The sequence below is a fragment of the Papaver somniferum genome, unplaced genomic scaffold (assembly GCF_003573695.1).
Source record: "Papaver somniferum cultivar HN1 unplaced genomic scaffold, ASM357369v1 unplaced-scaffold_114, whole genome shotgun sequence".
NCBI lineage: Eukaryota > Viridiplantae > Streptophyta > Magnoliopsida > Ranunculales > Papaveraceae > Papaver > Papaver somniferum.
Window position 1 is genome coordinate 4,540,984 of NW_020620381.1, and position 55,990 is coordinate 4,596,973.

The 55,990-nt window shown below is 36.8% G+C and overlaps 2 protein-coding genes and 1 long non-coding RNA gene across 7 annotated transcripts; all 3 read right to left on the reverse strand.

The window, feature by feature from the left end:
• Positions 1-961: 961 nt before the first annotated feature.
• Positions 962-13,470, reverse strand: LOC113328674. The gene is made up of 17 exons (XR_003349522.1): positions 13,266-13,470; positions 12,740-12,942; positions 10,705-12,552; positions 9,908-9,992; positions 8,833-8,872; positions 8,603-8,696; positions 7,993-8,176; positions 7,786-7,891; positions 7,625-7,708; positions 3,760-3,897; positions 3,470-3,627; positions 3,250-3,387; positions 2,849-2,920; positions 2,393-2,590; positions 1,951-2,141; positions 1,781-1,818; positions 962-1,176 (listed from the first exon to the last, which is right to left on the reverse strand). It is a non-coding gene; the product is annotated as an uncharacterized LOC113328674 (long non-coding RNA).
• A 28,548-nt stretch (positions 13,471-42,018) lies between these two features.
• LOC113328927 lies at positions 42,019-43,797 on the reverse strand. Of its 3 annotated transcripts, none has more exons than XM_026575921.1 (3): positions 43,654-43,797; positions 42,601-42,958; positions 42,019-42,466 (listed from the first exon to the last, which is right to left on the reverse strand). In XM_026575921.1, the coding sequence occupies exons 1-3, from the start codon at positions 43,690-43,692 to the stop codon at positions 42,315-42,317; spliced, it is 549 nt and encodes a 182-aa protein (XP_026431706.1). In that variant the 5' UTR covers positions 43,693-43,797; the 3' UTR covers positions 42,019-42,314. The 3 variants fall into 3 exon arrangements, 2 of the variants coding, with proteins under 2 accessions (XP_026431706.1, XP_026431705.1); XM_026575920.1 differs by having other exon boundaries at positions 42,601-42,970; XR_003349630.1 differs by lacking the exon at positions 42,601-42,958.
• A 2,935-nt stretch (positions 43,798-46,732) lies between these two features.
• LOC113328931 lies at positions 46,733-50,505 on the reverse strand. Of its 3 annotated transcripts, none has more exons than XM_026575926.1 (7): positions 50,373-50,497; positions 50,087-50,127; positions 48,713-48,755; positions 48,536-48,600; positions 48,160-48,221; positions 48,000-48,038; positions 46,733-47,822 (listed from the first exon to the last, which is right to left on the reverse strand). In XM_026575926.1, the coding sequence occupies exons 4-7, from the start codon at positions 48,563-48,565 to the stop codon at positions 47,039-47,041; spliced, it is 915 nt and encodes a 304-aa protein (XP_026431711.1). In that variant the 5' UTR covers positions 48,566-48,600; positions 48,713-48,755; positions 50,087-50,127; positions 50,373-50,497; the 3' UTR covers positions 46,733-47,038. The 3 variants fall into 3 exon arrangements, with proteins under 3 accessions (XP_026431711.1, XP_026431712.1, XP_026431710.1); XM_026575927.1 differs by having other exon boundaries at positions 50,087-50,124; positions 50,373-50,496; XM_026575925.1 differs by having other exon boundaries at positions 50,087-50,505.
• Between the last annotated feature and the right edge of the window lie 5,485 nt (positions 50,506-55,990).

The window sequence follows — 55,990 nt, forward strand, 5'->3', positions numbered from 1 at the left end:
ATACTTATCTCCTTTATAATGAAATTGATCGATTGACGAAACGAATGAGTTTCTCATATCTCCACAACAGCAACAAGGCAAAAATTTGGAAAACAGAGTGAGTCACGTGTTCAACACGTTGCCCTTAAGACATTAGCGCCCGGCTACACTCAAGAGTGATGCTATAGCCCCCACAGGACAGATATCTCCAGGATAAAACACCCTACTACACCTACTACTAGCATATGTTGTAGATGCTCAACTTGAGCTTGGAAACTCCGAAAAAACCGTTAAGCACTACGGGAAAAAACATCATTGACGACACAAGATAAGAGTTGCAGTACCCCTACGACAACTCCATTCCATGCATTGTGGAACGGGGGTATTGTAGAAAGTCCAAGTTTTTCTACAATGGATGACAAGTGTTGTAAAGGGTGATGTGATTCATGGTTCGACAATAGTTTGTCAATGTTGTGATTCTCTTTCGATTTTTTTTGATAACCTAACACAACTCTTGCTTGTATTGTAGAACAATCGTGGACAACATAAGTAGTATATCGTAGAAACATATACAACAACAATTACCAGTATTATGAATAATATTTGCACAACACTTGTATGAATTGTCGAACTATCTTGGACAGCACCTGGTTATGTCGTAAAGACATTTTTCACAACCTTTGGTATGTGTAGTTGAAATATGGAATACAACTCTTATTAGAAGTTGTGTGCATAAAACTATTTTGAAAAAAAAAAATTATAGCTGAAACCGAATTGCATGAATTTCCGAAAGTATTTCACATTCACATTAACATGCCAGTGTAGCACATTTACATTCATTCAAGTTAACCTACCACTCCAATTGCATTACCTAGCTAACTTCAAATCACCTTGTATGAAAGTGTGTTGCGCAACGAAAGAAAATAAAATGATAGATTCTTTGAACATGACTAAAAATATCATATAAATCGTACGTGCGCAAATTTATTCCATAGATGGAACAACTAGGTGCTGATTAAAGTACAAAAGAGTAACTATTCATTCATATACAACCAGCTATTGAAAACTGATGCTGAAGATGGTTGGTTGGACTCGAGACTCATGGCAAGAGATTTTCTTCAACTTGGTCCACATTCTCCAGTTTACAGTTGCTTCTGTATGTTACAAGTTGTTGCTTTATTGAAAGCAATTGTCACCCTACAATTCAAAGTTTAAACCACATATGAGAGACTGAAAAATCAGACTGAAGTTTCTGCAAGCATTAAGTTTTTCATCAAAGACATCCTAGGTTCCCACATATTTGCATTTGTTAGGCTTTCAGATCAGTGATACTAGGTTGTTGCAACTGTATTTACAGTTTTTTGCTATGTGGGAATGCTCACATAGCAAGAGTCAAGTAAACACACTAAGAAAATAATTAGGCAGATGTGAATTCCATGCAACAGCTTGAACCTGAAACAAGATGAAGTAATAACAAAAATGGAAAAACTACATATTGATAGAGCGGGCTGCCACGGACTTCCACTTTGGAATTGTAAGCTACATTATGGTCCTAATAGTTAAGAAAATTGGATGTTCATTTCGTAGCAGCGATTGTTGATTTGTTTTTGTTCTCATGACAAAATTTCCATGGGATCTTATAAAGTCAAAGGATGGCCGAAAATTTTCCATGGGATGTTATTGCTGATGTGATTAGTTGGAGTGGTAATTATTATGGCATATGCAATATAAGCAATAAGAAACTCAATCCTCAGTCCAGTTTCAATAACTTCAAAATTAATTAGGGAAGAATGAAAAATACCTAGAGAATCTTGGAGCAAGTGAGTGAGCTTTGAATTCCTGCACAAATTGGGAATATTCAAAAATCAGAATGTTAGTTTGGCATTAAGTAGAAAATTATAATCATATCAAACAAGCAAAATTAACAATATTAAATTTGTATCTTCATCAGATATCCTCATAAAAGATGACCTGAAAGGAATATGTGGGATTTTGGTCGCCAGCGCTGCTATCACACCTCCCAGTGCAGATAAGGATCTGTTAATAATTTGAGTTTCTTTCAGCGGATCTCCTTAAACGTCTGGCTTGGCTAATCTCTCACTTCCAGCAAGGTCATGAAGCCATAACTTGCTTCTTGTGTATTCTCCATTCATCAATCAATGCTGCATCATATACCACGATTGAATTTCTAGTAAAACAGCAGTTAAAATTTCACAACAACAAATAAAAAGGCCATATAGGTTTCTTACACAATTTGGTATCAGAAAATCATTAACTATAACTTTATCTATCTGTGTGGTTTGTTTCTCATGTCAATAAGAGAAGAAAAGGGGTACCATTTGGATCAGCTGTTGTGCTCTTTGCTCGCAAAGATGTCACCAACTTTAAGATTCACAAACAAAAGGATGCTAACCGTCACTATAAATCCAAAGAACATCAACGCCTTTAGCAGTCTGAAAATCTGTGCTGAACTTTCTCCTACCCAGTGACACTATCTGATTTGCGTAGCCCGGGAAGCAGAAAAGCATATACAGAATCAGCACTCATAGAGGAAATTAATAAGTTGTTGAGAATCAGCACTCTGTAAGCAGTTAACGCGGAGCACATCTAGCTTGTCAAAGCAAGAAGAGCATAATAAAACATCAGATCCAATAGCTTATACTCAAAGGATGACAAGGGACAATTTATCGCTAAGGTTGGATGGAATAGGTCCATCGAAATTGTTGAACCCGGGTCCAAATTCTTTAATTGCTATAGGGATTGGTTCCAGAGAGTGAGTTGTTGCGCAGTGGGAAAAGCTCAGTTAACATCCTTGCACAAGTGGGTTAATATAACTAAAGAAACTAGGCTAGTGCTCACAGATGCTTACATCAACTTCGTGTACAAAAGATTACAAATTTCAGGAGCCAGTGTTCCATCCAGAGAAAGATCCTTCAAAGCTCTGCAAGTAGAAGAAATTTCACATCGTTAATTCATATTCTCTCCACAAATCCAACAAACTTTTCTCTCTCACAAGGTTCAAGCTCGATAAGATAAAGGTTGAAGCCCTATATGATTTTTCCCACAAACCATTGAATTTCCAACCTCCCACCAATACTACTACTTTTCAGTTCCAGGACTGAGATCTATGTCGTCAAGGGCAAATAAACTGACACGAGCAATTTACACTCCGCAAATCATGACAACAACAAATTTAAATTTACACAATAAAACAACCAATATATCATGAACAGCAACAAAAACCCTAAATCAAAAGACAAAACCACTTACAAGACTAGTGGCATCGATGTCGTGTACAGAAACTCCAATTCCTACAGCAGATTTACTAATAACAGCACACTCCTTCAAAGTGTCGTATATTCCTTCAATATTGTCCTCTATCATGCACACATGGAAGCCTCTACTCAACTACAAATTCCAACAAAACCTCAATTAGTCAGAAAATTAATCCTAATATCAAAATAACAAACAAAGAAAAAACATAACATACTTGAGGCCTTGGTGTCCTTGCATTGAAAAGAGTAGGAAAAGCATGGGCAAACCAACGCCGTGACATAAGAAGATATATTTGGAACAGGATCAATATTGTCTTTGTGGATTCCAACAGCAACCTCAGGAGAAGAAATCTCCAACCAGCTTGGTGGTGTTCTGTATCAACCCAGATCAAACAGTCAATACCTTCTCACACCCAAAACACCCCTCCAACATTAAAATCATACCAACACATCAGAAATACAACAGATTTGCAAATTGAAGCTACTTTTTATTGTCAGTATATACCTGAATGAGTGATTTTCTCTCTACTTCCATGTGTTAAAAGATAACGCCATTTTGCCTGTACTTAATTACAGGTTGTACATCTAAGCTGCAATCCTCAGAGAGTCCTTTCGAAAGTTAGACTTTAAGCCTTCCTCCGTCCTGATGTAAAGGAAATAAGAATCAAGTCAGATTCAAAATAGAGAGCTTAGAAGACAGAAGAAATCTAAAATAGACCGCAATTAGACCTCAAATGGCTAAAAAGGAAGACCATTCAAAACAAAATTAGAAGGAACTAAGAGTTACAAAACAAAATTGGGAACTAGGGTTCCTGAGAAACTAAAAAAAACACAAAAATCAATAACATAACTTGGAGATTGAAAATAATTTACCGCATAATTTAAGTTAAGATAATCGTTACGACGCTTACAGCTATAGATAGTTAAGGCACCCATGGTGACAAATCTTCAGAAATTCGTGTTCGAATCTTCAATATGAACAAAACCCATCTTTAATTTCTCCATTTCTAACTCAATTAACGATTCACTAAGAAAACCCTAGTTCTCGATTCATAACAGGACTCAATCTTCTTCTTCATAATTAGCAGAAACACCAACTCCTTCTTCTTTTATACATCCTCACGATTTAAATTTCCCCAAGCCATACCTCAATTTCACCTCTCGATTTTCAACTGAAGAAGAGCAGACAAGAAGAGCGAAAAATAAGAAAGAAGAAGAGAGAATAAAAAGAGAAAATGAGTTTCAAAGAAGCCATTGCAATTTGAAAGAACCGATCTACAACTTCCGTAAGTTTTTTTACATAAGAGAGTGATCGAGAAATAGATTCTGTGGTGAGTTAGGGTTTTCTTTTGCAAGGGAGGCGGAAGATAAGGTTAGAGACGAAGATAAGAGAGGAAAATGAAGAAACTGTGAGAAATTTTCTTTTGATCTTCTATATACCTATCTTTAAACGGCCAAGATTTGATTTAAATATGGTCATACGGATTAGGGATATCTTTGGACGGTGGATATTTGATTTGAGACTGTCATACGGATCAAGGAAAGTGTGTTTTCTTTGTGTGTTTCTTTGTGCTTTCTCTATGTGCTTTCGGATTGAATTTCGACTAGTCACATAAGTCGTGAAGTAATTTCGACTATCCATACATGTCATGAAGTAGCTTTAGTTCACACCGGAAGACTCGGGTTCTCAGGATACACCATTGAAATCGATAAATATGAAGCTCTTTGTGTGTTTTTTTGTTCTTTTTTTGTGATTTCGATTTGTGCTTTTGTGCTTTATTTTTTTGCTTTCGGTTTATTTTAACTAGGGTTAGCAAGATACATCATCGAAATTGATAAATATAAAGCTCAGTGTCGACTCGAACTTCAAATGTGGCATAATGGCATACAAACTATGAATCGGGAAGCTCCAGGAGGGTTCTGACTTCAAGCTTAACATAATACATCATCGAAATTCATAAATATGAATCTCAATGTCGATTCGAAATTAGGTATAACGACAAATAAAGTATGAATCATGAAGCTCCAAGAGGGTTCTGACTTCAAACTTGGCATGATACATCATCGAAATCGATAATAAATATAAATCTCAGAGTCGATTTAAACTTAAAATATGGTATAACGACATAGAAACTATGAATCATGAAGCTCCGGGAGAGTTCTGACTTCAAACGTAGCATGATATATCATCGAAATCGATAAATATGAAGCTCAAAGTCGATTCGAACTTCAAATATGGTATAACGACATAGAAAATATGAACCAAGAAGCTCTGGGAGGGTTCTGACTTCAAACTTAGCATGATACATCATCGAAATAGATAATATGAATCTCAATGTCGATTCGAACTTCAAATTCGGTATAACGACAAACAAACTATGAATCATGAAGCTTCAGGAGGGTTCTAACTTCAAACTTGGCATGATACATCATCGAAATCGATAAACATGAATCTCAGAGTCGATACGAACTTCAAATATGGTATAACGACATAGAAAATATGAACCAAGAAGCTCTGGGAGGGTTCTGACTTCAAACTTAGCATGATACATCATCGAAATCGATAAATATGAATCTCAATGTCGATTCGAACTTCAAATTTGGTATAACGACAAACAAACTATGAATCATGAAGCTTCAGGAGGGTTCTAACTTCAAACTTGGCATGATACATCATCGAAATCGATAAATATGAATCTCAGAGTCGATTCGAACTTCAAATATGGTATAACGACATAGAAACTATGAATCATGAAGCTCTGGGAGAGTTCTGACTTCAAACTTAGCATGATACATCATCGAATCGATAAATTTGAAGCTCAATGTCGGTTTGAACTTCCTAAGAACGATAAATTCATTCATCTACAGCTAAGATTCCATCGGAATATTCTCCGAAACCTTAAACACACCACAAATTTGTTAACTTCGACATTGAACCTGGCTACGAGCTCAAAATCTGGCCGCGAGTAGACTACAATAAGTCGGAAACTGCGTAAGAACGATGAATCCACCCATCTACAAGTAAGATTTCATCGGAATATTCTCCGAAACCTTAAACACACTACAAATTAGACACTGAACCAGGCTCTGAGCTCGATAGTTGGTCGCGAGTGGACTATTATAAGTCGAAAACTTTATAGGAACGATGAATTCACCAATCTACAGATAAGATTCCATCAGAATATTCCATTTACAGGTAAGATTCCTTCGAGATATTCTACGAAACATTAAAAAAATCATATTTCTGCATATTGTATGCGTACCCGGATCCAAGATCGAAACCTGGCCGTCGAATCCCCCAAACCTCATTTTTTCCCACATTCTATATTTTAACTTCAACAACACTTATAAGTGTTGTTATACGTTTCTATTAAAAAAAAAAAAAAAACTAAACTTGTGAACTGTAAGGATGGTTGATGAGCTAGACATCCATGCATTAGGTTCATGTTCGAATCTCCCCTCTAACGTATTTTTCATTATCATATTTTTGTGTTCTTCAACAACACTTGTGAGAATTGTGATAGGCTAAGTCACTACACTTATGAAACAAAGTTGTTATACCTAAATGTCGTCACAACAGTTTTGCTAAAGGAGTTGTCGTTTGTTTTCTTAGCGCAATCCCTTATTCCTAAGAGTTGGTAGTGATGATATACGACAACTCTTCCTTTGAAACCAGTTGTAAAACATAGGACTTTCTACGATGTATAGCGAAGTGTTGTAAATCTCCAGTTGTAGATGTATATTTTTCCCGTAGTGAAGGAAAATCGCGAACTCTTAAGAAACGCTATAAAATATTTTCCCATAGGGGTCCCTCTAAAATATAGAGCAACCCTTTCCCATAGATTTTACAAAAGTAGTGAATTTCTTTATATAATGGAATAAAACAATTTAAGAAGTGGAAACTCCACAATGTGGGACTAATAAGTTTATATAGTTTCTTAAAACTACTAAAAATTGGAAACTCTACAATGTGGGACTAAAAAGTTTCATTCACAAAAGAAAACAATAAATTATAATTTTTTATTAAAATATTAAAAAATTATTTTTTTATTAATCGTTTTCCAACAAGAGATAGTTATTTTTCTATAGTCGACTACATGATAAGTATCCCTGACATAACTCAAGGTTCTAGTTTGGATAGAGGTGACTGTAGGAATAAAGATGGACCATATGTAAGATCTGGTACTAAAGATGATGTAGCAATTACCAATTGGATAGAGATACTAATATGGAACATTTTTTTTGTGTTTGTTTGAAAGATTTCAAAATACGACAAACAGTTGATTTGTCTCTATAACCTACTTGGCTTATAATTTTATCCTACCAACCTATATTAGGTAGGTTGTTTATGAAATTATTTATTTAGTTACCTTGTTCTCATTGTTTGTAGGAATAATCGTCTGCTTCTCCAATGCCTCGCGTTCTCGACGCCTCCTTTGGGCCAAAGTCCGGTTCTGTATATATATAAAACGAAAGTGTTCATGTAGAAAATTCCAGACACATGTACAGAAGAAAATATGTGTATTCGTACATTGAAGACGTTCTCTTCTGTGGATGTTGAACGCCAATACAACACCAATTGCACCGCTCTGTTCTTGTTCCATTCGTTCCCGGTTACGCCTTCCCAGTTGATGTCTCTGTTTTGAATATATGTATATTAGACAAAATTTTGTTAGATAAGTATGTCAATCTTAAAATTGTAAATGCATTATTATAACTATCGGCCACATCTGCTTACAGTCGGTGTAGTTGCCATCCTTTGAGGATCAATTCTATCTGTCAAAATCCATCCTTTGCGTCAGTGTACCGCTTTTGAAATCATTCTCGCTTCTCTAGTGTGTTTTGGTTATTTGTTTTTCACCTGCTTTAGCTTCCTGTGTTAGAAACCAATCGCATATCCCCTTGACGTTTTTTTTTTTGATCTGTGATCACAAACAATGTTATATGTTTAGTCCTACTATTGGATTTTGATTCTGAAAAAAGTAAACCACAACATTAAATAAGGTGATTGAGTGGTCTTCAGAAGCATAACGTCTAGCTTTCTCTAAATAAGGCATAGTAACGGGTCCGATGTATTGTGAAATCCATTTAGATTCAATGTTACTTTTTTTTCCTTCATATTATTAAAATATATCACATTGTCTAGGATATGACCCGTGCCGTGATGTTCAAAGGAACAGACTAAAAACACTGATGGAAGTTATACCTCAGGAAAAGTCAAAAAACAAAATCAAATTCAATTAAGGTTCTTAGCGAAAAAAAATAATTAAGGTTAAACATAGAGCTAGTCGCACTTAACAACCTTACTTGAGTCGGTGGATCTCAGAGTTCAAACCCAGATTTCATACCTGCAAAGACGGACCCTTGACAATGCTCAGATTGGTTTTTCCTGCTTAGCATAAAAAGTAGACACATTGCAGAAAAATGCCCTCTTAATGTCCCCTGCAATATTTTAGATTGCTTTAACGTTAGTTCTTAGTAAGAACGTATGCATCATTTTTCTAAATCTCTTTTAAATTGATTGACGATCACAAAAATAAGGGTAGAGCCTTTTGGCATCAACATCTATGGCACTTACCATTACTCAATGTTATAATCCCAAAAGCAGCTTTCAACGCCTACAAACAGAGAAGAAGACATTGTTATATAAGAAATATCAGTTTACTTGTCCATGGAAATAAAACTTAAGATCGGATTTGAAGTTATAATTCCTCAAGAAAAAAAAAACAATCAAATTTAAATGCGGCGGTCAAGCATCGATCAAGAAACACTTAACAACCTTGCTAAAGGTGGTGGATCTCAGAGTTAAGTTGTAGTGCCCCCTAAGCTAGCAGCTGACTAATCCAAGAGGTTAACTAAATAAAGAGGCACTAAGAATCTAAATCAATTACTTAAACATTTAATTAAGGAATCTGCTATAAAACTTAACCTAAAACTAACCCCGCTCAGAAATATATATACAAGATCTTCTCTCAAATGATACATATACAATAATCATTTGGTTTACAAATAGAATACACAACATAATAACATATCAGATTATAACCAACTAAAGAAGTCAACTTCTTGGAGCTTTCACTGTGCAACTCTGGTCTGTCTCTGAAACTGAAAGTGGGAATAATTAACATTTAACTTCTAAGTAATCATAGGCAAGATTTGGAAAACAATACATGTTTTCGGAAACATTAAACAATGACCAACTCACTAAAGTAAACAAACATGTGTATGGATAAACTCCTTCGTCAAACAATGTATATATTTAGTGTCGACCACTTCCTTACACACCCTATTAGCATATATGGTGTCGACCAATTACTTACACACCTATTAAGCATAAAAACAGAATTCATGTAGATACAAATGAAGGAGCATATCCTATACACCTATCAATTTCCTAATAGGTGTCGACCAATTCCTTACAAACCTATTAGGCATACAAATGAAAATTCTTATTTCCCATAAGATTCTTAATGACAAACAAAACATTACAAGTCCTTTCCAAATCGTGGAAAGATTCACAGAATCAACAGAATTATCATAATGCATTTTAAACAAAGCACGGAATGCACGAACAAACAATGCATGAGTTTGTTAAGCATAAACTTTTGTAAAAACAACAATAATGGTAACAAAAGAGTCAAATGTATTCCCACCTCTTTTGATGACAAGCCACGCCTACCTCGAGATCCACGATCCACTGGTTCATCCTTTGAATCGATCGTTGTTAATATAGACTAACTGTTAATCACACAAGAAACCTAAGTATCTAGCCAAAATGGCTCATACAAGGATCATAACATATACCCATATAATTCTCTAGTTTTAAACTAAGTGAATCTAATGGTTCTAAGCCCATTATGGTGTCTCATTCTCTATCTTTAACATAACTAACAGTTTACTATTATAATTAGATTGATTCTATAGTCCATAGCTAAGTCTTATGAATATCTACAACTTTGTAAAAGAAACCAAAGTCTAATTCAGACCATAAGTGGTACAAAATATCAAACTAAGTAAGCTAACTCTAAGCCCAAGTCCACTAACTCAGCCCAATAATCAAAGGCCCAGTCCATCTGAGACTACTAACGGTCACTAACGGTCAAAATGACGGTCAACGTCTAAGTCCAGGTAGAAGTCAAAGTCAGGTCTAGTCAAACGGTGCAACTCGGTCAAGACTCACTGAGTCAATATTGGTCAGGTCTGGTTAATGAGTTAACTCAACTCAGTCAGATAGACCGAGTCAGAAGCACTAAACCGAGTCAGCTAAGCTGAATGCAAGCTTAATCCAGGCAACAGTCTCACTAGGTTACAGTTTCATCTTAACTCCAAGGCACACACCCATTTCTATACTATTACATTTCTAACAGACTACACTATAATTTTTCGTCACAACAACATATTATTCTAAGTAAGCTTTAAATCTATTTACAATTACAAAATCTTAGATTACCTACAATTGTAGTCACAAGCTTTTAAGCAACCACCAACTGCAACTCTACTCATCACCCAAACCAACTGCAACTCTACTCATCACCCAAACCAACTACAGCCACTTGTAGGTCTAACTCATAACTCAAAACAACCAGTTAAGCACTAACACAATAACTTGAATCCAATTTCAATTCAGAAATCTGAAATCCACAGTTGCAACTATCCACCATAACATACACCTTCACAGGGAATTACTCACTTCATTTCTATCACAAACCCCATTACCAAATTACTACTTCCGTACTTCCAATGGCTACAGATGTAGCTTCACATCATCTGTAGTTGAATCTCCTAAATTTACATCTGATTCTGTCCATCAGAGACTTAACAATAATACCATCTCCTCTTCTTCCCCATAATTCACCTCAACAATCATCACTACCAAACTCAATTACAAAATTTCATAAGCACAATCTTCACAGTTGCAACAACATTCATCTAACCTACTTAAAGTCACAGCCATAGAAACTTTGCTATAACAACATCATTATCAATTACACTGCCAGTATACCACATCAATTTACTAATCCTGCAACCTTCATTCTCTGTGTAATACCTAACATACATCTAATTCAATCACACACAGAACCTCCATTAGCTCAACTAAACTCATCCAATCCCAATTCTTATTCAATAACAACTCATAAACTCAAAGAACATATCGTTTTCAGTTCATAGAATCAAGAGTTTACCTTATATCAAATTCCTGCCAAAACCCATCTTCAATCACTCCACTGGAGCATCAATTTCGTCTTTAACATCTTCCCTGAGTTATTCTTACAAACCCTAATTCTTCAATTGTTCATGAAAAACTCTGAGATATCCAATTAACTTCACCCTGTTCCTCAATCGACTAAACCCAGTCCGTAAATCTTCTTATTCATCACTAATCGAACTTCCAGTTCATCTTGAGAAACCCTAACTCATTGATTCATCTTCAAATCAACTTCAGAGCAGCTTCAATACAACATTTCATCCACAACCCTCGTGTTCTTCCATCTTTATCAACTCAACATCATCAGCAGTTACACCCAATCCAAAACTCAGAAACCCTAATTCAATTCTCTGTGAGTTACTATTTCAATCTCCAACTATCCTCTTTGAAAATTACCGCTTCATCTCCATCAGTAACACCTTGTACTTAAACTTCTCTCCCTCATCAATCAATCATCTCAACAGCATCAATCGCCATTAACAGAAACTCGAGCAGAGGAGAAGAAAAGAAACGGAGGAGAGAAGAAGATAGAAGAAGAAGAAGGAATGAGCTTATCTGCTCGATCCGGTCTTGGTGATAAGGCCAAGTGGCCAACTACAAAAGATAAAGGAACCCTGCCAGATTATATGGGAAGCCAGGTCGATCTAAAACAAAAATTACTATTTTACCCTTCATACTTATCCAAAAATATCTTCTTCGTCCGGTATCCGATTGGCACATTCGAGTAGTTCATTCCGCAACTTTTCAGGATCTATCCAACGGTACTAGTTTCGTATCTAGATTGTTGTTAGATTAATTCATATTCATTAACATTCGTGTTAAATTAATCAAGTAATTAGCGGCTAAGACATTTCTTAACTAGTATAAAAGCGTTGACGAGCTCGAGGGTCTTTACATAAGTCCCTTGATCACTGCAGATTTCAGCATCTTCAAATTCACTTAGAAATAGTGCAAAGAGGTTGGAACAGATTAGCTCCCCTTCATATATTTCTATATTGTATCTCGAACTCTTCGAATTTGTTTCGCAGAAACGTGGGGATGCTTGACTTCAATCATGAAAGATTCGTGTTGTTATTTAACTTATCTTCATCCCTGCCAAACAAAAACAAAAAATGAGAGTGTGCTCAAGGGTAACAACAGGTGGCCTTGTTTGCACATGATATTTGTGAACAACTCCTTTACAAATACTAATTGAAATCTAAAGCATCTATGAAACAAAAACTACAGATTTAATTCTCGGACAATGAAAAATGCAGATAACAAACTGTTAGACTTGTACCTTACCCCAGAACTCTTTACTTAGCCTTTTTCTCAAACACTTCAAGGGCATAATTGCACTTCCTATGTTGAAAAAGCTCTTTAATCAAACTACAAACAATTTGTAGATTACAACGATAACTCCTTGATCAAATTACCAAACTTGGTTGATTAAGATCATAACCTCTTTATAATTTCATCTTAAAAAACACAACCCACCATGACCTAATAGAACAGAACTACATAGGTTTAGCCAAATTCATCTTCGAATGCAAAGAAATTGAATTCAATAGAAGATTGAAGTATCAATCACTGTGAAGTAATTTTCTAGGATTTCTCAAATTAAGCATAAACCCACTGAGTAGCAAAATCAATATCCATATGTTTAAGTGCATCTGATTTGATGTATTCATGTAATGAAAAAAAAAACAAAGAATGAGGGAAACATTTGAGCATCAGAGCTTAAAATTTGATAAAATGGTGAAAACACTAAAAAATCATAAATTAAGAACTGGAAATAAAATTCTGAATGCTCATGCGAAACTTACCTTATCAACGGGAGTATTCTGATTTAATCTGAGATATCACTGGGAGAGGTGGGAAGATCCTAATCGCCGGTTAAATTAATGGATGTAAGTCCCGTGACTCATCAAACACTAACACTACTGTTGTATATAAGCATTGATATTATAAATTAACGTCTGTCTAGCCTGTTGAATCCGACCATCAATTTAAGGCGAGGGATATTTTGGAACGTGAGAGACAAGACAAACAACGATGTTTCCTAATACAACTCGGTTTCTTAAAAACGACGATCAGATCAAATACGGGAGTTAGCTGATTAACATAGACTCGGTGTATATGCACGCTATATATAAGAGGTCTTCTCATGTTTACAGCAAAAGCATAGCTTTGCGTTTTAACATAGACTTTTCTTCTTCGCCGTGTTTGTGTTTTTGTTTTCTATTCCTTCTTGATTCTATGATGTAGTTCCCTAAATTTGATTGTACTGATTTTGGTTGGTTGAACTTTTCAGTTTTTTTTCTAGGTCAGAACCAGAAAGATGTGCAGCCTTTTAGGGTTGTTGCAATTGGATCGATGCAGCGAAGCAATTAGGTATGAAAATTTATTAGTTTCTTTTTAATTTAGGGTTCGAGGTATAAACCGATGCATCCTTTTAGAGTTTTACCTTTTAGGGTTTTTATGAATCTATTCTGTCAGTATAGATGAACATCAATACCTAACTGGATTTTTCCTATTATATCTTGGGTCGATCGCTTTGATTTCGATTACAGGTTTTTGGTTGGTACGAAATTAGTGTTTTGATTTACTTCTGTGAACCGGTTCTTGCTATTCTCAGCACTTCGGTCGATGCTTTTGTTTTGATTACATGTCTCTAAAATTGTCGATTAGCTTGATTTCTATGATCAAACATCTCAAGAATTAGCAAAAAATCACTAATCAGATAACCAATTATATTAGGAGAGTTATATATGGGCTCGAGACTGTTGGCTTGAGACCCAGGATTGAGACCCATCTACACAGTCCAATGTCTAAACTGTTATGGACAGTCCAATGTAAGGCCGAACACTAGGGTCTAAAACTAGGGTTGTGTGTCTTGTATAAGAAGCAGGTTGAATGAATGAAAGAGACACGAACTATTTTTGATATATGTGTTTACAAAATCTAACATGGTATCAGAGCCAGAGTTGATTAACAAGAATAAGAAAACCCTAGACCAGTAAACATGGCGGATGATACAGAATCATCTAAAAGAGGAAAAGAGGTAGAAAACAGTATGCAAAAGAAGAAACCAGAATATCATCTGGGATCAAGTGATGGAACAGGGATTGTCATCACACCGACTGAGTTAAAGGGAACAAACTATGATGAATGGGCTAGAGCAGTGAGAAGATCATTGATAGCCAAAAGAAAATTTGGTTTTGTTGATGGAACCGTCAAAGAACCAAAGGAACTTGAGGAGTTAGAGGAGTGGATTGCAGTGCATTCAATGCTGGTTTCTTGGATCAGCAATACATTGGAGACAACTATTAGATCAACGTTGGGGGATTATGATGATGCGAGCATGTTATGGACGTACTTGAAGATGAGATTTTGTGTTGTAAGTGGAACTCGGATCTGCCAGTTGAAAGCTGCCTTAAGCGAATGCAAACAGAAGAAAACTGAGGAAGTTGCAGTGTACTATGGGAGATTAAACAAGACATGGGATGAGATGGTGACGTACATGAAGATACCGAAGTGTAGCTGTGGCCAGTGCATGTGTAACATTGCGACACAGGTTAGTACTTTAAGAGAAGAAGATTTCTTACACTATTTTTTGATTGGTTTGGATACTATGTATAGCTCCCTGCGTGAACAAGTACTGGCAAGAGATCCACTGCCATCTATAGATGTGGATTATCAAGCTGTGGTTAATTCGGAACGTCTAAAATTGGGGGACGAAGTTGTGGCGTCTCAGACACAGGACAATGTTATGGCGTTCAAGGTTCAGTCAGATCAGCGTCCATACAATAATATGTATGATCCTAACAAATTTTGCAAGCATTGTAGACGAGAAGGGCACTCACAGGAAGGGTGTTTTCAGCTTATTGGATACCCGGAATGGTGGGGTGACAGACAAAGAGGTGGAAGAGGATATGGTCGAGGAGGCCGAACTGGTGGTAGAGCTGGTGGTCGAGGACGTGCTGGTGCCGGGTTTGTGAACAGCAGAGGATGTAGAGGACAAGACAATATACGTGCGCATAATTTGAGCATATCGGCAGCCACAACATCTCATCCTGCCACTAGGTCTTCAGGAGATGCATCAGGACTGACAGGCGTGACTGCAAGTCAAGTTCAGCAGGTTCTTGAATATTTAAATTCAAGAAAAATCAGTTCCCAGCTCCAAGGTAAGACAAATCAAACACCCTGGATTATAGACACAGGAGCTACAAATCATGTCACGTGTCAAAGAGATGATATGATAAATGTGAAACATATTAGAGCATGTTATGTGGGACTGCCGGACGGAAAATATGCTCACTCTGAGAAAATAGGAACAGTTATTCTTCCTAGTGGTTTGAGATTGGACAATGTGCTTTATGTGCCACAGATAACTTGTAACTTGATTTCAGTTACACAACTCATTGATGAGGTAGTATGTAATGTTCAATGTACTAAAAATTTATGTCTTATACAGGACCGGTTGACGAGGAAGGTGATTGGAGTGGGTGAGAGACGAGGTGGACTATATATGTTCTGTGGTGTGCCTCCAGTTAAAGTGCTTGCGGTGAGTGAAGATACGTATGAGCTGTGGCATCAGCGATTGGGACATCCATCAGAGAAAGTGTTACAACAGTTACCGGGTATGGGTAGATTATTGAAGAAGAATAATGATGCGTGTGATATTTGTCCACGTGCAAAACATCGTAGAAGTAGTTTTGCTAGTAGTTTGAGAAAATCCAGTAGTAGTTTTGATTTGGTTCATATAGATTTGTGGGGTTCTTATAAGACGCGCTCGTCTTCTGGAGTACAATATTTTATGACAATAATAGATGATTTTTCAAGAGGTGTGTGGATTTATTTAATTCAAAGCAAAACTGAGGTTGAAACGATATTTCTTAACTTTATTGCGCTTGTGAAACGTCAATTTGGTAAAGAAATCAAAATTGTTAGAAGTGATAATGGAACTGAATTTAATGCATTGCGTGACTATTTTAAGACTAACGGAATAGTTTTTGAGACATCCTGTGTAGGAACACCTCAACAAAATGGAAGAGTTGAGAGAAAACATCAGCACATAATGAATGTGGCAAGAGCTTTGAGATTTCAAGCAAATTTACCGATCCGATTTTGGGGAGAATGTGCTTTGACAGCAGTGTATTTGATTAATCGTACGCCTACACCGGTTCTAGACAACAAAACTCCATATGAAGTTCTATTTGGGAAACCGGCACCATATAATCAGTTGAAAGTATTTGGTTGCTTGTGTTATGCACAGGATCAAAGTAGTAAAGGGGATAAGTTTACAAGTCGAGGAAGAAGGTGTGTCTTTCTAGGTTATCCTTTTGGGAAAAAGGCATGGCAAGTATATGACTTAGACAAAAGACAATTTTTGGTTTCAAGGGATGTAGAGTTTCATGAACATCAGTTTCCTTACATATCTAGGGTACCTGATAAGCCAACTGAGATAGTTCGGGCTAATAATGACGTGTGTTGGAGTGATGATGAAGAAATACTACAGCAAGAGAACCCAGAAGATATTACTGAGAACCCAAGATACATTATTGAGAACCCGGAAGACAGTACTGAGAACCCAGAATATATTACTGGGAAGGAAGGTATTACTGCGAACCCAGAAAACATTACTGAGAACCCGGAAGACATTACTGAGAACCCGTAAGATGATACTGAGAACCCAGAATATATTACTGAGAACCCTGTGGTCTCGAAGGAAGAAGTGACGGAAGCTAGTATGGGTAAAGGAAGGCGACAGAAGATTCCTGATAGACGCATTTATGTGTCTAATATATCTCATTTGTATATACTGTTAGTGCCCGTTTTTTGTACTTATTATGGTGTTTTATTTATTTATAGATGTTTTTGGAAAAATAAGTTTTTGCAGCGAAATTGGTTAAAAATGAGGCGTTTGGAGCTCCGTTGACGGTATACCAGAAGCGCCCCAGAAGTGTGCCGGAAGTACCCCGGAAGTGTCCCGGAGGAACCCCGAAAAAGTACGGAAAATATCCCAGAAGAATTGCTAAAGGATGTTTCCACCCCAGTTGCTAAGGGGACACCGAACAGTGGTTAGGGGGACACCCTTCTTCACGATTTGAAAATTCAAAATGGCGGGAAATGTTCTTCACATCTGCATGAATTTTTGATTTGAATTCTTGGGCTGTTTTGAAGAGATTCAACACCCGAAATCCAATGGGTTGGATTTGAGTACACTAAACAGAGTTAGTACAAGCAATTTAATCGATCAACTTGGGCTAGAATAGGAGAACAAAGTAAACAGAGACGTGAGAATATTTTCAGAATATTGGATTCTGTTGGAGGATATACGTGCGTTATGAGAAGATATACAGCTGGGATTCGAATATATCCAGATTAGGAAGGATTCAGAGAGTTTCAGAAGACGCGTAAAGATTTGGGGACATGATTTTTGTAAAACAGGAAAAAATATTGAGAAAAATATTCTCGAATTATTGTGAAGATTTTTGGGCAGTTAATGAGTTGTTGCTGGGTATAAAAGAGTTTCCTTTGATTCAGAGAAGTTTTATCAAGTGTTTGGGGGGTCGAGACAGAGCCAGAGGAGCGAAGGAGAAGCACTAGCAGCCATTGCAGGAAAGCTTCCTGCTGCTGCTGAGGAAGAAGAAGACGAAGAACGGACGGCCAAATACTGTCGTTCTTCAACAGTTCCAACAGCAGCAGAGAGTGTCGCTGTTTACAGCACTGAGGTTGTGTCTTTCTTTCCTACATTTCAATTTTGTTTTATACAGTGCAATTGTGGCGCTTATATCTGTTGCGAATCTCTGTTTTTAGCATTTTCTCATCTTTTAATCAACTTTTTGAGCTATAAAAATGTATTTTGAGAACATGATTAATATGAGTAGCTAAACCCCAACATTGGGATGATGGAGGAAGCCGTTCTTTACGCATATGATAATTATATTAATTATTTTTTGATTACTTGCACTTTTTATTAATCGATTTATGATTTTTCTTAATTGGTTGTGATATCGTATGATGATGTATGCTTGGCCGTAGTGCTTTTGATGCGTCATGCTAGTGATATACAATAAATATTCTAAAAATCTACCTTGGCAAGAATGAGAGTCCTTATGATTTGAGCTATAATTGTTTCGAATAAGTATATGAATTGTGTGAATGATTAATGGTGGAATCCTGAGTCCTAGTGTCTCTTGATCCTGTGACAAAAATTTTGTATATATTTTTGTTTTTTTTAAAAAAAATATTTTCAAGTCCGAGCAACGAACTCATATTTACCGCACGAAAAATACTTCAACAAAATGGCGCCGCTGCCGGGGACTTGTATGTAGATTGATTTATTTTTTTTTAGAATTGTTTGTTCCTTTTTATGTTTATTTTTGTCTTTATTTTGCAGGTTCAAAGTGAAAACTAAGGACTTGGAGAGGAAAAATCTTAAAGCGAAAAGAGAAGAAAAAAAGGACAATTTTAGGATTTAATTTTTAATTTGTAATTTTTTTTAGAGTGTGTGAGGAAAAATGTAATTTTTTATTTATTTATTTTGGACTTTAAACAATTGGACTTTGTTTTTTTTTTAACCCTACGGAAGGGTATTATTATTAAAAAAAAATTATTATATAAACTGTGTGCAGGGAAGGACGACGATTACTATATCGTCTCGGCCCCTCAGGTTCGCACACGGCATAGGAGTCGTGTCCCGAGTCGACGATAACGGTTCATCCCCCGTCTTGTACGGGAGGTAAGTCCATCGAAACACTCGTGAATCTCCTGTAAGCGAGTTACTGTATTCCTTAAGGTGATTCATTAATTGAGGACGAATTTGGACTGTTTTTAAATTCCTAGTAAAGGGCAAGGCCTGGCCAATACAAGATAAGGGTTAGGATTTCATCACCGTTCCCTTCTTGCCCGCCTTAGGAAAACAAAACCTAACGCGAACCCAAGCTTAAAATTTGGAATAGAACGAGACCTATAGGGTAACGAGCTTAATAGGAAACTCGTTCGAAAAATATTGGTTGCTCTTTAAGCACACTCCAAAGTTCATGATGGTTTCTGTGAGTTGAATGCGTGACTGCGCCGCCTTGTGATAGCGGTGAGGCCTTGGGTATCAAAGCTCCACTGAGCTTCCCTCGCCTCAATTCAACTTACTTTGACTCGGATTGATTCCAGAGGGGTTTGCTCAAATTGCAACGAATTCCCTTTCGAAAGATAGAAGCTGGTCTAGAAACAATCTAAGTGGAGCCATCATGCTTTTTGTTTGCTAGAAATCTTTAGGTTTGCTTTGGTGGAGTCGAGTCGGCCTTGTTTGTGATTGTATAAAATCCCTCTGTAGTTTATATTTCTTCAGTGATGAATCCTTTTGAGGAGACGCCACCTGCGATGACGTTGCGAGAATATATGTTTAGAAATTCTCCTTATCAAGAGACATCTTCGGAAATGACTCTTGGTGAATATATGCGTGGGCAGCGATATATGGATACTCCAACTTTTATTGAGGAATCACCTCTAACGATCTATGAGAAATATTATAAACATAGACCATGTAGTTGGGAACAAAGCTTGAGAATTCGTGAATATCAAAAATTATATTGTGATGATGATGATGAGGAGGATGGTGATGATGATAATAATGATATTTCTAGTTCAAATCCAAATAATTTTAATAATTATTTACCTATTCAAAAGGACGAGGATTTGACTAGAAATACCCCCGTTTTAGACGATGATTACGAAACCGATGATGGTTTAGAGGAACCAGTTTATCTTGAGAGTACTGTTTTCGAGTCAAACTATTTAGAAACAATAGTCTTAGAAGAACTCGTAGAGATTAGCGGGGATGAACCTGACTTAGAAAAATCAATCGCCCACTTTCAGGAATCTGATGACCTAGAAATTAGGGAGATCATGACCAGTCTACCTAGAGACGGCGAAAACTCTAAGTTTGGGGGTGATTATCATTCTCCATGTTCTTTAACTCTTAAAAATATCCCTCACTTGGGACTTGACATCAATGCCTCACCCATCTTACGAGACTATCTTCGTACTCGTTTTCCAGAACCTAATGATATCCAACAAGAGTCTCAACTGTTAGAAACCCATCCTCTGGTTGATGTGGTTAACCCAGGAAATAATACCAAGATTGATTTTGTTTTCCCACCAAATATTTTTCTTCCAAATGTGGGAACATATAGATTTCAAATGTGTCGAATATTAAGTTGTGAGACTAAACCTAAATGCTTTAGGAAATTAGAATCGACACATTTGCTTAAGGATGACCACTACTCTCATTGTGGTCAATTATGTAAGTCATATCTGATTGACTTAGAGGATCCACAATTATTTAGGTTATTACTTCGTGATTCTAAGTTCGTATTTGAGTTTTTCCAGACTCTAGGACCTAGTAATTTAGATTCAATATATGAGGAAATGCATCCAAGAAAAATATTTTATTTAGACCCTTTCATAGAACTTGAACCTGATCCACAATTAGATATAAATATCTTAATCAGGAAACTAGGTAAGGGCACGCTAGTCTTGTTCATTTTCTTGGTTCACTGCAATTTCCTGTTGTCATCTCTTTTTGGTTTTAAAGACCCGCAGTTATTCCGGCTACTGTTATACGGTTCGAGTTGACTAAACCTTTTCTAAGTCTGGCTGAAGACTTTAAACTTAGCACTTTTTGGGAGGTAACCCAATCTCATGCAACACGGTAATATCCTTCCTTAACTCTTTTGCTTCAAATAGTAACCGTTTCTCCTTGTTCATGCTTTTAATTTCATCTTTAGAACATTGAGGACAATGTTAGATTTAAGTTTGGGGGTATGGGAAAATCTTTTAGTTGCAATAAATAAACTCCAGAGCCTAGAAATTTACGCCTATTAAGGATAGCACTAACCAATCTAAGTGGATGGAAACATTTTTGTTTTAGGAGTTGAGGAACCAATCTGACTAGATGGAAACATCTATAGAGTCTATTCATAAAAGCACAAAGCTCAGGTGTTAGAAATAACATGATAGTTTCTCCATATCTCGTCGAGTACTTTTCACTTTCTATTTTCAGTTTTCTTTTATTTCAAGTGATTTGGTGGGGCACACGATTCAAGTTGTTACCACTTCTAGGGTGAATTAGAGTGACTGAGTTAAAAAAAAAAAAAAAAAGGCCAGACCAGTTAGACCAATCGAAATAAGTATTAACACTTGGATAACAATATGCGTGTGTTCTCCCTGTTTCGGTCGCCTAAGCAAGCGTGGAATGCAGGACCCGTGGGAACTATCGTGTAATCTGCTGACAAGAAGCATGCGCTTGGATCAAAAAGATCTATTCATGCCGTTAAGTTAAAAAAAATGGTTATTGTTATGTGTAGTCAACTGATGGTTCCCTTGTATTTGCCAGTTTGTTGATCTAGATTTAAGTTATTGACCACTGGTTCCCTTGTATATGCCAGTGTGTTAATATTAGTCAGACCGGTATCTCAGTCATTTAGGTTAGGTTCATCTTGGCAAAGGCCTTCAGACAGATATGGGAAACACCATTCGCTTTTCAACCATCTACATTTTTCTTTTTCCATCTTCTTAATCTTTTCATGTGATTAGTATGACTTCGAGTATGATGTCCATCGTGAAACTATCTTAGTAGAGCTCTGTCACTTATATGAATTTTAGTATGCTTGAGTGCAAACTCGTATACAGCAATTGGAATTTCGCGTCAGGGTACTTCCTCCTGTAATTAATAAGTATGCCAACCAAGGAGGTTCTTTAGTGCTTTCCAAGATTTTTCGTAGATAGTTAAGGTCTGGAGTAATGATTTTGTGGGTATATCTCTGGTAAGCCCTCCCGAGACTATAACTCGGCCACTAGGGCCACCTAGGGGTTTAAAGGCTTATTGCATATGCTAAATGCAATCGACGATGCCTGCGAAAGTGAGTTAGGATTTTATTTTGTAGTTTTGATTTGCTCGGGACTAGCAAATAATAAGTTTGAGGGTATTTGATAGACACATTTATGTGTCTAATATATCTCATTTGTATATACTGTTAGTGCCCGTTTTTTGTACTTATTATGGTGTTTTATTTATTTATAGGTGTTTTTGGAAAAATAAATTTTTGCGGCGAAATTGGTTAAAAATGAGGCGTTTGGAGCTCCGTTGACGGTATACCAGAAGCGCCCCAGAAGTGTGCCGGAAGTACCCCAGAAGTGTCCCGGAGGAACCCCGAAAAAGTACGGAAAATATCCCAGAAGAATTGCTAAAGGATGTTTCCACCCCAGTTGCTAAGGGGACACCCAACAGTGGTTAGGGGGACACCTTTCTTCACGATTTGAAAATTCAAAATGGCGGTAAATGTTCTTCACATTTTCATGAATTTTTGATTTGAATTCTTGGGCTGTTTTGAAGAGATTCAACACCCGAAATCCATTGGGCTGGACTTGAGTACACTAAACAGAGTTATTACAAGCAATTTAATCGATCAACTTGGGCTAGAATAGGAGAACAAAGTAAACAGAGACGTGAGAATATTTTCAGAATATTGGATTCTGTTGGAGGATATACGTGCGTTATGAGAAGATATACAGCTGGGATTCGAATATATCCAGATTAGGAAGGATTCAGAGAGTTTCAGAAGACGCGTAAAGATTTGGGGACATGATTTTTGTAAAACAGGAAAAATATTGAGAAAAATATTCTCGAATTACTGTGAAGATTTTTGGGCAGTTAATGAGTTGTTGCTGGGTATAAAAGTGTTTCCTTTGAGTCAGAGAAGTTTTATCAAGTGTTTGGGGGGTCGAGACAGAGCCAGAGGAGCGAAGGAGAAGCACCAGCAGCTATTGCAGGAAAGCTTCCTGCTGCTGCTGAGGAAGAAGAAGACGAAGAAAGGACGGCCAAAGACTGTCGTTCTTCAACAGTTCCAACAGCAGCAGAGAGTGTCGCTGTTTACAGCGCTGAGGTTGTGTCGTTCTTTCCTACATTTCAATTTTGTTTTATACAGTGCAATTGTAACGCTTATATCTGTTGCGAATCTCTGTTTTTAGCATTTTCTCATCTTTTAATCAACTTTTTGAGCTATAAAAATGTATTTTGAGAACATGATTAATATGAGTAGCTGAACCCCAACATTGGGATGATGGAGGAAGCCGTTCTTTACGCATATGATAATTATATTAATTCTTTTTTGATTACTTGCACTTCTTATTAATCGATTTATGATTTTTCTTAATTGGTTGTGATATCATATGATGATGTATGCTTGGTCGTAGTGCTTTTGATGCGTCATGCTAGTGATATACAATAAATATTCTAAAAATCTACCTTGGCAAGAATGAGAGTCCTTATGATTTGAGCTATAATTGTTTCGAATAAATATATGAATTGTGTGAATGATTAATGGTGGAATCCTGAGTCCTAGTGTCTCTTGATCCTGTGACAAAAATTTTGTATATATTTTTGTTTTTTTAAAAAAAAATCTTTTCAAGTCCGAGCAACGAACTCATATTTACCGCACGAAAAATACTTCAACAATTCCGTCTAGTCGGCTCAAAGTTTTTGTAACGCACACTGTACGAGAACATAGTCTATCTCATGCTCACTCTCCACAGTCATCATCCTCAGGTACGCCGTATCCTTTGACGTATTATGTTAGTTGTGATAAATTCTCTACAGTTCATAAAAAGTTTATTGCAGCAATTACTGTTGGGTCTGCGCCTAAAAATTTCAAAGAAGCCATGAAGCATCCAGGATGGCGTAAGGCAATGGCAGAAGAAATACGAGCTTTGGAAGAACAAGGAACATGGGAATTAGAAGAATTACCGCCGGGAAAGAAATCTCTTGGTAGTAAATGGATTTACACAGAGAAGTATGATGAGAATGGAAAGTTGGTGCGGCTCAAAGCTAGACTGGTGATCTTTGGGAATCATCAAGTAGAAGGGTTGGATTACAATGAGACATTTGCACCAGTGGCGAAAATGACGACAGTGCGGACTTTCCTAGCTGTGGCAGCAATTAAGAATTGGGAAGTGCATCAGATGGATGTACATAATGCATTTCTTCATGGAGACTTGGAAGAAGAAGTGTATATGAAAATACCACCCGGATTTGCTCAAGGTAAGTCTAATATGGTGTGTAGGATGAAAAAATCTTTATATGGTTTAAAGCAGGCTCCTCGGTGTTGGTTTGCAAAATTGTCTGCAGCTTTGAAGAATTATGGGTTTCGGCAATCATATTCCGATTATTCTCTTTTTACTATGACTAAGGGAAAAATCCAACTTAACGTTTTGGTCTATGTGGATGATTTGATTGTTGCGGGTAATGATTTAGTTGCGCTTGATCAATTCAAACTTTACTTGGGACAATGTTTCAAGATGAAATATTTGGGAAAGTTTAAGTATTTTCTGGGTTTGGGAACGGAGTGCACAAGGTTTTTATATATGTCAACGCAAATATGCGTTGGATATCATCATGGAAGCAGGTTTATTAGGTGCAAAACCTGCAGAATTTCCAATGGAAACTAATCATCGTATTTCTTTGGACAAAGGAGATTTGTTCACGGATGTGGAAAAATATCGAAGACTGATTGGGCGTTTAATCTATTTGTCCGTGACCAGGCCGGACCTAGCATATTCCGTTCATATTTTGTCTCAATTCATGCAACTGCCGAGAATAGCACATTGGGAAGCGGCTCTTCGTGTGGTTCGATATTTGAAAAAGAATCCTGGGCAGGGAATTCTGTTGCGCTCTGATAGTGTTCTTAATTTGAAAGGATGGTGTGACTCAGATTGGGCTGGTTGTCCCTTAACTAGACGCTCGTTGACAGGATGGTTTGTTCTTCTTGGGTATTCTCCAATATCCTGGAAAACTAAGAAGCAACATACTGTTTCTCGTTCGTCAGCTGAAGCGGAATATAGATTTATGGCGGCGGCTACGTGTGAATTAAAATGGTTGAAAAAATTACTGGGTGATTTGGGAGTTCATTATCCACATGGTATGCGTCTTCTATGTGATAGTAAATCGGCTTTGTATATTGCTCAGAATCCAGTTTTTCATGAACGAACAAAGCATATTGAAGTTGATTGTCATCTGGTTAGAGATGCTATCATGCAGAAGCTTATTACGCCTTCTTACACTCCTACAACAGTGCAATTGGCGGATATTTTTACTAAATCTAGAGGGAAAGCTCAGTTTCAGTTTCTTATTTCCAAGATGGGCATGTGTGATCTCCATGCTCCGTCTTGAGAGAGGGTATTAGGAGAGTTATATATGGGCTCGAGACTGTTGGCTTGAGACCCAGGATTGAGACCCATCTACACAGTCTAATGTCTAAACTGTTATGGACAGTCCAATGTCTAAACTGTTATGGACTGTCCAATGTCTAAACTGTTATGGACAGTCCAATGTAAGATCGAACACTAGGGTCTAAAACTAAGGTTGTGTGTCTTGTATAAGAAGCAGGTTGAATGAATGAAAGAGACACGAACTATTTTTGATATATGTGTTTACAAAATCTAACAAATTATCTTATCAGATACTCAATACTCTGAGTATACTCCTCCTTCGACTCTGAGTTATACATCAATTGGTGGTTCAGGTAGTGCCTTTCTTTTTCATTCTCTATCTTATGTATTTAGTGTTGCAGACAATTTGTTTAGGCACCGATATCATATTCTTCTGCCCTACTAACTCATTATGAAGGTCGAGATAATATGTGTGCTACATTTATGGTTAAGGTTCTTTAATTTATTACGAAGGTTAGAATGAGACATCCGTTTTCTACTACTAGCTCACCATACATAGTAGAACCTCACCAGTGTCAGACATCTTATCTCACAATATTTCACTTTCTTCTAATTAAGCACATCACACAAGTTGGTCCTGAGTTAATACCAATGGGCAAGATATTCCTATTCAAGGATACACCATTCATTCTTTATGTTATGCCTACAGATGGAAGTAGGATCAAATAGTCTCATTAGGATACGCCTTCGATTATGTGGTAGCTAAGCCTGCACCACAGATTTAACTATATATGTTGTCGTCACATTCCTTCAATAATATATTTTGTCGTCATTGCTTGGTAGTGTTGTTTTGTCTAGCAAATTTCTTAATGAAGATTAAGTGAACCGACTTCGTCTAGCTTGATTTCCCTGTCTTTTTTAATCTGCATGCTTTTATTCTCTCTTTTTAGGTAAATTCTATTTGGTTATTTTTTGCTATTTGATTGGGCATTTATTTCTGAAACTCCAATATTTGATATGTGTTCTTGCATATTTTTGCTTTTTTCTTTAAATTGTTTGTGTGTGTGTCTCATCTCTGATGTCTCAAGGCATGCATTCATCTCATTTATACAATTGCTTTGCGTGTCTTTTTTTTCTTTCGTATCCAACTGTTCGTCCAAATTCGTAGATAGCTCTTTGAAAAATTGGTATTCATAGTACTTTTCTCACTACTTTCTCTGAAGGGATGAGTAGTTAATGAGGGCAGTCCTGTGGTATTATTTACCTGCATTCTAATTGTTTTTGGATGTTATTTTTTATGTGCAGTCTCAGGTTGGCGTAGAAGATACGTTGTCTATGTCAGGGGAGGATAAGAATTTCAGAAGTTGCACTTTTAGCTAATACTACAACATCGTGTCCAACATGGCTATGCAAGTGTTCGGATATGTTGGTTCCAGCAGGTAACCATTTGGATGCAGCTAATTTATGCCATCCATTGCATAGCTTTGTCGGATTGGATACAGTTGAACCCTTAGATGGTTTTGGGGATGCTGGTTATGATGTATCTGCATCCAAGGCTGAGAAGAATGAAAGGCGATGGATGATTTATGGTAATTGGTTTTTCTTAACTGTCAACTTACAAGATGAAATTGGCAATACTCAGTTCGAAGTACGATTATCGGTACTCCAACCCAATTAATATTTCCTAATATCCCAATTCAGCCGTTGTGTGATATTTTGTAAATTAATTCCCAAGTTGTTTTGGTTGAATGTCAAGTTTAAAAAGGCTGACAAGTTTACTTTCATTTTCAGCATGTGGCAGTATTTAGCGGATTTATCTGCTCCGCATACATGAAAACATTAAGGGACTTGCATAATCTTGAACTGTTAAAGTTCACAAAATGTAGATTTGGTGTTGGTGGTAACAATCAACGTGCTGACAAACTTAATGCCAAGCCGTGCATGAAAGGAGACTAAGAAGTGAGGAGTAAAATTTTTGTTACATGGGTTTGGATTTGAAATTTTAGACCATAGATTACTACTATCTATCAAGTCATTAGAACCGAGCGGAGAATCAAAGTGTTACATGCCATGGATGAAGTATTTTTCTTATTAGGATGTGCTAATCTTGCCTAAATTTTACTACCTATATTCTCTATCACCTCATTATCACAAATCTTAATGCGTATAGGAACAATGTTAGCAAGGGAAACATCAGAAAGCCCAATGCGACATCTTGCATAATGCATATAGGCTTTCATTAGTAAAATATTGAGGAGGCGCTACGCCCTTGCTCAAATGAACATAATTTTTCCGCTGCTTGATTCAACCCCCTTATAAGAGATGTGCAAAATCCAAGGAAGTTGGAAAAGCTAGAAATAAAATAAGCACGAGTTAGAGAATAACATGCTTACAGGCCACTTCAATATTATAGGAGAAAGAGAATTACAATTCCACCACCATGGGCCTTTTTATGTGAGACCATAAACCTTCAAATCCATAATTGAAAAGCACATGAACAAATTGCAAGTCCATTTGTAAATCCAAGATCCAACAATAAGGCCTTGCACGAGAGTTATGGATATTTTATATCTTAGAGCAACTGCAGTGGACGACTAAACCCAAATTTGGTGTCGAGTGGGCTGGCGTAATGGGACGGACCATCGATCAAAATTTGATCAAAGAGTAAAACTCGGACCAAATTTGGTCGGCGATTAAGACCAAATCCAAATATAGTCGGGCGTTTATATAATGCCCGCCTACCCGACGGGCGTTGGTATAATGTCCGCCTGTAGCCGCGCGTTCGTAAAGTTAACGCCTGATGCAGGGCGTTGGTATAATGTCCGCCTGGATGGGGCGTTGGTATAATGTCCGCCTGAATGGGGCGTTGGTATAATCAACGCCTGGCATGGGGCGTTGGTATAATGTCCGCCTGGATGGGGCGTTGGTATAATCAACGCCGGACACCAAATTTGAATGGGGCGTTGATATAGTCATGAACCCAAATTTGAAAAGTTTACAAAACTTTGGTTGGGGCGTTGTCTTTATCAACGCCCCATTTTTTTTTTTTTTTTTTTTTGAACCCGGGCGAACGTAATCTCCGTCCCACACACCAGGCGTTGCTATAGTTCACGCCCCATACAGGCGTTGTCTTTATCAACGCCCCATACCAGGCGTTATCTTTATCAACGCCCCATGCCAGGCGTAATCTTTATCTACGCTGGACGATGAAGCGGACTTTATATCAACGCGCGACCAAATTTACTCGTCACCCGCTACGTCACAGGACGGATTAAACCCAAATTTGATTTTTTTTTTAGTCTTTGGTCTTTAGTTATGCTCGCACCACTGTGGACGGTCTTAGTGTGGTTTGGAGTACTAAAGTTGCATAAGAATATCTAGCTAATGTTTCATTTGTAAATGCATACAAGGTACAATCATAAGAGACTACCGGCACAATCAAGAAAGTTCGTCATAATATAATTATATTTCCTATTGTAGTTTAATTTTCCTTAATGTCATATATTCAAAGAATTTAATAGGTCATGGACGGAGCCGTAAATGTTTGCTAATTTGACATGACCAACAAAACACCAGGGCATGCTTAAAGGCCACGGCCGGTGTTGTAAGTCCCGACTAATTTGATCCGACCAACATAACACTAGGACATGCTTAAGGAGCCGTGGCCGTGATTGTAAGCCCTGGCTAATTTGGCCCGACCAACAAAACACTAGGGCATCCTCAAGGAACCACGGCCGTGGCTGTAAGCCCCAACTAATTATACAAGACCACAAAATATTAGGGTCGCAGGTCCCAACTAACTTATAGGCTCGATGTTTGACAGTTCTGATCAAATTAGTTTTGTTAATGACTAAAATTTTCTGGGATAGTACTGACCAACCGACCAAACAACAAAAAAAATTGAAAAAGGTTGAGCCCCGGCTGTAGGCCGGGGTGATACCTAGTAAATAATATATAAATAAAATATGTATATACGTGTCCATGTCCTAGTTTTTTTAAGAATTTTGTAGTGTCCGCGTCCGCGTCGTCTTGTGTCCGCGTCTGTGCAACCCAGGTTGGAAGCCTAACAAGCTAAGCTCCAACGACACACTACTACATTAATTGAACAGGTTTTCGTGCTAACCTACCAGCGAGCCTCATGGGTAACCTAGCCAAGGGAGCCGAAACGGATGGGGCAAGCTAACACTACCTTCCATGTTAATTCCTGCAACATTACGCCATTGGGGGATCAAATCTGGGACCTCCTGGAGCGCATGAAACTTTGGGAAACGAGGATGACCGGCTGAGCTAGCTGCCCTTTTTTTATTTATTAATTTTTTCTTATCTTATAAATTCCTTAAATACATGTTAATTATTTATTCTAAAGTCCTTATAATATTAATAAATCGTATTGTTTGCTTGCTTCCTGAATACCTAGCACAATGTCTAAAAAAAAAACCTAGCACAATAGTGTTTGTTTTTCCCACAAGGAAGAACACTTTGATCATGACTGACTATGAGGGGATTAATCAAGGGGGGAAAACATAGAACATTTGCATATCAAAGATCCTTGTTTATGTAATTAGGTTCTAGTGTATCGGTTAATCAACAATCAGAAATCCTTATTCTTCCTTAATCTTGTATTCTCTCACGAACTTCAGTGTACTAGATATACCAAAGTATGGCTATCAATGCAGTGTGAGACATGAACTGCTTAATTCAATAGAAAAATTGATCGATTCCTTCTTAACTTAATGTAAGCACAAAAGTAACGATGCACAGCGCTCACAACCAATGTTCGCATTCATAGAAATGCTAATATATATGAAATGAAAATAAAAGTGTTCGTAGGGAGAAGAAACTCTGAGTCTTCGGACTCGTCATCGTTACTTCAATAGACATGTGATAGTGTAAATCACAATACACAGGAAATGTAAAGTGACACGATGATTTACGTGGTTCGACATTAAGGCCTACGTCCACGGAGTTTCGGGTTTCATTATGCTTCTTATGAGATTACAATGGACAGTTAAATGACTTTGAGATAAGATCGAAGGTCTAGGAGCATACATAAAATCTTACTCTCTTCCTTTCTATAATTCTCTCTTTTTTTTAAATTGGTCGACCCCTTCTTCATTAGCTAAAGGGGGTATTTATAGGACTTCTATGTGAGATCCATTTCTTTGTCTCTTTAGAACTTTATCTTCTTGGTTTTAGTGCTGTTATTGATGAAGGCTTCGTGATTTCCCGATCCTGTCTAACGTTCGTATGCTGGCATGATGCTCGCCCTTTTCTTTCTCCATAGAACTCTTGACACGTTCCCCTTATCTTCACAATCAAATGCGGGTGGTTAGGTCAGACCGCACGAGTGAGACAGCTGTTAATGCTACTGTCACATCCTCGTCAGTAGGATGTATCCTGTCCGTCCATCTTAGATCCATCTCGAGATGGGGTAAAGTGCTAGTTAGATCTTCTATAGTGCTTATCGGAACTTCGTTTATCGGGTAGCCCCAAATCTTGAGACCGTGGGATCCATTTGGGGATATCGACGTGTCAATGGATGGTAATCCGTATCTTCGGTGTTGCAACGTGCCATCAGGACTTGATGTTATTGCTCTGTTCGTTTTACACGTGTAATTCTCTTTCCACGTGGCTGGTAGCGGAATTATGTGCATACAATTTTCCCATTTTCTTTCTAAGTTTGAACTTGGTCAAAGTTAGAAGAAAAAATTCTCTTTCTCTTCCCGCATTAACTTGATACATGTGTATCTTCCTTTTCCCGGGAACTAGTGATCCTCAAGGCGAATTGAGGATAATGAAAAAGCGGGGGTCTAACAACACCACCCAATATTTCGCTTAGAAATCTGTATGGACTAACTCCGAAATACTTTGCTAGAGAATCAACTAGACAATCAGACTCAATCTAGATAAAAGTATCTCAAGGAGTTAATATCTCTCTCTTGTTTTTGATATTACTCAAGCTAATAGAAATCAGCGAGTCCTAATCTGGACGGTACCAAAGACCAATGTCCAAGGATCAATCAATATCAATCAACAACCAAAGGTTGGATTTCCAATTGATGATCACGAACGCACAATCTGTATTATTTCAATTATATAAAATATAATGAGGAAAAGAAATAACACAGACACCAGAAATTTTGTTAACGAGGAAACCGCAAAAGCAGAAAAACCCCGGGACCTAGTCCAGATTGAATACACACTGTATTAAGCCGCTACAGACACTATCCTACTCCAAGCTAACTTCGGACTGGACTATAATTGAACCCCAATCAATCTCCCACCGATCCAAGGTACAATTGTACTCCTACGCCTCTGATCCCAGCAGGATACTACGCACTTGATTCCCTTAGCTGATCTCACCCACAACCAAGAGTTGCTGCAACCCAAAATCACAGACTTGATAAGAAACAGATCTGTATCACACAGAAAAGTCTATCAAAGGATAAATCTGTCTCCCACAGATAAACCCTAGGTTTTGTTCCGTCTTAAGATATAAAATCAAGGTGAACAGGAACCAATTGATAATCCGGTCTTATATTCCCAAAGAACAGTCTAGATTAATCAATCACCTCTCTACAATCCTTCCTGACTACACATGAGGTTTGTCGAGGAATCACAAACAGTGAGACGAAGATGTTTGTGACTTCTTTATCTTGCCTATCGGAGAACTCTCACTATCTCAAGCCAATCAATCGATTGTACTCGTACGATAGAATATGCAAGATCAGATCACACAACTACGATAAAAGTAGTGTCGGTCTGGCTTCACAATCCCAATGAAGTCTTTAAGTCGTTAACCTGGTTTTAGAGAAGAAAACCAAAGGTTAAAGGAGAATCGACTCTAGCGAGCGCACTAGTATCACACGGACATGTGGGGATTAGTTTTGCTCAAAGCTAGATGTCTCCTTTATATAGCCTTCAAATTAGGGTTTTGCCTTAGTTACAAAGCAATCCTTATTCATCGTTAGATGAAAACCTGATTTAGATTCAAGCTAATATTTCTCAACCGTTAGACCGAGAACATAGCTTGTCACACACACTTGGGTATACGTTTACTGGGTTTGCGAAAACCATGCCCAAACGTGTACGTGTATGTTGGTTCAACATAGTAACCCAAAAGGTTAACCATATGAGAATTTCATATTAACCTTGTTCTTCTTCACCATAACTAGTTCAATTGACTCAAATGAACTAGTTAAAGAGTTGTTCAATTGCTATGAGATCTTATGTAACTATACAAGACACAATTGAAACAAAGATGATTCGATTCGATTGAAATGGATCATGAACATTATAGCCACGGTTTGCATAAAGCATTCCTTAGTAATTTAATGTTTCATGTTCAGAGCACATCTTTAGATCATAACATCTTAAGTTCACAAACAAGTTCGTGGACTTAAGTTAATCGGTTGAGTTTTCCAAACTCAGCAGAGATTTTCGGAAAGAGAACTTCCGCCAGTTCGTGGACTGGGTTTGCGAACTGAGTTCGCGGGCTAAACACACAAACGAGTTTTGGAAAATCCAGCAGAAATTCTCTGTCGAGAACTTCCGACAGTTCGTGGACTGAGTCTGCGGACTTGGAAAGCCAATTCCACAATCCTCCCGATTTCTCTGGATCAACAAAGTTCGAAAACTTCGGTTCAAGGAATACATGGTTATGTAATTGATAGACACATTTTTGTGTCTAATTTGTCCTCAATGTTCGTATTGTTGGCACTCGATTTTGTACTAATTTTGTTATTTTATGTATTTGTAGGTATTTTTTGGAAATAAATATTTTAAGAAAATTCGGCTCGAGAAGTTGATTTTGGCACCCGGAGGACAAGTGTTATTCGGACTCTCGCTTTTGGATAAGGGGCGACCACTGGATAAGGGGCGACCTTCTTTCAAAATTCAAAATTTGTTTTGGCGGGAAAATTCTTTCCTTTACTGGCAGATTTTCAATTCGACATTTGAAGGTGTTTTAACGAGATTAAAGAGCTGAGACTTAATGGGTATATGTGAGATGAGTATATGAAGATATTATGGTGGTTGGGATCGATCAAAATTGTCCAGAAAATCAATTCCCAATCAAAACAGAGAAAAGAATATCGTCTCATTTTTGGAAAGAAAATCACGTAAAAGATGTTGCATGTTTGTGTAGTTAAGCCCAGATATTCTCCTAGGATGCGTATCAATCAGTTTATGAAGATTTCCAAGACAATTAACGTACACAGAGGAAGAAATAAGAAATTATTCTCAAAAATATTTTTCTTCATTGTGAAGATTTTTGAGGAGTTATGGCGATATTCAATGAGGCTTAGGTGTATAAATAGGTTGATACTATCACAGGGAAGGGCTGTCGAGAGTTGGGAGTCGAAAGGAGGGCCAGAGGAGCAGAAATCAGAGTTTTCAGAACTCTGTTGCTGCTGCTGCTGCTGCCCGTGAAGAACAAGGAATCGGCCACGGTTCCTTCATCCATTCGCAACTGTTTCTTCAACTGCTCTGCAACGTTTGTCTTCGTCGCAACAGTTTCTTCAACTGCTCTGCAACGTTTATCTTCATCGCAACAGTTTCTTCAACATATTTTGCAACAGAGAAGTAAACCACAGCATTTAATTTTCCGTCACCACTTGTTTCTCTGTAACAGTCCAACATCGTCTTCGCAACAGGAACTGCTGTTGCGATTTCTCTGTTGCATTGTTTACTCAATTGTAATCAACTTTGGAGCAATAATAAAACATTTTGAGATTATGATTAATATGAGGAGCTAAACCCAACATTGGGACGACGGAGGGAGTCTATTTTCGTCATTGTGGTAAATTTAATTTATTCTTTTTATGACTTTTGCACTGATTAAAAATTGAAAAATGATTTTAATTAATTAGTTATCATTTTATTTGATGCGGCATGCTTGCTTAAATGTTTGATGTCCCATGCTTACGATTTATAACTAATATTCTGAGAATCTATTTTGGCAAAATAAGAGTCCATATATTTATGTTTTGAGCAGTAATTGTTAAGAATAAATAAAATATACCACATGCATGAAGAATTGGCCAAGTCCTTAGTCCCAATACCTCTCGAACATCTTGTGACAAATTTGTACATATATTTTTGTTTTAAAATCTATTCAAGTCCGAGCAACGAACTTTTACTACCACTTTCAAAACTATAAACAGTAATCTAAACTCTCATTTCAATCATTGAGACATTCTCAGAGGACGCTTTGTAGTCGTTATTCACAGACCGATTCACGTCAGAGCAATTCTCAAAGTGATTAAAACTTTTCATGACTTTCGTCACTCGGTGAAGATAAACTTGATCAAAGCGAAACGCTTTACCAACACACGATTTCGAGAAAAAGATAAGTAATGAATGCTCGTCTCGAAATGTATGTATGATCTAGTATATATAGATGTTGATGGTGGTTTTTGAACAAAGGGTAAAACCGTAAAACCTCACGTATAGCATGACGTCACCAGTGACACTGGCACATTTATTAGAACATTTAACGCGCTTATGTAAAAATCACCGGGGTACCCTTTTTCAAATACTAAATTAGGGTTTCGATGCGCGAAACCCTAAATTCACACATACCGCGCAACCATTACGCAAAAAGCATGGCAAACATGCCAAATGCACGCATCGTGCAATCATCGCGCAGAACATAGTAATTGCACATATCGTGCAATCACTGCGCAAAAGCATGGCAATCATGCCACTCACACATGTCACGCAACATGCCAAATGCACGTAGCGTGCAAACATCGCGCAAAACATAACAATTGCACGTACCGTGCAATCATTACGCAAAAGCATGGCAAACATGCCAAATGCACGCACCGTGCACTCATCACAAAAAACACAGCAATTGCATGTACCATGCAATTATTGTGCAAAATATGGAAACCATGCCAAAACTACAAATAACGCGCAACCGTTGCGCTAAATATAGCAACCGTGCCAAACCGCAAAGCAACGAGCAATCATTAACCAATGCCAAGAATCCAAAACGCACCACCATAGCACAAAATGGCAACCATGCCAAAAGCGCGCACCATTGGCACATGCCATGCAACCCTAGCAACCTGGCATGCCAAGCCGTGCAACCAAGGGCCAAAGTCGCCACACGCGCCATTGGCATATGTCGTGCAACCCTTGCAACCTGGCATGCCAAGCCGTGCAACCTAAGGCCAAAGCCTCCACAAGCGCCATTGGCACATGTCGTGCAACCCTTGCAACCTGGCATGCCAAGCCGTGCAACCTGGGGCCAAAGCCGCCACACGCGCCATTGGCACATGTCGTGCAACCCTTGCAACTTGGCATCCCAAGCCGTGCAAACCTAGGGCCAAAGCCGCCCCACTCGCCATTGGCACATCCGTGCAACCCTTGCAACTTGGCATGCCAAGCCGTGCAAACCTAGGGCCAAGGCATACGACACATGCCATTGGAACATGTCGTGCAACCCTTGCAACCTGGCATGCCAAGCCGTGCAACCTAGGGCCAAAGCCGCCACACGCGCCATTGGCACGTGCCGTGCAACCCTTGCAACCTGGCATGCCAAGCCGTGCAACCTAGGGCCAAAGCCTCCACACGCGCCATTGGCACGTGCCGTGCAACCCTTGCGCCATTGGCACGTGCCGTCCCATTGGGTTTGTGTCATGCGGTAAGTTCTTAAGTGCTCGACTGCATCTCCCATTCAAGTGAACGGGTTAGTGAATGTCGGTAAAGAACATTTCCTTGGAAATGGTAATCTTAACATATTTTCGGACAAGGGGAATTGTCCTTCTTCTTGCATGACTTCCGCCAATTTCTTACTTTCATGCTTGTCTGTGGCTTCTATGTACATGGCTTCGAGACGGTTAAGTCGAGCCTGTAAATGGTCGTCATTTCGCCTGGTTTCAGCCTTTTTTTTGCTTCCCAGAGCTCTCTCGGGCGAGAAAGATGGTTCGTGCTTACGATACCTTGATCGTCTTGAATCCTCGTCCGATTTTTTTTGCACAGGATACAATCTTGGAACGAATCGACTTCGAGTTTTCCCCTTGCTTGGGGCTCGTAGGGGCGAGGTTTGTGACCTCATGATCGAATTTTGCTTCGGCACGATTTTTGCCTCGTCTATGTCCGTGATCGACATCGGACGATCCCTCGGATGGTTCATCCTCGGGATCAAAAATCCACTTGCTTCCCTTGGGGAAGCGATCCCCTGTTTCCTCGTTAGAGGTGTTAGGGATATCTATTCGTTCGTCGTCTTGTAGATGCTCGAAGGGGTTTTCCTCCTCCGGGATTTCTTCGGTTGTGGGGAGTGGAACCTTTTTCTTTGCCTTATGTTTTAGTCTACGGTTTCTCCGTGCTAGCCTTCGATTACGCCTTTCTAGTTTCTCCATTTTCTCATCCCGAGCCTCTTGGGCTTTCAGGATGGCTGTGATGGTAGCATCGTCGAGGTCAGAGGGGTTTCCCTTCTTGGCTTTTTCATTTAGTGCTTTCCTTGGCAAGTGATTCAACCCTACTGGTTGAGTTAGATGGACATTATCATGCTTCTCGAAGGGGTTTCCCTCGCCTTTGGAGCTAGAATTGTCAGTTAGTCCTTCCCGATACTGGTCATCGGGTTGTCCCTCTCCTAGGATTCCACCGTTTAATAGGGCCTCGTCTGGCTCTATATCGTCGAGTCCTTCTGTTCGGGTTCCACCGTTTCTCCTTGGCTTACACGAGTGGATCGTCGTGTTACCATTATCTTCCCTGCGATATGTGCAATAATACTTAATTTGTCTTTTCTTCAGAAAAGTGGGACCCTAACTTTGCAGGTCATGTGCAGCTATTAAGTCATAATTCAGACTGGACAGTTTAGTACATGAAGACTTTTGCAGTAAATTTTGGAGACATGCGAAAATGTCAAAACATTCCCTCTTTGCACGAGAAGCAATGATGAAGAAAAGGTGTTTTATCAGTTCTCTTGTTTCAAGAAAAATACCTCCTTCAACACGCCATATCTCTTATTGGGAATAAACAAATCATGGCGATTGAGCATATCTTCCCATTCTAGGAAATATCACTCATCATCTTTTGACCTTGGATTTGAGACAAAATTTAAGTTTGATACTTAATTATATACTCATAAATCCTTCCCCTTGACTTAGATTTAGATACTTAAGAAGGATATCTTGGACTATTGTTGAGTTTGATGATGAACATCATGAAAATTTGTCATTTCAACTCTCATAAGGTGATATCTCTCTTATGCAGTATATTGACTAATTGCTCTTCCTAGCTCTTTCATGGAGGAGATCGTTTGAGTACCGAAGCGTTTTAAACCCCATTTTTACTCCGATCTGAAACTCTCCTGAGCTCCTTGAGAAAGGCATAAAAACTTCTAAAATAACAAAGGATCTTAAAGAATATATGCGAGAAAACGCAGATCTGTTGGTTTTGAGGTTCTTCTAGACTTCTCAGATCGTTAAGATCATATATGAGTCCGAGCTCTACTCATTCAACTCAACAGAACTTTACTCGATTACTATGAAAAGACATCTCTCTTATGGAGATTATGAAAACAATATAGAGTTGTTGTTAGGGAGGTAGAATATATCTTCATACCTCCCTGTTTCTAGCGCCAAAATGTAGTTGCATCTTTTCTGATGACTAGATCCAAGTAAAATTAAATACTAAAGAGCTATCAAGATATACAAGATTCATAAGAGAACAAGATGTAAAGAACATAATATGTAAATATTGACACAAGCATATAACGTGGTTCGGCCTTATAGACCTACGTCCACGGATAAGAAGATGTTTTCTTATTGATTATAAGGTATTACCCTTGAAAGTGTTACAGATCACTTCTATGTTCCTCACTTTCTCTCTATCTAAATCTTTCTCAAGAATTCTCTGTAGAAAGACCATCTAATCTTACATAACATGTCCATCCCCTTCTACATGAATTGGTATTTATAGACGAAATAAACTAGTGGTGGTTTGTTCGTCCGAGTTTGGTGAGTTGTCCTCCATCGTTCTTGTCACTTCGGATTGGCTCTATAGTCTTCCTCGTGGTGGCTCTCTTGGTTCTCCCCCGAGTTGTCTCGCTCCTCTTCTCGCTCGTGCTGTTCTTCTAGGGGAAACCTCGTGCTCTATCACCTCTAGGTAGCAATATAGATCGTCCGAGTCTTCCTTCATTAAATGCGGTTCTCCTTTTTAGACTTGACCGTCTGAGCGGATAAGACCGCTATCTACACGCGTCATTCATGTGACGTTTGTAGCAGGTGCCTCGACTGAGACAAACTCTCCTTTTTGGAGGATGATTCGATGCTCCTATCTCATCATCCCCCTGTGTATTCACCTCTTGAGATGTTAACACGTGGCCATCAGGTATTTTACCCACACACAGATCTCAGGGAGGAGGAGGAAACTGCATACCACACCCCCAGTAGCTCAAACTTTAAAGGTATTGAATTCTACCCATTTTTTTCCGCCTTGTGACATGTAGCATTACTTGGCTTGTAAAATTGAGAATTGTAAAAACAGTACGCAAGCTTTCTTAAACTACTATCATTCCATGTTGATTCTTAATTTGCGCATAGTTGTACACCTGTTGATTGTGTACTTAATTTTTTAGGTTCTTGTAAATGCGTACATATTTTTACACTATTATCATGTATCATTGATATACGGCCTGTTTGATGGGTACGAATATTGTAGTTTCTAGATTTTGGTAGATGCGGCATAGTTGTACACCATTATCATGTCTTATTATGATCTTTTTTATGGGTATGAATGTTATATTTTCTATATTTTTGTAGATGTGTACATAGTTGTACACCAATATCATGTCTCATTGATATACGACTTGTTTTATTGGTATGGATATTGTATTTTCTAGGTTTGTGTAGATGTGTACATAGTTGTACACCATTGTTCCATCTCATGGATATATGACATGTTTTATGGGTATGGATGTTGGATTTTCTAGGTTTTTGTAGATGTGTACATTATTATATACCATTGTTCCGTCTCGTGTATATATTACCTATTCTGTGTAAGTATTACAACTGCAATTGTTTAGTAAATCGTTGTACTGAGATGTTTTTGTAGCCGTATTAAGTTTGTGATTTATCACTTCTTTTTCAAGCTGTGAATTCTTATGTTTTATCATTTTGTCCTTGATGCAGGTTAATTGCTAAACCAACCTTTGGCAAATCCGACTATTAATCAACTAGATCTTGGTTTGGTTGATAGTTTTTTCAGTCTGTGCAGACTAGAGTGGCTGTTGGCTACCAAGGATATTGGATTTTATGGATTTTTGCAGATGCATGTATAGTTGTACACTAGTGTGAATAAAAAAAAAAATAAAAATGAGAATTATATAGTCATATGGGTACTCATTTTGTAGCTTTTGGAAAAAGCTTTCCAAATATATAAAGTTAGCGAATTTTGAACAAACGGTTCAATAGATAAATTACTTTTTATTATTTTTATATTATTTAAAATTGTTTAAATCATCATTAGTGATTCTGGACTAAATTGTAAATATTTGGAATAAACCGTAAATCAGAAAGATTATACATGTGTATTTTCCATATTTTAAATAATTTTTTTTGGACTAAATTCCACCAAATCAACTCGGGATGGACTAATCCGTATTTTTCATGGCCCCCAATTAAACCGGGAACGTTAAAGTAAAAACTGCAAACTGGGATCGATAGATGATGTTTCAAGAGGGATACATCTAAATAATCCTAAATATCATCTTCATCCATACGAAAAAAGCTGGAGGCTTCTTTTGGTATACTTCTGGAGAATAACTTGTGTTGTGATGTACTTATGGTTTACTTACTTCTGGATGGACCCGTACACTAATTTGGATCCTATTTCAGCGTATTTTGGACCCACCGACAAATACTGCGCCCGACACAAACTTTCGACCAATGAAATAAGAAAACAACAGGTCAATGGACTCGAAAGTCGAAACTAAGGCTTCGTTTGGCACGGAAGGAAGGAGTTTGAATTCCAGGGAGTTCCAATTACCTAGAATTCAAACTACCTTGAATTCGAATTCCATCCTTTAATCTTGATGTGTTTGGCATGTTTACCAAAAGAAATTGATAATTATATTATTTTAATATTTTTAATATTTATTTATTTCAATAAATTAATTAAATATTATATATTTAAAAATATATCTAATATTGAATTAATCATTACATTTAATATTTAAAATAATATTTTATATTTTATATTTTTAATTAAATATTAAATATTTTTAATATTTAATACTACAAATAGTATTTAAATTTAAAAAATTTATTTATTAAAAATATTATATCTATTATAACATAAATCTAATGATATTAAATTAATATTTATAATATAATAATTGATATTATATTATATCTATTATATTAACAGATATATTTTAAGAAAAATTAATAAATTATTATTTTAAATAAATAAACTCTAATTAGAAGAAATTTTTGAAATTCCTTAAAATAATATTTAAAATAAAAATTAATCATTTATCAACGGTGCTAATGTATTTTAATAATAAAAAATTAATCTATTTTTAATATTAAACTTTACACAAAAAATTATTTATTAAAAAAATATACACATATATAAAGAAATACTATAAATTAACGAATATAATATTAATAATTAATATCTTTTTGTCTAAGTAGAATTTATTTTAATGTTTTGAATTAAAAAATAATTATATATATATATACATATCTAAATAATAGATATATAATATAATATAAAAAATTACAACTAAAAACATTGGAAATAATAATATTAATTTAATTTTAAAAATAAATAAATAAAAGAAAAAATCAAAATCAATATAAAGTTATATATTAATTACCAAAGTGAAATTTTAATTTTAAGAACTTTAAATAAGAAAATAAAGAAAATAAATTTGAAATGTCAATGTGGTCAACCAGTGAAGTTGAAAGGATGGAGTTTCAAATTCCACGGGGAGGTGTCATTTGATTTTCCACAGAAAGATGGAGTTCCAACTCCCTGGAGTTTCAATTCCATCCATGCCAAACACTCTTGAAATTCAACCCCATCCTTGATTCCTTCGGTTGACTGAACTCCACTCCTAACTACCTCCGTGCCAAACACACCCTAAGAGAGGATTTGCATTGGATGCCTCCCCTCTTTCAGTCTGGACCTCAAGCTTTTTCCATTATCACTTCCATTTGAATTGATGGTCCCCGTGACGCACAATTTGCGAAAGAAAATAAGAAAGTGGTACCACTAATTCCTAGACAACTTGAGGAGGAAACCAGGTACTCCCTATGATGGGAGGAGGATACACTTGTCTGATCTAAAGATAAAAAAAAGTAAAGTAAAGCAAAAAGGATAGTAAACATGTGTCACTTTAACTGAGGACCAGGCAGTTGCCAAGATTCCTCTAGCTTTATTTGCCTTGTATAAGCGTCTGACTCAGAGAACACATACTATCCAACAGAACTGACTCAAAAAGCACGCACTTAACCTTCTAAAACCTTTTTATCATTGGTCCAGGTGGAGGTAGGTTTTTTTCCCTTTTTTTTTTTTTTTTACGGAAATTTGTGTTTTCAGAAGATCTTTCACATTTGATGGCCTTTGCCATCAACTATCCTGCAGCTGTTTACTTCCTGGGACTGGAATGTGTTTCCCGGAAGATGCTAATCTTTATGGGCTGTAATGCACTTTTCCAGTGTACGGAACATATGGAACGAACCAAATAATTGACTTTGTGGGCATCGATGAAGGTCAGTGGAGAAGATCATCATCCTGAATTTTCTTGTACCTTGGTCATCACCTGAATTATCATTCTCTGCATAAAATTAAAGTGTTAGTACAGCAATAACTAATGCATCAATACATATTAAATGTACACAGGTACAAAAACATTAAATCAAGTTTGCAGGTTATAAGCATCTTTATATTTACTTCAATTTTCAGCATTACTTGTATCTTCATTATCTTCATCGGTATTATAAGCAACCACAGCTTCATGATCTTCTACAGGATGGCACTCATCCACTTCTTTGTTCTCAACTTGAATTACCAACTCATCATACCAATGTTCTTCATCAAAATAATCATCATCTACAACTGGTGTATTACTTGATCCTTCTCTCACATTATCACCAACAACACTTGTTTGAGTAGGCTGTGAACTGCCATGTCCAAACAACTTTCTAGCACTACAACCACCTGCACTTTGGTTCTTATCACATCCAAGTCTTGAGCTTCTTCTCACTTGTGGTGACTTAGATGTTGTTTTCTTAGGTGTGACCTCTTTGTTCCATTCCGAATTATTAACCTTCACAATCAACTGAATAAAATCATTGCCATTTACTATAACATTCTCCCAAAACCAGAAAAAGGCATGATCATTCTTTAGTGTCCATGGAACTACATGTTCTGAAATCCATAATAAAGCAACACCATCTATATCTTCCAAATGTAACTTTTTGTGAACCATTTGCACAAATATCCTCAGACTCATCCTATCTCTTTGTAACTGTTTGAATGCAAACTCATTCTTACTCTCAATGCAATAACAACTTATATCTCCGAACTTGGTTTTTCCCTTATCAATATTTAAATTAAAAAATACAGAAATACAAATGTATTACAACTACAGACCAAAAAGTATTACAGACACAAATTTTCTAACAAAATAAAACAATTAATTTCTTTTTATGGGGATTATTATTATTATTATTTGTTTGATTTTATAAAGTTATTTCTTTAACTTTATACAAAAATACATACCCAATGCAGATTCTTCACAGATATCATCTTTTTTCCAGATTCGGATTCACAGGCAAATAAAAGAGAAGAAAAAAATAGGGATTGAAGATTATTCACCGATAAAACAAAAGAAAAATATAAACAATGATGCAAAGGTTAGGATTTCAATTTATATTGATCGAAAAGCCTTGAAATCACTTCATTTCATCATGCAAACACAGATTTAACAAAATCAAAAGTTATGGTTTCCAATCTTTTTACCTGAACATTTCCAGTCGCAGCCATAAAAGATATATCCATGGTCACCTTCAATTAATTCGATTAATCATCAACCATACCAATTATCCTATCGATTCAATTGAATCGTCAATTTTTCGTCTTTTCAGATGCAGAAGAGAAGGAAGAAGAGGCTGAAAGTAAAAATGAGATTTATTTTCTCTCACTCGTTTAATATATAGTGTAGGGTTTTATGGTCATTTTACCCTTTTTCTTGACTAGGTAAATGACCGTGGACTCATTAGATGGGCCCAAGACGTGAAAATAAACAGTACGGGTAGTTTAACAAATTTATGAAAACGGGGGCTGTTTTTTAGTGGACATTTTTGAACGAGGATACTTTATCAACCTGTGAATTAAAAAAGGAGGAGGTCAATCAAAAACAAGATGTTACTTAATCAAAGGTCCAACTGATCACCACGTCTGTATTGTAAATATGCAGTTACGAATAATCCAGCCAAAGAAACAAGGTATTTTATCAACATTCCCTTTCTTTTAGGTAGTGACTAAATACAACCCATACTTATGTTAGATACAACCCAATCATCGAATCTTAAATATTAATTAAACCTAATGAGTACGTGGGTAGCTAAAACCTTCCATCATCATCTTCTAAACTTACGATTTTTTTTTCCAATATGTTTTCCATTGCCTGCCATACTTTGTAACAATTATAGGCCATGAAAATCAATGATGCTAATCTAAGAGAAGAGAGGATAATCACATACGATACTTGTATGTATCTTGATCTAATGTTTTATGCCGTTTGTTTCATGAAAGAAATCTACCATGCGGAGATTCAATAACACGAATTATCTAAATTACTAATCTTCATTCTAATAATTATTATGGAGATCTAAATATATCAGAGCATCGAATAATTAACTACAGGTCTGTCGAAATATACATTTCTGATCGACTCCCTTAATTACTTCTGATATAACTGCCTTAATTTAAAAAATTATCTCTAGTTCAAAAATTCAATGTCAAATATTTGATTTATAGCTATGAAAGTTTTATGCAAATGTGGCATCGCTATGGTACAAAACTTCCATAGAGTCGTGGTAAAATCACGAAAGAACGCTTCTTACCATGCTCATAGATTTTGTGGAAGATGATAACGAAGGTGGGGCTAATATTGAATCAGGGGAAAAAACACAGAAGGAAGATGACAAACATGGGTATAATTTGGTTACCCACTTTAATTAGGTTAAAATAATTAATCCTTAAAAATAGGGGTTGTATTTAGTCACTGCCTTCTCTCGTTACTTTCAAAATTGCAAACTTATGCTTAGACTATCCTGCCCACGTGTCCCAGACTAAAATACATGTCTCTAGCTCTACTGTAGAGTGTAGACTCTACATATTTGAGTATTTGACTACAAAGTCTAATCCTCCACATGCGTGTGCACCAAACGTACAAAGAGCCAAGCTTGTGTGTCATCTATTTTATGCAGGGACTCCGGTTGTGGTAAGAGGCCATTAAGCCTGCACTAAAGCATCTTTGGCTGAAAATAACGATGAAATTCTTTTACGATTATCATACATTCCGAAAATAAGGATGAATTTTTTTTACGATTATCATACATTCCTACGTTCGTACAAATGATAAAATTATTGTTATGTTTCGTTTTGTTTTTTCTCGATCGGCCCTTCTCACTCTGACAACGGTGTTCTAGTATATATAATTGTTCAACTTGTGAGAATACTAAAAGAGCAATTATAATTAATTTTAAATATGATAAAAAAAAAGTTACTAGAGTTTACGTGATTTTGAGTAAAAAGATCTAGGTCTAATTGTTAGGAAAGAAATTAAAACTTGTTTGGTTTTTCACTTTAATTTTTGACTTTTCATTTTAACTTAAACTTTTTGGGCAATGGTTAATAAAATTGTGAGCTACATTTAAGAGAAGCCATGAACAGAAGGGTTAGAAACATCTGCAGCCAAGCAAAACCGAGGAGGAAAAACCCCAGCGGCTTGGCTTAGCTCGGCTGACGGCTCAGCTAGAGGTAGAAAAATCCACAGCAGTGAATTGCTGGTGCTGAAATATCCTACAATGTTCAGAAAATGATCAAGTCGCACCGCACATGATAAAAAAAACAGCTGCAGCCAGACGGAGTTTGGGCTGGCCGTTGGACATGCCACCGGTGTGGGCTGGATGTCCGCTGGTCCAGTCACGGTACACGGGAATAGTCAATGATGATATCATCCTGACACAATGCTGGTAATGATGATGTGATCTTGAGGAGTACAAATTTGTTCACGCTTCTCTATAGAGTGTATACTTTAACATATTCTTCTGAAATTATATCACCGAGGACCCTATTATATTTTATGTTTAGAATCTTGACCCTTATTATATAACTCCATAAATTAAATCAATGGTTGAGATTAAAAAGTTACTTACACACTCATTGGTAAGTGTGCACAAATTCGCACTCCCTTGCAGCACTGGGAACAGTTGACTGTACACTCTCTGCTTACGTGGCGACCCGCTAAATGGACCGTTTTTTTCGCTTGGGCTTTCATATATTGCGCTTGGCCCAATGAGGCACATACTTGGTGGACAATATCGTGGTACAACAGTACATATTAGCCGCACACTGAGGTTGCTCATTGCCGAGAATATATATTCTATTTAAGCATTCAAATATATATTCTATGATGCATTAAAAATTTAAAATGTCACCCACATGAGTTCCTAAATAGCTTGGAGAAATGCTCGACTGGAAGGCCGGGTCATATAGAGGAGATATACTTCCGTTACCAAGGGAGAACGGCACACCATTCCCAGCTGACAACATTTCAACTCATTAACAAATCATGGTTCGCTGACATTTGAGCTTGTGCAGGGAGCGATTTTCATGCCGTGATTGACATAATTATCTGACGCCGTGATCCCCACAAACCTGGAAAGTTTGACATAATCATCTGCCAACGCGATGTTATTCGGTTGGCAACACCAATGTTACCTATGAAAAAACCAAGTTTCTCACCGTCTAGAAGCAAAACTGCGTAATTCAAATTTCAGTGCAGGTGAAAAGGCAAATTAAATTGGATCAGTGGCCATAAAGATGCTCAGAATTTCTAACCAACAGTGGTTTCGGAATTTAATTTTAGTTCAGCTTGCAGCACTGCCAAAACAGAATAACCTTCACAAAGAGTTATACAGAATTAGAGACTCCTAAGCAATGACAGAGTGAAATAAATACAGTCTCCAGCACATTCTATAACTTAGTAGCAAGCTTATAAGTTATCCTTTCTACTAATGTAGTTGGACCTTAAACTATTACAAAATGAGTTGTTGACATCTTCCAAGAATGCAGCTGACAAATCAATTAGGTTTTACTGTCTCCAAAGGCTCTCTTGTTAAGCACCCTCTGCAGCCAGATTCTTTTGTTTCTGCAATTTCCTTTCTTGTTTCCGCAACATCAGCTGCTGTTTCTGTAATCCCACCTCCTCTTCAGATCCATGACCGAAAACTTCTTTATAAAGAATCTCTGCTAGTTCTGCATCCTCTTCAATTTCATGAATTCTCATCTCCCGGTCTACTCCTGACTTCGCTAAATGACAAACAGCTTTAGCTCTTGATAATTTAATAGGATATAGATAAAAGTCTAGAAAACCTTCCTCTCCAAACTCTAAAGCATCATAAAAAATTTCATCAACTACAGCAGAAATTTTATCTGCGTTCTGCCTTTCACCAATAGCATCCAACATACTTTCTGAACATTTGACACAATAGTCCTTTTTATCTCTTGGTGGGCAACCACATTCATTCTTCATATCCCAAGTCCGCATAACATACTCTGCAACAACCTCAGACACGCAATTCAAATCAAAATAGACAATTTTGTATTTCATGGCGAGCTTCATACCCAGAGACACTCCTAGTAACTCGTGATAGAACGGAGAAACACGATCATCAACAACCGTACATTTAACAACTATTGGATTTCTCCTACTATTAGCACGTACAATAACCCCGTGTCCCATATAGGAACCACACACTTCAATTTTGAATCGTGATCGCTGAGGGGCAGCTTTGATACAAGCTATAATTTCCTCGTCAGTGGCTCCCCAATCCTCGCGAATGATCTCCAACCAATAAGAACGTGTTGGAATAACAATGTACTCTACAGTTCCATACTCACTGTCAAAGATTAATAATAAATAAGATTTCAGACAAGGAACTAAACTTCAGTATCACATGAAGATTAGTGTCATCTTCGCAAAATCCATGAAGACAAGACACACAATGTATACTACATGCAAGAAAAAATATCTAAGTAGTTTCAGAAAGGCTTATAACATGTTTGCAGATAATTACCTCAATTTAGGAACCCTAATAAAATCTAGAAGACCCCCACTGTTTAAAACAACAAAAAAAACGGGATGCGGATGATTAGTGCGGGCAACTGATAAAAACCAAATATGAACAAGCGAAGGGAAATGAGGTAATTCTTAATAAATGAGAACAATATACATACCTTGGCTTCTCGGTCACCTGACCCTCCCGTGTGGGCAGATTAAAATTTATGGGAGATTCCTCCTGCAGAAGGTGTTGTAAGTAAGGATTCAAACACCAAAGTCAAACATGAAATTGAGATTTTTACAACATCAAGTTGATAGAAAAACAGAAGATAGGTAGTAGCTTACAGAGTGAATGATCTAAAACAGAAACTGAATGTGACTATAGCTCAAGATCTAAAATTTATGGTAGATAATGATCTAAAACAGAAACTGAATGTGACTATAGCTCAAGATCTAAAATTTATGGTAGATAATGATCTAAAACAGAAACTGAATGTGACTATAGCTCAAGATTCACATTAAATTAAAGAAAAAGATACAACAAGAGCTTACTGGATGAACTTGGGCCTGATCTGTACTCATGGTAGCTAGCAGACTCGTCTTTTTCTGTCTACGTTCTGCAACGATGGTTCCGAGGTACATGTATGAATCAAAATACTACTAAAAAAGATAAATTAATTTTTGAAAACCTTAAATAAAACCAAAACCAGATGATGAATAAAAGCTTACACTTGGCTTTTGCAGCTGGTACTGTTCTATGATAAGACTTTTCCTGCAAAAGATGTTTGAAGAATTAGATATCGGAAACCAAAACCAAGAACAGAATTGGGAATCTCACGATATCGTTTTATAACTAAAACGGTAGATAATGGTGTGCTTAAGATTAGCTACTTCCAACAATAAACTATGAGGAAATTAAACAAGATCACAAAGAATTACTGTAGTTCGGCGACGTGCCTACTTCCCGAGCAGCAAAATCAACCTCCTAATCAATATCAGAGTACGCAACTTTAAAGTTTCACCCACACCTCTAAGAATTCACACAATGCTAGAATCAAAGGGTTATGACTCTTATTTAAGGTTCAGATAATTATTAGAATTGGTCTAGAAATAGAAATCTTAATAGAGAAGAAATAAGATTCCTAATATAGCTAGTAATAAGATTCCTAAACAAACTTGAGGGTGTCAGAAACTGATTTAGGAAATCAAGCCGTTTCCTAAAACCGACCCAACATAACGGATAAACTTACAGAAATAGTTCCCATGATTTTTGCTGTTAGTTCTTGTTGTTCCTGCTAAATTAATCACACAGTAGAAGAATAAAAAAACTATGGACCTACAGCTCGACTCACAAGAACAAAGAAACAGCTAAATCTGTAGAAATGACCAAATTACTTCATAATCCAAACAAGTTTACTAATTAAGCAGTTGAGCAGTATTTTATCATGTTTCTAAATGATTCAAACTATCAGTCCATCACTAATACACTTAGGTTTTGGTTGTCAGAAACCCCAAAAGTTTGTACTGGTTTCATAACACTGGAAAAGGAATCATAAGGCAGTTTTGTAAGCAACACTCTAGCAAGCTTTTTCATTCCCCTCATACGAGGGGATGCACAATTGGTCTGTCTCATACATGTTCTGAAGTACAGGGTTAAAAATCCAAAACCAAGCATCAAATTTGTGAAGTGTACACCGAAATCAATCATCAATTTGAGGAACTTAAAACATCAATCTAAAATCAAAATTAATGATTAATTGTGACTTACTGAATTTGTTCCCCCATCGACTAGCAAATATTGTTACTAAGCCTAGAGTTAGTTCCATGCAAATATTTTCACTAGCAGACCACACTAACACAGAGAATACTATTACTATTTTCCACACAAACAAAGAGCATCTTCACTAATAAAAGACATCATCTCCACCAATAGAGTTTATCTCATAAACAACTATAAATACCCTAATTTCATAATTGAGTGAATACGCAAAACTAATTTCCTAATAAAAAATCAAGTAAAAGAATCTCCAAACTTTAAATGGAGAAATTGAACATGCAAAACAATATAGAAGATAAATAGAGTTAGGGTTTGTGAAAATATACCTTAATTGTAGCAGTCTTCTTCTTGTTCATAAACTCGTCTGCTGTTTCATTTGGAAAGAGTAAACAAAAAAAACAATTTTTAGGTTAAAAAAATAAATAAAAAATCATCAAACAAAAACTGCAACGAACTGAGTAAGTGAGTTGAGCAGAATCAACTATCACTGAATCGATTTCCCAAACAAAACCAAATTTTTAGGGTTATAAAATTTCAATTAGGGGTTTTTCTCGAGGTATTGATTCAAAGATTAACAAGCTAGAATAAGATTTTGATTAAGAGTTCGGAGACCTTTTCTGTGAGAAAATTCAATTAGATATAGTTTAGACATTGATCGGCGACAGAAATAGAGAGTTTTTTTTCACATGAGATGTGTTGGGACCCTAGTCGACATTGCTGGATAGATGGGTCTTAGTTAACCGATTTCGGAGTTGAGTTATATCCATGAACTTATAACGAGTTTAGGGTCGCTACCTAGCAATATGAGAGTGTGTGAGAATGAGGAGTGGCGATATGCGTATGAGAATAGTAAAGTTACAAAAATAAAATTTAAAAAATAAAACATACTCCCAATGTGTTGAAGAAGAATGTGTATCCATGACACAAGTTCCCATGATTTGATATTTGGATCCAATTTTTGTCTTTTCCCTCTATCTCGATTAATTTTGATATCTCCTAATAGGGTGTTCTAAAAAAAATGGGGCAAATCATGCCCGAGTGTAAGTACAAAATTGTCCACGAAAATTGGGAGTATGTTTTATTTTTTACTTATGGTAATTTATCTATATCTTGGCTCTATGTTGAAGGAACTACATCAACAACTTCTGCAAATCATCTCGGGAAGCTAGCGATCCATGACACAAGTTCCCAATGTGTTGAAGAAGAATGTGGATTCCGCAAAAGTATTAATTTATCTTTTTACTGATAAGTGAAGAAAACTGAATTTGTGGTCATACCTTATGCGGATCGGAATGATATCCAAATTCATAGGAGATGGTTATGTTGATGTGGTCTAACAAAATGACCTAGTTAATGGTGGGAATCCACAAAATAACCAAAATTCATACAACTCCCCCTTGGATGATCACTATGTTGAATTAAATTGCCTCATTAAAACCTTTCAATAAAAACCCAATGGGAAAAAATATGGACACAGGAAAAAGAGCACAAATATCAACATTAAAAGAAAATTAAACGTCAAAGATGTTGCCTCGTTAAAACCTTGTCAGGAAAACCACATGGGACAAAACCTGAAACGAAGGAAAAAGAGTACAACTTTTGACGATTTATGGATGCTAACTCAACTATATGAGTATTACTGGAATATGAGCATCAAAATCATAACTCTAGTCTATCTCAAAGACGAGTTTAATCTAGCATAATTCTAACTGCAGATTTAATAAAGATAGAAAGAAAATAGAATCTATGCTGCTAAAGCGTGGATTTTGGTGTTTTAAAAGGACTCCTCAAGAGATCCATAAAGTTGATAGCTTCAACTAATTAATCCGGATTTTTGGTTTTGTATCAAATTTCTAAAAAACACATGAAGGATTGTTAACTTGACATAAACAAGTCAAGTGGCTACCAGAATATAATTTGAATCCTACAAGGATTACAAATTTGAATATGTTCTCCGACCATATACGAGTCCTTCAAGGACTACCACGCTAAATGTGTCTTATAGAAGAACAATTGTTGAACCAATTCTAGGGTCTGATCAAAAAGAAAAACCCTCAAATCGTTTTCACAACGACGTATTTCTCGTATAACGCATTACGACTACACCAACCTGTAAGTAATAGGCTTGGAAATTTTAAGGTGTTAAGTCTTGGATCCAAAATTGCGTTAATCAAGAAATTATAATAATCCAATCTAATATGGATTACATGCCAACCAATCACATATGTCGATATTCCTCTGCAGAGGTCGGGGTTCACAACCACCATCATTTATTATTTCAAAAGCTAATATAAACGAATATTCGACAATTTATAGCTTACTACGATCCCACATAATTTTCAAATGTATGCATACTTTGGAAGAAAAAAAAACTGGTACCAGTGCCCATGGGCGTTATAATCTCTTTTTATTTAAATGAGGATATATGAATTTTGAGAATGTGAATCGTATTATTACATATTCTGTTGGAGCATATTTGTAGCCTATATATAAATGCTACATGCTTGCTAGATGTGATTGGATTCGCCTTTTCAAACGACATAAGTTTATTGGAAAGCTAAATGAGATTATTTCACGCCTATTTAATGGCAGCCTTTTTCGATTTGATCATGATGGGAGAGGAGTGATATAACCTTTAAGTTAATTAATGCCAACCTTTAATAGCATAGAGTCTCTCTCTAATTATGACGGAAATTGTCATCTCATATACGAAAAAATATTCGTAGAGTATTATCCGATTAAATCAAGGACATATACTCATAATAATTTCTAGATTTTAACAATACCCGTTGGATTACAGATAATGACTTTAAAAGCCAAAAATAAAAATCTAAGTCCTTCAATAAAAATAAATTTGTAGTCTTCGTATACAAATTTAACTGAACCATGGATTTTATTGGTTATAGCAAAAGTATATAAAATATGCAACCAAATGTCCAATGACCTATAAGGCCGATGAGATATCCACTCACCTAAGAATGAAATTATGGAGATTTTATTTCATCAAAATAAATTAATTTTAAGATTAATAAAGTCATTACAAAGACTAATGAGATAGGTTAACAAACCGGGTGCACACCCTTTGATCTTTAATGTCCAATTCCAACTACAAGTGGAACTATTTTAAATTTTGGAGATCTACCATGAGGAAGAAAAATAATAATATCCTCAATATCACTTAAAAATACAATAATTCCTCTAGGTGTTAGTAATTGTGAATATCATAATAACGATACTTTATATATCCCTTTAGGATCGATAACGAAAAACCAAATAAGTTGGCTGATCATTTTCGTTATTAAGGAATCCAAGGATTTCCCATAAGCAATGGTTTTTCGTTATTAAGGAATCCAAGGATTTCCCATAAGCAATGGTTTATTAGTAGAAAGATAAAACCATGATTGGTGATGGTTTGTTCAGACGATTATCGTCAAACTACTAGAGAAAAAATAGTGGCTAAAATTTCTTAGAATGCCAATTTTAATATCTCCTTCCGCGAAATTGATGGAGAAAATCAATACCAGTTGGTATATACGATACACAAAAATTGCATCGAAAAAAAAAAAACAAATGTCGACATAGTCATCGCGTAGGGAAAATCCACTTCATGGTTGATAGATGGTTTCTTGTAAAAAAATATGAAACCATATGGATAAATCACATGATCCTTGTCTACCAGACAAAAATATCAAATTGAATCGATCGTAGGTTTTTCAACCATGCATGTGATTATTTACCGTAAAGGTAATCAAATTGGGACGACACCAATTTTTGATGATTACTGTTTCATTAAGGAAATAGAAACGATAATCACCTTTCAATAGATTTTACCCTTCTCCTTTTTCTTTCTCTGTGAAAAAAATCATAGTGAAAAAGATCAGAGAAGAAAAGATAAAACGACTCAAAATCGATGACCTGTCGTATGTACATGAAAAAAGAAGAAAATAAATAAAATAGGATATATTATGGATACTAAACAGAAAACCCTTAATGCTTGGTGGCGCAACAAGGAGAAAGCCTTGCATGTGGTTTTATCGTCAGTTTTGAGTCTTTTATCTCCATCACGTGTATATATGGGATCAACTCCAAGCAGGTCATGTTTCTTTGGTTATGAATAATAACCGACCAATCACGTGAGTTCACAAGCAAAAGAAACAGAATTGTAGTTAGTATTACTCACGAACTTTATGTGCTGTTGATTAAATCAAATAAAAACAATAAAGATCGATCCCACGCATATCGATTAACTATTATACTCCTCTTAATAATAAACGATCCATTTAGGAAATAATAGTAATCAAAAGAAAACAAATAGGGTGTAGAAAACAAAATTCTTTACGCCCAATGATTAGAGCTGCGTGCGTGATAACGTCTTGTGATATAGAATAACAAGAGAAGAAGACACAAAATAGAGGGAAGAAGAAAAAGAGATTTCTTATTCACTAGTAGAATTACAAGGGTTTATGTCTCTATTTATAGGGATAGAAGAAACCCTAATCTTAGACACAAGAGCATCATAGTAAATAAACATTGGTTTATAACACGATATACATATCTCATTATTTATTTTCTCCCATATTTATAGTGATATGGAAACTGAAATATTTGATGTACTTGTAAGGAATACAAAACACCTAATTTGCTTAACATAAAAATGTAGGGGCTAAAAGAGAGATACATAAACTAAGGTACCATTAGCCCGTATTTGTAGTGGAAAATACACTTTTGTATTTTAGAGATAGTTCATGTTTTGGTTGGAGACAAATTTGTTTTCACTTCCATAAATTAGGAAATCTGAGGTAGGTAAATAAGGAAAAGAAATTTCGATAAAAAGTGGTTAAATCCTATGTGGTCTTAAATTTAGGAAACTAAAACATCTTCGTTGGAGATGCTCTAAGGACGCGACCATTCAAATAATGCCTGCTCATTATGGACGCGACCATTCGCCAACTGGTGTATTGGATGTCTATATAAGCTTTACTCGTACCTGCTTGAAGCATTCTACAATATTAAGAAAATCCTAAACGCTTGTATTTTTTTTTATAATCTTTCATCAGTATAATAGTGATGGATATGTTGCCGGAATTAACTACCAAGATACTACAGCACCTCCAAACTACAGAAATCATTTTAGAAAGCAAATATGTTTCAAAAGAATGGAATACTATCCTCGAGGGAAAAAAAATTGGACTCCTTTTTGGTGTCACACCAAAAATAGGGAAAGAAGTTACTCAACTCTTTTATAGAGAGGAAGATTTCAGGCCGACCGCTCGGAATGATGGACTCATGAAGATTTGAGTAAGTTGCACCCAATAGTTGGATCTTGCAATGGTCTGGTATGTTTTTTATGTTTCACACCACGGCATACAAGATCCTCTATACGTTATGAATCCAGAAACTGGTGAGCACCTACATCTGCCACAACTATGCATCCCAATTGCACGAGATCAAGTACTTTCGTGGTATCCAGGATACAATGTAATTGGGGGTTTCGACTACTGTCAACATACCAATGAGTACAAGGCTGTTCGAATTCACATGGATGGTAAAGTTCAAATACACACTCTAGGAGACAAGAGGGGATGGAGGTACTTACCAGAGGAGATTCCTTATACTTTCCGGAGTTCAGGTGTGTACGCACATGGTTGTATTTTTTGGAAGGATTGTTGTCAGTGGGATGGTGGAATAGTTTCTTTCAATTTGGACACTGAGACATTTCATCAACATTCGAAACCCCCGCGCATTCCTGATAGTGAATTCCCAGAACTTGGGATGGTTATGTTTGGAGTTCGCCTTTTATTTTACTACATCCATGAGGCCTACGATGAGGGGATTAATCAGTCCCGGGTAGATTTCTGGGCACCCATTTCCAAAAAAAATATTCATACATGGGCACCTGGCGGGGAATGGAATTGGAATCATAAGATAAGCATTTTCTTGGAAAAGGATGAGGATGAAGGGTGGCAATACCTATTACCCGATAGCTTTTGGGAAAAACAAGGATCTTCTATTGTGGCAGAATGGGCGTTTATTGCGTTACAATGCACTCACCAGAACTTGGACAGAAATTTGGGGGAAACCATTGTGGGAACAAGCAGGGTTGCAATTATTCCTCATATGAGGAGCACTGTCTCGTTGAAGAATTTTGGTGGACAATCGGAAACATGTACTCATGATGTCCATGCCATTAACACATTCCTTGGGTTATCGATGTAGCTTTTTTTCTTCTT

Coding starts and splice junctions, on each gene's coding strand:
- LOC113328927 (XM_026575920.1), bottom strand. CDS start 43,692: ATGGATATATCTTTTATGGCTGCGACTGGAAATGTTCAG. Junction 42,971..43,653: donor CTGCGACTGGAAATGTTCAG/GTAAAAAGATTG, acceptor GATTTTATTCAG/TTGATTGTGAAGGTTAATAA. Junction 42,467..42,600: donor TGAAGATAATGAAGATACAA/GTAATGCTGAAA, acceptor AATTTTATGCAG/AGAATGATAATTCAGGTGAT.
- LOC113328931 (XM_026575925.1), bottom strand. CDS start 48,565: ATGAGTACAGATCAGGCCCAAGTTCATCCA. Junction 48,222..48,535: donor ATCAGGCCCAAGTTCATCCA/GTAAGCTCTTGT, acceptor CACCTTCTGCAG/GAGGAATCTCCCATAAATTT. Junction 47,823..47,999: donor ATTAGGGTTCCTAAATTGAG/GTAATTATCTGC, acceptor AATCTTTGACAG/TGAGTATGGAACTGTAGAGT.